A 71,851-nucleotide genomic window follows, 5' to 3' on the forward strand; every position below is an offset into this window, starting at 1 on the left:
TCCTGTTCTCAGTGGGTCCTGCAGCCGAACAGAGAGGATCCCATCTGGGTCGCCAAGTCTGATACCTGAAAAGGAAATTGGACTTTCCAAGATTCGTTTTAAAGTTTTAGAAAGCAGGTATTCTTTATTGCAGCGCTGAGTGCACGCTAGGAGGAGAAATTCCCCGTGCACCCAGTGCTGCAATAAGCAGGGTGGAGCCTTTATATTGCCACCAAGGAACGTCCTTTGTGTCATGGCTCAGCTCTCTTTGAAACCATCACCCTACAAAGATATTGGAACTTATCCTTCCAATGAGTATACTAGAATGTATTTTTTCTTGCTAGCTGAAAAAGAGACTGTGCTTTTCCCACTCCCAATTACAATGGTAATTATAATTGTAGTTACAGTTACAATCAGTTACAAGCATAGATGCTCTGTAAATATCACAGTCTGAAATCGATTGCCAAATTGTTAGACAGTGGCACAGGAGCACTCTTGCTAAAGTTTTCTATCTCCTAATTGTAAGATTTTAAAGAAAGAAAAATGGAGTCTTGTTTGGCCCTTAAGGCAAGAAATGACATCTGCGAAAGATACTGTTTTATCTTAAAAAAAATAACATGTTAATTTTTAAAATAAAACTTTTAAGAGCTTCACTTTACTGAAGGAGAAATTGAAGTAATTAGCAGTTTACTCAGGGTAACAGATATACATCAGAATAGAGTTCTAAAGCTGGATGCTTGCTTCTCTGAACCAGGATGACATTCCAAAATATTTCCCCTTAGTATATCCTGTTGGAGTATTCCTTAGACATTTTCTTGTGATGCAGCCTTTATGAAATACTGGGAGTAGCACAATTTGTGATTTGCAATTCAAAGCAAATCTTTCCAGGTTTTGAGAGTTACGTGCAAGTCTTCAGGTAAGCCAGAAGAGAGCTTGATGTATAAGACCCTGACGTGGTTATTTTAGAAATGGTCGAAAAGGTTCCTCTTTACTTCTGAGGCAGGAATAAAGCAGTTGGAATAACTGCAAAATCAGATGGGATGCTGCTATTCTAGAAGGGCTCAGTGCCTCTGTAACCAAGGAAAGTTAGGAAACCCAAAGAGAATGGTTTTGGACAGGCTCAATTGTTTGTCAGATAGGGAATTTCTTTGGAACAATTAATTGCCTTCATTTTTGCTTGTTAACAGTCTTTGGTTAAATACTATTTCTACTTTGTAGACACAGAGAAGTTCTCTAGCTTTATAAAGAGAAAAAAAAAAAGTCTGCCCCCTGAATTGGGCCAGGCAAAATTATAGTACAATGTGTAACTTTGAAAAATGGGTAAACTTCTGTTTTGTGAACTCTGGATTCAGCCTTATGTGCTATACTGTGATCAACAGCAGCATAATTTTTCTGGACTGCAGTAGCTTACTGGCTGGCACATGATTATTTCCATTAAGTATCCTTCAGTGACAGCCTAAGAACATAAGTCTCTTCAAATGATTACTGAATTTGCTCTTTAGCCTGTTGAAGTTTTTGTTTTGTTTTGTTTTTAATTTGTCATCACTTTTTGCCTTTGATCTGAAAATTAAGATATACACTTCAATTTTTTTAGGTTTTAAGTCCCTTTTTTCCCCTCTGTTGCTTGATTCAATTAAGTCTCTACTGCGAAGAGCTGCGACGCTTTGTTTGAATGTGTCTCTGGGTGCTTTGCCTAATAGGCTTTGATGTTGCTTGGTTCCTTCAAACTGCCTGCAACCATGCAGTGTTAATGATGAGGTTACAGCAGCTTGTTAGGGAAGAAGTTGATGGTGAAATAGTTTTTCTTGAAGTTTTAAGAAATTGTGTGGTTTAGAGGCAGATGGAATTAATCTCGTCCTACTAATGAAGGGTATTGGATTGAAGAATCTAAGATTCATGAAGGAAAGTTTCTTTCCATTACTACTGCAGGAACTTACATGATTTAAACATTAATTTTTCAGCTAAAATTTCTTTTCATTAGGGTTTTCAAAGAGTCAATAAACGTAAGACATCACAAAAAAGAATATGGTATTGGCACTGTATCTTATAAATGAAAATACACTTAATTTAGAAATAATTATAAAGTTGTGCATCTTATGTACACATCATTATTAGTTGCTTGGTTTATGGTATTGCTTTTAATACAGTTATACCAATACATTTGAAAAGTTAACTGAGTGAAGTGTATTTGTAGTTCATTTTGCTTTTATGCACAAAACACTGATATTTATAACTGGTAGCTCATTCACTGTTGCAAAAATTAGTCTTCAGCCATTATGACAAGTGTCCCTGTTTTCCATAATGATTTTAATTATTTCATTGATTTTTTTTTTTTAAATCTTCTAGATAGATGGCATGATTTCTTGCCTCCACAGTAGAATACATTAGAAAGTTGCATCATTGTGTTCTTTAGAGATGATAAATGATACTTTAAAAAAGTCAAAAGTGAATATCCTGGCATCATTAGGGACCCTGAAAAAAGTTACACATCTCTTCATACTGCTGTTGCTAGGATTTTGGGAATATTTCTAAGCCTTGTTCCAGTATTTACCAAATATTAATCAACTTGTCATATTTATTTATATAACAAGTGTACCCATTGCTTACTGGTACTGAGGTTGAAATTGTAAGACTGATGGAAAGTCCGTAGGAGTAAAAGAAGGAGCAAAGTTTTGTCGCACACAGGGCCTTCAAGGAGTAAGGTTACAGTTTCCTTCTCTTATGTAGATGTCCCAGTCTGTGTAATGTTCGAAAAGCATTTCAACAAACTCGGTGATTGGGGTTCCCACATACAGAGCAGTGGGATTACTTGTGTTCTTAGGGCTTGTACAGAGGTTGATGGTTTACAGTCAAAGATCATAAAGATTGTTAGTGAAGATACACATGTAGGTATTCTGATGTGGTTGGAGAGAATCTTTTAAATTGTATAAACACATAACACTTTTAGATAAATACATGCCATTTAATTAAAACCCCAGGTCATGAGTTCCTTAGGTTCTGTGTTTGTGTTGTGTAGTGTCCAAGGAAATAAAAACATTAGTGAGTACTGCAGTCTGTTAAATGGGAATGGAAGAGTCTTTCCTCATGTATTGGAGTTTTGTTTCATTTATGCAAGACGTTAAGACTTTTAGCCTAATTTCTGCATAAAAGGACCTAATTTGATATGAATTGCAGTAATATGTTTGAAAATAACTCCCTTGCCAACAGCTATAGAGTTTGCCACTAACATTTTCTTTTCTCTTTTCAGATCTTTTTGGATCTCTGTTTAATTGATCCATGTTTCCGAACTCTTCCTTGTAACTTTCGCGACCAACCAAAATGAAGTTGAAGCATAACATCAACCCTGTTCTTCTACAGTTTATAAACTTTATTATCTTGGTGTACTCCTTTGTAACATACATCCCGTGGTACATATTTTCAGGATCAAGGCAGGCTATAGCAAAGGCCAAGCAGGTTAAAGCTAAACCTGTGAATAACAAGCCTGGGGGTGCGTACAGATCTGTTAACAGTCTACATTGTTTAGCTTCAGTTTTATATCCTGGGTGTGATACGCTCGACAAAGTTTTTAAATATGCTAAAACTAAATTTAAGGACAAAAAACTCTTGGGAACACGTGAAATCCTAAAAGAGGAAGATGAAATCCAGCCATCAGGAAAGGTTTTTAAAAAGGTACGTCTTTTTGCAGTCTACCTCCAAGAATTTTTCAAAGTCTGTCTACTATCTTTTGAAACAATTTTAATCCAGTAAAGCAAATTAGAGGGAAAAATAAATTTCTCTATTTAGATTAAATAGTTGTGAAAAGAGTTAAATTATGTAATTCCCAACCTTTCATTACTCAGCATTTAAAACAAATCTAAACATTCTTTTTGCATTCTTGACTAGATATCCTTTTTTGTAGTTTCAGCCAATGAAAAAACGCAAATGTGGTTTAGGTATTCGTTTTTAATATTTAGCTGGTGATGTAAGTGGCTTTAAAGTTTTCCTTTTAGGTGAATTAAAAAAGTCTCCTTATTTATGTTATTCTGAACTACAATCAGATAAATATAGAAAAATTACTAGATGCCTGTACTCAGATGTGCCTTGCCAGTAAGCTTAATGGTAACTTAGGGATTTACTGGTTTGCCCTGTGAATTCAGGGCTTAAATGAAATTTTTGTTTGGAAAAGGATTGCGCAGACTTTAATTGGAAGAGTTTTGTTTGTGAGTTGTTTGGTTTTTTTGTTTGTTTGGGTTTTTTTTTTTTAATTCTTTCAGTCTCCTTTAATGTGTGAACGCTGCTAATCTGTGATCATGTTGTGTGCGAGATGTAAGTTCAATATAAAACTGTCATTTCAAGGGACTGACTTTTTATAGTTTTTCAAGTTCAGGCCTGTGTTGTCAGCTGCTGTTTTGTGTTTGTTCAGAGACATTTAAAAATGCAGTTTTGCCTGAAGAAGCAAGTGAAAATACCATTAACAGGATATGCGTGTATTTGCGGATATGTGTTAAAAGTCTGCACTTCTATATTAGAAGTCTTTAACTACATGCTATAAAGACAATTTTTAGTTAAGATTAGTTTTCCTGCAGAGGAAAAGTTTATCTCTTCAGGTAATAAAAGATTCCTTAAATGCTGCTAGTTTTAATTCTGATATAGGAGTATAATGTTTAAAGTACAATTTGCTTAATATCACAATACATCACAAAGTGTAGTTCTGATAAAGTCTTTATAGAAGCTTTAATTGTTAGTGAAACTTCCTCCCAGCGATGGGGTTAGCTTTTCAGTATGAAGGAAATGCTGAGAGAAGTGAGTACATGTAATTGTTCTTGATGCACATTTTGCTGCCTCATGTCCCTATAAAGAAACAGAAAGTTCATGTTGTACAAAGTGGGCTTCTGAGCACAAATCAGAATTTTGGCTGCCCGTGATCTGTGCTCTGTTTTTTAAACATAATTAGTAATACAAGGCTTAAGAACTTAGGAGTTTTAGCCATTTCCATTATGCAAGCGAAGTGTTCTGAATATTGGAAAGCTGGAGAATGTTGGTGTTGACCTACTTAAATTACTTGTTTCTAAATACTTAGACTTAGAAATTACCTAAGTTAAGCAATTTTGTCTAAGCTTGACACAACAGTTCATTATGGTCCATTGCAGTACTTGCCCTCGTGATACTTTGTTCCAAGTAGTGGCATTCTCACCTAAGTCTACTTCTAAATTTTTCTTTCAATAAGGAATACAGTGTTTCTTGATACCTCATGACATGTTTTAGTAAATGTGGGAAATGCGAGCATTTCACAAGATACATTGTTGATTCGAAATGTCAGGATCCTTTTCCTTTGATTTTTGCCTTTCATAGCATGCACCTTTTTATTGCCTGGTTCCCTTTAGCAAAGGCAACTTGTTGAGCTTTATTTGGTGCAACTTTTCAAAAAGGTGCACAACAATTTTAATTCTCAGATAAAACACATATAAATTCTATGCCTTACAGGAGTTGCAAAACTTGTTAATTATTTTTTCCCTTTCAGAAATTGAACACAGTGGTGGGAGTGATTGATGCTTTTTTTTTTTTTGAGGTCATCTGCAAGTCAGGGGCAGATCTGAATGTAGATCATGGGTGTGTGTACTGAATTGCATTACCTGTTAGAAGGTGTCTCTCTGTGCAAATTGCAATGGGCTAGGTTAGCCTAGTTAATGATTCATTAATGGGGCAAACATATATCTCAAAAAAAGTAAAATATTAAGTTTCTGGTTCTTAGGAGAACTAAGTGTGCTACACTTCTAGCTAAAATTATTTAAAGCTTGTTATATAACATTTTTAAGATCAGCTACTACGTTTCGAGAACAAAAATATCCCAGATAATCTGTAATTTCTTGATTGATTTTTTTATGATATTATATTGTTCAGAAGTTTTTATTCCTGTATAGTTGCCAAAGTAGCAGAAATTCATGGATGTTAATAAAATACAAGTACTTGCTTCTGCTCACTTGGTTGCATTTTATAATATTTCGTATTTAGTTAGTTTTTCTGTTTCCTTCTGTAGTATTTAAATCAAGATAAAATAATGTTGAAAATATTTCAGAGATTAAGATGTAATTAATTAAAAGAATTAATTAATTTAAGCAGAGCTTAAATTTTGTGATACCTAAAAGGAACTTTATTCTGCTGGTTGATTATTTTATGTTATCTTGGTTGTAGGTTATATTGTCATGTGTTTGCTTTTATAAATGTTGGTATGTCGATTTTGCTTTGTTTGTGAGTAGTTCTGTTGTTTTCTTTGGGGGGGGTGGGGGTGTGTTATTTGTTTGTTTGAGGGTGGGTTGGTTGTTTTGTTCTGTTATAAAAAAAGTTTGTAACCAAGAACAGAATTAATGAAAACATAATAAGACATAGTTGGAAAAAGTAAACATGGTTTGGTAGGGGAAACCGTTGCATCTAAGCCTGTGAGAGGTGAAACAGTAAGCGCATGGGAATTCAAAACATTGCTTATTATAGCTGATACTGAAGCTTACTGTGAAGTTGTAGGAAGGTTCTTGCCATGCCAAGTCATGAGCAGTAAAAGAGGAGCTTATGATGTTGAAAAACATAGAGTGCTATGTAAGTAATATTTTAAGGTGGGAGGTTTTCAGAGGTGTTCAGCTGCAGTCCATGTTTTCATGTGAAAAAGGCCAAAAATGAACATTTCAAATATCCTTCTTTGTATTATTTTTAATGTACTTTCTACAAGGAAATGTATTTAATTCATGATCACTGATTTCCAAATTGTAGTCAAGATTCTTTAAGCCTTATAAGCTACTTTTAGGAAGACCTTGAAAAGTAACTGAGTTTGGGTAGATAATAGCTCTGCATGTGTCTGCAGCTTCTTTGAGAGCATTTTGTGACACCTTTACACTAAAAATTTGAGTGTGGTTACCCTAAAATCTGGATTAAAGAAATGTTCACTGTGCAGCAATTATTTAGGCTCTATACTTTGCGGGATTTCTAAATATTAATACTGTACTGGTATTTAATAACATTCTCCAATGCATTAAATAAGTAGCTTTAAAACTTGCGATTTAAGTACGTTTAAAAGCTGGTGCGCTAGAGGGCAGTATTTTTCTATTTAATGTATTTTGAAGTAAACTTTCAGAGGTGCTGTCTCTTCTGATTTAGTGTTGGGTTTTTTGTTTCTGTTTGGTCAGTTCTCAGTAGACTTCTTGGGCCTTTCTTTTGCAAACTCTTGGACAGTTACTTTGTTTACAAGTGTAAGTCGTTATCTAGCACAAAAAAATTCTGAAACTTGTAAAATTAAATGTGTGTAAATGTTTAAAAGATTATGGCACTTAATGTCAGTCTTAACAGCTGTTTACAGTAGAAACTGTACATTGGAAAATATTAGTGAAAGCTACAGAGGGAAGGGCCAAGAAGGGAGGCGTACGTGAAGATGTACTCAAACATAAAGGAGAATGAGAGAAACCGTAACTTGCTCTGTGTCCTGCAGAAGAAGTGTATAGGGAAATGCAAAAGTAAAGCTGCATTGAAAGAGGCCTTCTCATCTGTTTTCATGCGTCAGTGTTCTTCAGAAATATATTTCTATGTATAGAAAAATAACTATAAAGGTGCTATACTTCTTTTCTGTGGACTTTCTAACCTTTAAAGAAGGGAAAGCACCGATAAGGCCTTCTTTCACTACTTTATATCAAACTTGCTTAAGCAATGAGGATAAGTTATGTAAGAGAACAAAACAAGGGAAAAAAATCAGAATCACCAGTGTTTTTCAGAAAGGTCTATTTTTGACCCTTTAATGATTTGATATTTCAGTTTTAGTGAGTTACATAGCGAATGGTGGAAGTTACCAAAACCTGTTCATTTACGGATTGGCGAGCTTACTAGAAACAGTAATGAGAATGTTTGTATTTCTTGGCCTAACTATTTGAGAGCAGCATCCCTGAGACCATGTTGTAGGTAGAGTACAATAGTGGAAAGGGTGTTGTCAGTCTCACTTCTGTAAATTGTGATGAGCTTGTCAAGAATTTCCAAATCTGCCCAAAATACTGCGTTTGGAGGAGAAATATCCAAATTGGAATTAAAATTCCAAGTTACTGAAATTTGGGTGGACGGAAAGAGGTGCTTTCTTTTCTTTAGAAACAGTGGAAGCTTTCCACACCAGAAATATCTTGGTGTGTTGAAACTGAAAGGAACTCCCAGGTCCTTCTCCTTGGAGGGCTGTAGCTGTGAGTGCAGGTAGTGTGTGAGCCCTCTGCCCCACGGTGCTGTGCATGTGGTCAGGCTGCTGCGATTCTCTCACTGATTACAGCAGGGAAATTCAATGTGATCTTTCTTCTCCAGTAAGGTTTTTGGCTCTGTAACAGTCTATTTTCCAATAAAGCTGAATTTCTGTAAATACAACAGGAAAACCTTTGCAGATATTTATGTGAGAAGTTGCTAAATATTGCTGTTGTTGGCAAGTATTGGTTTTTGGTTTTGCTAAATGATATTTTCCCAGGAAAACATTTGTGAAATTTGTGAACAGCTGCACATATACCTGTCCTAAGAAAGGTGTGTCCTGCTAAACAAGTAGATTAATGAGCAATATGCAGCAAGGTTTGTAGTAGGTACAACACAGTTACCCAATAGTAAACTTAAGCAGTTTGAAAAAGTGTTTTGATAAAAGAAATCTATTAGACTTTTTGTTTGAGAGAGATTTTCAAATTCATTGCTTTGGAAAATAGATGTGGAGATACAAACTCATTAGAAATGTAGTTACATGCCAAAAAGCTGTTAGATTGTACAGCCCACAAGTCTGAAATGTAGTTAAAGTTGATAAATGTAATCTGGAAAACAGAATGGAGGGAGGAGGGAGAAGTTTGCTTTTTCTGGCTTTTTAAAATCATTTGCATTTATTACTAGTGCTTTGTAGCCAAAGGAAATGACTGAAAGACTTGGCTAATAAAGATTAGTTTGTATTACAGATATTACTAATGTATTATTTAGATATTACAAAACATCTTTGTACTTTATCTGTATGAAAATTTCTAGAATGTCATCAAAGAAATAACCTATCACTTGGTGGGAAAATAGCACTGTAAAGTGCAAGCGCACACATAGAAATCTGGCAGATAGTGATCTGTAAATTCAAATCCAATTCTACTGTGCACCAGCTTTCCCATATAGAAGAAAAGTGAGATTGCTTAACTTTTTCCACATGACTTTTCAGTACTGAGATTTGCCAGTAATTTCCAGTCCAGTCTTCTGTCCCACTTTTGTTTAGCAGTAAAAAAGGGCAAAAAGATTACCCCTCTTCCCCCTGACATTGGTTTTGGAACAAAGGGAGGAGGATTTCACGATTTATGACTGAGGACCCGTTGATATACTGCTTTCTGGATTCCAGTTTCACTGTTGTGGGTTTTGTTTTTTTTTTTTTTAATAAGAATGAACATGTAAGCATCAGATTTGTGTAGGAGAATCGTAGCCCAAATATCCAAGCAAGCAAATATAGAGTATGTATTGTACTAGCTTGTGCTTGTCACCCTTTATTTAAAATAAAACAAACCTTTGTAAAAAATCTAAAGGCATATGGGTCAGATAACCACGGCCTTTCGGAGGTCTTCTGGAGCTACAAAATACTGTGGGAAACACATGCTTTCCTAATGTGAAGACAGAAACTGAGGTGATAACATGTGTGGAGGTATTGCAGTATTTGTGTTGGAACTTCCACAGTCTCTGCAGTTTTTGGCAAGAATATTATTCGTTATCTTGAATAAACTGCTTTTAGAATTCAAGCAACTTTTACTTCAAACATCTGTGGTTTCTTTGCATGGATAAAGATGTAATAGGACATATGTTAAGGATTTTCGTTTTCTAAATTTAATTTGTTATTCTTACTAGGTCATCCTTGGCAAATACACCTGGCTTTCATACGAAGATGTATATATTAAAGCTGTTAATTTTGGAAACGGCTTAGCAGTATTGGGTCAGCAACCAAAGACTAACATTGCTATCTTTTGTGAGACTAGAGCTGAGTGGATGATTGCAGCGCAGGCCTGCTTCATGTGCAACTACCAGCGTAAGTATGCGTCTTTCCAAAAATATTCATGTCTTTTGATCCTACAACACAATTTGAAAACAAACTTTTTTCGTACTTCATTTTACACACTAAGAAAACTTTATAAAAAGTTTATACAGAACGTTTAAAATGCAAATAAAAAATACTACATAAAGTAGACACTGTGTACTTTGTAGTGTTTTACTGAATGGAGAAATGTGTATCTGTTTGCAGCTGGAGGATGGTTTCAGTAAGTATATCTTGCTCAATGAATTTGTGAGAGGTTTATTTTCTTTTGATCTCAATTCAGTACAGATTCCCAAGTTTCTGAAAACAAACAAACAAAAATCACACATGAATTCATTGACTCAGTTTCAGGAGTTGACATCAAACCTTCATCTGTGTCTGTAAGTTTTGTTTTAGCTGGATCTTTTAGTCAACCCTTCAATTTTGATTTTGGTTAGTGGATTGTATTGTTATGTCTAAAAAATGAAAAGGAATGAGTAAGTCCTGAACTTATTTTGGACAGCTCTTTCAGATTAATTGCTTAGTAACTCCTTTACCAAACTGTAAGTAATTCCTTAATTCAGACCTTAGGCTGAGCTTGATATATTTTTTTTTGTGATTTTGTATTTTTCTTTCTTTTCACTGCCTCTTGACTTTCTCATAGTCCATTGTGTGTCATTAAATATATCCTAACTTAACCTGAATGCTGATTTGAGGCTATGCTTAAGGACAAGCTTGAGTCCTAGTTGTTACTTCAGAGACCTTTAAGACTGTTTTTAGTTTTGGTGAGCTATTAAATCATACACTGACTGCATCCTTAACCCTGGCAGTGGAGACTGAGACTAGGTTCTCTGACCTGGCTGATAGTCCTCATTTTTCATGGAGTGACCATAAGAGAGGTGTCTTCTGTCTGATGACAGTTTTAGTCCTATTCTGTCACATCTAGTTACTTATCCTTTAGTCTTCTGCTATCTTATTGTGGAGACCACTAACTGTGTTGGAGTAGAGCTGAGTCTGCTCAGGGAGAAGGTGCTTTCTTGACAGAATGTGTACACTGGGCAGTTGCAGCTGTATTGTGAGGAGTGGCAGAATAGGACAGACTGGCTGGAGGTGTCCTTGCATAGCTTCACTTCACAGCACCGGGTAGATACAAATGCAAAGTGAGATTGGTTCCCCTTTTACTCAGATCATGTAAAGGGCCACAGCTATGTCCAAGGTACATCTCTGCCACGGTGGAAGGCCGGCTGTGTACCCTGACCTAGTCTGAGCCTAGACACAAGGATATGCATGGGAGCTCTAGGCTTATTTTTCTTGCTGAGAAGCCTACTGAGTGCTGATCTCAACTTGGTATAGGAATTGTTCTCAAACATCTGTTTCATCCTTAGTGTGTCATTCACCTAACTGCAAGCCCAGCCTGGCTGGGTTCTGTGATGTTCTCAGGGAAGGCATTTCTCATTTTCCCCACAGGACACTCTAGAAGCTGCTGTTCCTCACAGGCTTTGGCCTCTTCTCTCCCCTGCCACATTTACCCTCCTTCCATAAGAGATAGGATGTAAACACCAGATGTGCAGAAATTCCTGATTTACTGACTACCTACACTAAAAATATATATCAGTTAGACTTTTTTCAGATTTTGGAAGCAAACCTAACGAAAAAATTGTATCTTAAATGGTCCCTCTCTGCTCTGAGCATGAGTGTGTTTCAGTTTACAAAGCCATAGGTTCCTGAGTGTATGGCAGGTCTGTGTGGTTATTTGGTGTATACCCTTACACTGTGTTACTCCCTCAGTTTTAAGGGTGGAGTTGGTTACAAGATGTACTGCCCTAGCCCATACCATTTCAAAAGCAGTCTACTTGCCTTGTCTGCAGAGCCAGTTATCGTACAAGGAGAGAGTGGATGTTGTGTGCTGAGTTTCACAAGGCCTTTGCAATGATCTCCCGTAGTGTCTGTACATCCAGGCTATGTAAATAGAGACTGGATAAGTAGCTGGTAAGATAGATGGAAAATTCATTAGTCCATTGGCTGAAGGGGATTGTGATCAGCAGGACAAAGTTAGTTACCAGCCCTTGGGGATTGATACTGAGTCCATTACTGTTTAATGTCTTTACTGAAGATATGGATGTTGGGACAGAGTGCAAATACAGCAGGTCATAGCCTGTAGCAAGTTGGCAGGAGCAGCCAGTTTGCTGGAAGCAGGGCTGATGTTTAGGGGAGGCCTATCAGCTGGAAGAGTGGGCTGTCAGGAACCTTATGGAGTTCAACAAAGGCAATTACAAATTCCTGTGTGTGCTGGAGTAACCTCATCTACCAGTATAGGCTGGGGGGCAGCTGGATAGAGAGCAGCTTTGCTGAAAAGGACCTGGGGGTCCTGGTGGATAGTAACTCAACCATGAGTATGCAGTGCCTTCTTACAGCGAAAGCCAACAGCATCCTGGGTGATAGTATCATGAGTGTAACAGGTAGGTCCAGGGAAGTGGTCCTTCTCCTTCCTTTAGACACTGGTGAGACCAGATCTAGATTACTATGTCAGTTTTGGGCTTCCCAGTAGCAAAAAAAAAAGACCTTGACATACTGGAGCGAGTCCAGTGGAGGGCTGCCAAGATGCTGAAGGGGTTGGAGAACGTGACATACGAGGAGAGGCTGATAGAGCGAGGTCTGTTCAGCATTAAGATGAGTGAGTTGAGATCTTGTTGCTGTCTAAAACTATCTAATGGGAGCATACAGAGAGGATGAAGCCAGACTCTGTTCAAAGGTGTGTTTTGATAAGACTAGAGGCAACAGGCACAAGCTGAAACACAGAAAAATTTAGATATTAGGACAAACTTCTTCATTGTGAGGGTGGTAAAATACCAGAACAGCAGCCTAGGATGGTTGTGAAATCGCCATCCTTGGAGATACTTAAACTGGACTGGCCATGGCCCTGACCACTCTGCTCTAATGAACTATTTTGTGCAGGTGATCTTCAGATGCCTTCCAACCTAATCAGTGGTATTTTTGGTCCTTTATTCAGTGAGGGACTGCTGCTAACTTGCCTGCCAGAGCAGACATCAGTGCAGACTGTTCTCAGATGAGGTGCCTGCGTTGCTTGTAAACTACATGTCTCATAATACACTGACAGTTCCCTTTTATCACGTTCGGGATCTGTTAGATTCCTAGTGACTATCCTGGGAATAAAATGCAAAGGCTTGTATTAATTAGAAGGGAAGTATACTTATAAATCCTAGGAAGATTTCATAATTTAAGGAAAAAAAAAAAGGCATCTGAGATAGTGGACAGATGTCGTGTAGATGGTATGCATGTGTTTTTGGTTTTGTTGGATTGCTGTTTCAAATTCCCTTATAGAGACGTGCTTCAGCACACTGTCTGACATGGTATTTAGCATCTAAGCTGTATGTCATCTTATGTGAACTTGGCTGACTTTTGTGCTGGCAGATGATGATATCATGCAGTATTCACGTAGTTGGTTTGCTGAGTGAATTATAGAATTCACATGCTGTTTAAGTAGTGTGGCAAGATATTCCTAAATGACTTATATTGGAATTTTTCAGTTTACAAGTTTCACAACAGCTAACTGCTGTGGCAGTGTTGTGACATTTTTTCTGAATGTGAAATGTATTAAATCTGATGGTACGCGCCCAGAACTGATGCCAAGAGAGCAAGTTCATCTGTTTCATACGTAGTGTTGGAGAGAATGCCTTTTGTACTGCAGAATTAAAATGGGGAAAGTAATTTTTATGTTACGAATTACTCGCACAAACAAGTAGTTTTATGATTAGAAATACTTGCTTTGTTGTAAATTTTACATTGTTTGAAGCTATCTAAGTCTTGTCTTTTCAGGAGGTAGAGTGGAATTGCTAGTTCAAAAACGGAAAAAAAAGTACTAACACAAAATCATATTTTTCTTCCAAAGTATCTCCCCTTCATCTGCGTGAAGAGCTCTTCACCAGTGTGGGCAGATAAAACATGGGGGTGTACAACCAAATAATGAATAAATAGGAGAGGCTGTGTTTCATTTTTCAATCATGCCTTTCTGAAGCTTGAGCAGAAGTGGTTTTGTCAGAATTGATTTGGCTGAAGCCTTTAAAGGTATACTTTTCCTTTTTATTTTCTGTGTATGATGGATGCTGAAATACTCAGTTTAACATTTTAGTTACATTGAAATAAATGGTGAAAGTTTTATTTGTTTCTTTAGGGCAAGGTCTGTTATTGTATATTAGCTGGCAAATTTAGCCGTATTGAGACTTTTCTTTTTGTCAGACATTTAGAGCAGTATTCCTAGCAGAAGTCTAGATATCAAAGATTCACTTGTACTATTGTGTGTGTAAAGAGGAACACAAAAGATAATCCCTTCTTGGTATGTCTTCAAGAGAAAAAAGGAAAGAAAAAAAATTACCTAAACTTTCAGATTTGCCTGAAAAATGTTAGGTGCCAACGTGGAGAAGTGAGAATGTCACAGACGGGAGTCATTGCTCGTGTTTTTTTTTCTCTCCATGACATCAGTACCTCATCATATAAATGGTATATCACTCTTTCTCTTTGACTCTGTCGTATAGCTCTCAGTTGTCCTTGAGGTGCTTATTTGTAGATGAATAATTAACTACATAAATGGTTATTTTGGAGATTATACTTTTCTTTCCGGGCAGTGTGTTGTCTTGGTTGCGCTTGTTGGCTTGGGGAAACTGAATTTCTGCTAGATGTTTATATAGCAGGGGTCAGTGCAGTAAGTAGAGAGAGCTCGTGGGAACTAGTAGAGGCACTCTGCTGGACTTTGCTCCCACCAAATTAAAGAAAACACAGTGCATGTGCATTTGCCCTGCAACAGTTCTGAACTATGATGGACTGTTTTAACAAGGAAAAAATAAGTAGAGGTCAACTATTTACTTTTCTGTGTAAGAAAACTGCTTTTGAGTTCTTCCTTAATGTGCTGTGCTGAGTTAGTAACTCCCTGGATTTCAAATCTTCAAATACAACAGAATTTGATTTTGTCTTATTTTTACTTTATATTTTTCTGCAGTGAACATAATATAGTTACAGCTCTAACACACAATGCACTGTCTTGTTTTAATAATTACGTTGTTTAAATATTCAGCAAAATCCAGGCTAAAATACAATAAAAATTCAGATACCTAATGTGACAAAACTTGCAGCACTGATGGGGTTATTAATGATTGCGTTGATTGACCTTACAACTTTCTTGAGATGCTTCTTTTTAGCATTCTGCTTAGAAAATGGGAAGTTAATAGTTTTTTTGAGAGCAATACCTCTCTTCCTTTTCGAGCTGCCTTTTTCTTTCTCAGTCTCTTCCTATCTTTTCTGATGCAGTTGCTATAAAAATGGCAGGAAATTAAATACGATATAAAAACTGTTAATATGTAATAATTGTGATTTAACATTTGCTAATGAACTGTCCTTAAATACAAGAAACAGGGTTTCTAATAGTTTCCTAAATATTTTCTTTCCTTGCTATTCTCTATTCTCATGATGTCAGTTCAATGTCTAATGATTTTGATGAGTTGTTTTAAATAGATGGGAGAATGATAGGCACAGATTTATTGCTGACTGAGAATTAATCTGCTGATGACATGTATTACAGTGTTACAATGATTTCTTATTAGCAGTCGATTGTAAAAGGCTACTAACAAAGCATGTGAATTCCAAAGAGAGAATCACGTAAATGAAAGCTATTTCTTTCCTGAGTACAAGAGGACTTTTTAAACAGTGTATTAAACTCAGGACAGATGCCTATTTTTAAAACTAAAATGGTAAAAGCCATGAAGATAGGAGAGTAGATCTAGAAGAGAATTACATAAGGTAGTGTGGTTTTGGTACTTCTAGTTAGACCTTGAAAAATAGTAAACAGTCACATAGACAATTGTTGTTCCTTATTTCATTCTGGGAGAAACTGAAAACTATGCTGTGTTTAAGTCTATGTAATACGTATTTTTTAAAGCACAAACTATACAACCTTTATGTTAGTTGACAAATATTTTTGCTATGTTGCCTAACTTAGGATAGATTGATCTCAGCCCTTTGTTGTAAACTATACTTGAAAGTGTAACATAGGTTAATGTTCCCCCGCTGTGTTTTCTGTTCCAGTTGTTACTCTGTATGCTACCCTGGGAGGCCCAGCAATAGTACATGGGCTAAATGAAACGGAGGTGACCACCATCATCACTAGTAAAGAATTGATGCAAACAAAATTGAAGGTCAGAAAACTATTCTTCGTTTATCTTTCCAGTGTATCTGTTCACTGTTGTTAAAAGGTCCGGTTTCATTGTACAGAACAATGATTTATTGCTTGTCTATAGGGCAGACACTTCTTTTAGAATAAGATTTATGTATCTGTCTTCATGTACAGAAAAAACAATAGTTTCTTTCAGTGGGATTTTGGCTGCTCAGTGACTTTGGAGAACAGGATGAGCAATTTGTGCTACTGAAGAGCTGCAGCGCTGCCTGGTACAACACCTTTACAAGAAGTCGCTATGGTTTCTGGGTGGATTTAATGACTATAAATTTAACATTTGGAGCAAATGGGAAAGACAGAAATATCTATCAATTTGTATATGAATAGCTAAATGTGATCATCCTCTTGATTTATTGTTGGATGTTTTCCCAGCAGAGAATGGCTCTTAAATCTAAAGACGGGTGCTCAAAGAGTTAGAACTGTTTTCCAGTGCGGGGGAAAGCTTATTAAACATTAGAATGGTCAAGAAACTTTTTGGACTTACTGACCCAGATTGAGTACACAAGTAGTACAACTAATCTGCAGGAGATCATCATCATCCTGTGTTTTGGGAGATCTAGACCTTTCACAAAAGGAAATTGTTTTAATTAAAAACTGTGTGCTATTGCCGAATTTTGAATGAGAATTTCCCAGACTCTTTTTAATTTACTAGAATGACAGTATATATATTGCACATTTATTTCAGCTTGCAGCAAGAGAATAAATTTCTTCTGCTAGAAATGGTAGTCATCTTTTTCCCCTAGAATATTCATAAATGTTTTAGAACCCACATCTTCCTTTAAATGCTTCAGTAGTGCTTAACTAATAATTTTTCATTTTTTTGCTGGCTATTGCTTATTTTAAATAGCGTAGTAATCAAGGAGCAACATAAGAATTATTATGAGCTCAGTGTTGCCAGATTCCCTCAGTGGTCTATGAGAGTGGAAAGTTGATTACCTCTACAAATCATTGCAGTCTTATTTGTGGGCTTTTCTTTAAATAAGACCCAGATCAGTAAATGGTTGGAAGTTTTTGGCTTTGTAAATGGAAAGTCCAATCAGTTCTGCAAATGTAAATGTGGAAAGTTTCAGGCTTTGCAGCTGTTTGAGCTACATGAGTTTACCCTCTGGTATTTTAAATCCTCAGATATTTTATGTCTTTTTTTTTTATGTATACAGTAGATTATTTTAATTTTTTTTTCTCTCCTTCATGCTAGCACAAACCTTGTGTTTGATTTCTGAACACATGTTTGTTTCCACAGGAAATTGTTTCTCAAGTTCCACTGCTGCGACATATTATTACAGTGGATGGCAAACCAACGACATGGTCAGAGTTTCCCAAGGGTGTCATTGTTCACACTATGGCTTCTGTGCAAGCTATGGGGGCCAAGGCAGATACTGGTAGGTTATATCTTCTTTCTATATGGATCATCTCATTTGTTGTCCTACTTTGACCCTGTTGAGTAAACCTGGGGAGATTGCAGTTCTCAAAACATTATGCAGTGATTAACCTTTTATCATCTGCTTTTTCTTTGAATAAGATCTGTGCAGTTTTCTGGTTTGCTTGTGGTTGGATTTTGGGGTGTGGGTTTTTTGGTTGTTGTTTTGTTTTTCAACAGAGTAGAATAAAATGCTTTTAATAGAAACTGTCTTCTCCACAACAAGTGTCATGTGTTGAAGAATAATTTTTAGGATAAGCATTTAGGCCAGGATAGAAACTTGGAAAGCATTCTTATGATAAGACATGTTAAAACCAGGTTATTCAGAGCACACAGAGGAAATTATTGTGCATTTTATAGCAAAAGACATCAGCAATTCACTACCATTAAGTTTTCTTAAATTCACAAATAACAAAATGTAAAACAGGCGTTTTAATCTGATAGAACTGTCACTTTTATTGCATTTCTGAGAGTATCAATCTATGATGTTAATTTCTTGAAATCTGTTTCCAATCTATGTAACATTTTTGGAATTAGAATTCAGAATTTCAGAAGGTGTTTTAACTATTATAACAAATGACGTAGTTCAAGATTCTTATGGAAGCAAGGAGGGTGCTCAGGAAGCTCACTACCCTGGATTTCAGGAGAGCAGACTTCAGCCTCTTCAGGGATCTCCTTGGCAGAGTACAATGGGATGAAGCCCTGGAGGGAAGAGGGGCCCAGGAAAGCTGGTTAATATTCAAGGATCACCTCCTCCAAGCTCAGGAGCAGTGCATCCCAACAAAGAGAAAGTCAGGTAGAAACACCAGGAGGCCTGCATGGATGAACAAGGTGCTTCTGGACCAACTCGGACACAAAAAGAAGGCCTACAGAGGGTGGAAGCAAGGACAGGTAGCCTGGGAAGAATACAGAGAAATTGTCTGAGCAACCAGAGATCAGGTTAGGAAAGCTAAAGGCCCTGATAGAGTTAAATCTGGCCAGGGACATCAAGGGCAACGAGAAAAACTTCTATAGATATGTCAATGATAAAGAGAGATCTAGGGAAAACGTAGGCCCTCTCCAGAACGAAACGGGAGACCTGGCTACCTGGGATATGGAGAAGGCTGAGATACTCAATGATTTCTTTGCCTCAGTCTTCACTGGCAAGAGCTCCAGCTGCACAGCCCAAGTCACAGAAGGTAAAGGCAGGGACTGGGAGAATGAAGAACCGCCTGGTGTAGGAGAAGATCAGGTTCGAGACCATCTAAAGAACCTGAAAGTGGACAAGTCCATGGGACCTGATGAGATACATCTGTGGATCCTGAGGGAGCTGGCAGATGAAGTTGCTAAGGCACTATCCATCATATTTCAGAAGTCGTGGCAATCTGGTGAAGTTCCCACTGACTGCAAAAGGAGAAACATAGCCCCCCATCTTTAAAAAGGGAAAAAAAGAAGATCCAGGGAACTACAGGCCAGTCAGTCTCACCTCTGTGCCTGGCAAGATCATGGAGCAGATCCTCCTGGCGACTGTGCTAAGGCACATAGAAAATAAGGAGGTGATTGGTGACAGCTAACGTGGCTTCACTAAGGGCAAATCCTGCCTGACTAATTTGGTGGTCTTCTATGATGAGGTTACAGCATTGATGGATAGGGGAAGAGCAACTGACATTGTCTACCTGGACTTGTCCAAAGCATTTGATACTGTCCCACACGACATCCTTGTCTCTAAAGTGGAGACACATGGATTTGATGGACGAACCACTAGGTGGATAAGGAATTGGCTGGATGATCGCACTCAAAGAGTTGTGGTCAACGGTTCAATGTCCAAGTGGAGACTGGGGCCGGTGCTATTTAACGTCTTTGTTGGTGACATGGACAGTGGGATCAAGTGCACCCTTAGCAAGTTTGCGGATGACACCAAGTTGTGTGGTGTTGTGGATGTGCTGGAGGGAAGGGATGCCATCCAGAGGAACCTTGACAGGCTGGAGAGATGGGCCTGTGAGAACCTAATAAAGTTCAACAAGGCCAAGTGCAAGGTCCTGCATGTGGGTTGGGGCAATCCCAAGCACAAATCCAGGCTGGGCAGAGAACGGATTGAGAGCAGCCCTGAGAAAAAGGACTTGGGAGTGCTGGTGGATGAGAAGCTCAACATGAGGCGGCAATGTGCGCTGGCAGTCCAGAAAGCCAACTGTATCCTGGGCTGCATCCAAAGAAGTGTGGCCAGCAGGTTGAGAGAAGTGATTCTGCCCCTCTGCTCTGCTCTCATGAGACCCCACCTGGAATACTGTGTTCAGCTCTGGAGTCCCCAGTGCAAGAAGGACATGGAGCTGCTGGAGCAAGTCCAGAGGAGGGCCATGAAGATGATGCAAGGGCTGGAGCCCTTCTCCTATGAAGACAGGCTGAGAGAGTTGGGGTTGTTCAGCCTGGAGAAGAGAAGGCTCCAGGGTGATCTTATTGCAGCCTTCCAGTACTTAAAGGGGGCCTACAGGAGAACTGGAGAGGGACTTTTGACAAGGGCGTGTAGTGACAGGACAAGGGGCAATGGCTTTAAATTGAAAGAGGGTAGACTTAGATTAGATGCAAGGAAGAAATTCTTCACTGTGAGGGTTGTGAGACACTGGAACAGGTTGCCCAGAGAAGCTGTAGAAGCCCCATCCCTGGAATTGTTCAAGGCCAGGTTGGATGAGGCTTTGGGCAACCTGGTGCAGTGGTGGATGTCCCTGCCCATGGCAGGGAGGTTGGAACAAGATGATCTTTGAGGTCCCTTCCAACCCTAACCATTCTGTGATTCTATAACAAATTTTTATTCTTGACTCTGTAGAGCTGCTAAACGTAGTATCTTAAGATTTCATTATGTTCAGTGGTTGCTTTCTTCTATCCTTATCTTGGTGTTTTCAGAATCTTTTAACCACTGAAGGCGCATGAATGTTGGATTGAGTTTTTTTTTAGGAGTAGGGTGGGGTTAATCCATCTGCTGTTGATGTTCAGGGGAATGGCAGGTTTACTCCCAACATTGTGGCCTCTTAATTTCTTTAAAAGATGATTTTCCCTTTTTGATGTACCAATTTTATGTGCTATTAAAACTGTTTCAGACAGCACCAACAGAAAAAAATTCTATAATTCCTTAGCTTCTTGAGATTTGTTAATCTATGTGCTATGTAAAAAGGTATCTAATCCTTCTTTCTTCAGGCTTTTAAATACTGCGTTCTATATACTGTAATAAAAGAACATTATCTTTGTCAAATTAGCCATTCATAAATTACGGAATGCTACAATGAGTTGTTTATGGTCAAGCATATTAAGTACATGAGCTGCTGCTTATGGGTTTTTTCCCTCTGTGCTGTTCGTTGTGCAGGATGGACAGGATTCAGTGAGTGGGAAACTATTAAACGTGTTTCTGCTCTTCTCATTCAGCTTGTATGTTGTGCTGCATGTATTGCACATCATGCAGTTTTTCCTCTGAATAAACACAATTGGTTTTGTATTTTCTTGCTCTCAGTGCAAGTATTTTAAAAACACTTTAATCCTATTAAAGCTATTGAACTTCTTTTAAATACAGAAATTGGACCTTATGTTGGCTCATCAGTGCCTTGCTGCAGGTGTTGCAAATGAGGCAGTGTGTTGTTCTCCTGCCAGGGAGCACACAGGAAAGTACCTTTGCAAACGGGGATTGACCCTGTGGCAGCATGGAACCAGTGCAGTGTACCTGCCGAAGGAATTGAACCTCAGTGGCGTTTTAGAGAAAACGAAGCTCTGCCTGTTTTTCTCTCCTCTGTAGGAATATGGGAAACAATAGAAAAAGTGTTGCTGAGGTAGACGAGGACAATTGCTCAAAGTATCGCTCAGCTAATACAAAGAAGTTCCTAGTTTTTTTTCTAGGCACTCAAGCTTGACCATATTTTTTTTTTTTTAACTGAAAGCAAAATGTGATAGCAATAGTGATGTAGGGTTATACAGGAATGACTGCTGAAATATCAGATCTCCCAGTCTGATAGACTTTCGACACATTGTATGTTTCTCTTTTTTAACACAAATTATAGGCAACAAACAGCAGGCCAGGCCCGTGCCCTCAGATATCGCGGTGATCATGTACACAAGTGGGTCCACAGGGATTCCCAAAGGAGTTATGATCTCCCATTGCAACATAATTGCTGGGATAACTGGAATGGCTGAGAGGATTCCAAATCTGGGGTAGGTACAAACAGTTACTTACCCGCAAATAAAGAAGTCATGTAGTTGCATATGATTTTTAGGTTAATTACCATGTAAAATATTAATTGATTGATATTGCTTTGTCTGTGACACATCATAGTATGCACTGATGTCTGAGCAGCTTCCAGTACTGCATTAAATGACATGACTACTTCATGTGCTGTTTTCTCTCTCATCTTCTGTACGTGGGCAAGGCTGAGACACAAAAGCCTGTGAGGCTGCCTTGCACTGGAGTGGTTGAAAGCTTCCCTAAGCAGTACTTCCTTTGGTTCGTGTTGAATTCTGTGGTTTCTTTCTGTTTGGTGCAGTTTTTAATCTTGCCCACAGAGTTGCCTTTGTAACTGTAACACACAGTTAATTGTCTTGGGATGAGTTAAGTTAACATCACTCTTTGTTCATGCCTTAAACCCTACACTATGTAGTAGTGCACAACTTCTGGAACAAAACTCATATTATTTGAAATATGTTCTCAATCTTAAATGCGTTTTTCCACTTTCTGTAGTTCTGCAGTAAGCTCTGTGCAAATTTAGCTTAATGACTCATCTAAGGACCCTAATGGTACAACATAAACCTATCTTTTAAAAATTCCTTGCAGGGAAAAAGACACCTATATTGGCTATTTGCCTCTTGCCCATGTTCTGGAGCTGAGTGCTGAACTTGTGTGTCTATCTCATGGATGCCGCATCGGTTACTCTTCACCTCAGACATTAGCTGACCAGGTATGATGTTGATGTAAGCCCTTCCTTTTTTTTTTTTTTTTTACCATATTACTGACATCAGAGCTTTGTAATAGTTCTTTAAAAATATTACAGCAAATCTTCTTTTCTGTGATTCATGAAACAGGATATTGGTGGTTATGACTGGTACTCTGCACCAGTTTTAATTGTTAAAATATAATTCAAATGAAAACGTTTGAAAGATATGCTATTTCATTTTGTTTCTTATGTTAAAAATCTTGAATGTGTCTGCTAGTAAACTTGTTCTTCACTTTAGTCCTCTAAAATAAAGAAAGGAAGCAAAGGTGATGTTACTACACTTAAGCCAACCCTAATGGCAGCTGTCCCGGTAAGTAACTGAAGGATAAATAATTTTTTAAATTATTTTTAAAGTATAATTCATAATTCATTTTTTTACAACAAAATTAATGCAACGGTCATTTAAATAAAAAAGGTAGAACCTTTGATGTTAAACTAGCTTAAAATAATATTTTTAATGTTTATTTATATGTTGGGAATAAACATTCATGAGTGTCAACATTTTTCACAGTTTAAATAGCTGTGGGGATTAGATTGCTATTTTAATTAATCATCTGTTGTTCATCTTAGTAAATGAATGGAATAAAGATAGTTGGCTGCAAGCAGCTTGGAGTTAACTAGTGCTCCTGTTCAGATGTTTGCTTTCCTTGTTTCTGTGAACTTCTTGCTATCCCTTAGCAGTGGAAGAGGAAACAACCTGGGAGTGGGCTGTCATCTGAAATGTACCAGAATTTTTAGATGGTTTTCTTTTTGTTGTACTGAATTTAGGATTTCTGTTACTTTAACTTAATCTTTTTATGTAACTAGGAAATTATGGATCGGATCTACAAAAATGTCATGAATAAAGTGAATGAAATGACTAGTTTCCAGCGGAATCTATTTATATTGGCCTACAACTACAAAATGGAACAGATTTCCAAAGGTTACACTACCCCGCTCTGCGATAGGTAATTGTAATTTTATTTTTAATGGCACCGAAAAATGCTTATCGATATCTTACCACATCAGCAGTGTCTGATTTTTTTTTTTTTTTCCCTCCTTGTCTTGGTTTTAATATTGACACTTTGAACATGAACAAGTCTGTAATGAAGTGTAAATTGAAACAACAAATCAGTAGTTTGTGTGATGGTTTTAACTATTTACTGATATAATTGAAGTGAGTGTTGTTTAACTTGAAACCGGTTGGAGATTCATTGCATTATTTTAGTCAGGACTTTAATGGATTTATACAATTCCTGAGTAAGATGGGAAGCCAGTTCCTACAAATAACTGTAGACTTCATGTTTTCACAGAAGTGAATCATAGAATATCTCAAGTTGGAAGGAACCCATAAGGATCACTGAGTCCAACTCCTAACTTTAGCGAGACTAAAGAATAATGTATATCGCAAAATTTATACAGGTTATTTAAATTATTTTTGAAGAGAAAATCACAAAACTTTACTGTCTTACTATGGCCTCAAAACATTTAACCCATCTTCAAATTAGAATGTGGAAACAAGCTTAGAAGTCTGTATCTGTGTTTTCAAAAACTCAAATGTGCTCCTTCAAGGTCTTCCTTAAACGCTGTAGAAGTTATTTGAAGATGGTGGAAACTTTCAGTTCAGATACAAAATTTAAGTACTCTGTTGTTTTGTTTTTAAGCAACAAATATCTACTTTTATCTTTACATTTTAGCCTTATTTTCCGGAAAGTACGAATGCTGCTAGGTGGAAAAATTCGCATCCTGCTTTGTGGAGGAGCCCCACTCTCTGCAGCAACTCAGCGGTTTATGAACATCTGTTTCTGTTGCCCTGTGGGACAGGGGTATGGACTGACTGAATCAGCTGGAGCTGGAACAATCACGGAAGGTTGGTGTTGGGGCATCCCACTGAGTGCTGTGATCCGTGGTGAACGCTCTGTGTGTATCTTTGACAGTCATTCATTTGGTGTATGCCACCAAACATAATTGGGGAATCCTGGGAATTACTTGTAATCATAAATGTATAAAACAGTAGGAGTGCTTATTTTGACACATTATGCTAAAGCTGGTGACCTGCGCATAGAATGAACGTTCTCATTTGTGCTAGAGAAACCTGTAATAGTGTGGATGGGATCTTGGCAATATTGCACTTACCAGTTGAACTGAATAAATTATTTCTAATTTTGGTGAATATATTGAGATGTTAGGAAAATTAAAAATGGAATGCAAAAGCCTGCACCAGATTTTAATTTCATATTACAGAACTTCATGGTTTCAGTTGCCTTTTAGTCCTAAAATTTCACAAACAGAAGCAGTCAGAGCTAGCTATTTTTTGGTAATGGTGTGATCTACCTAGGAGTCATGTGAGGAATACCTAAGATTCACTACTAGATTATGCCAAATTCTAGAACATGTCTTAAATTCCTTGGTGATCAACAAACTACTGTAATGTGGTTTTTATTCCAAGAGATCTTTGGAAATGATGACTTGAGTAGCTTGAGGGGGGGAAAAAAGTGGAACTGTAGTACAAATGATGTAGTCACCAGTGATGCTTTTTTGGCAAGGTGCCCAGATGCAGAGGTGCTTGGGATTGAGACTTGAGATTCTATATTAAAATATAGAATCCCTGAATTGTTGTGGAATATCGCTACTTATTTCAGAGTCCAGCAAACACTACTTAAAGTTGTTGTGCTGCTTTTGAATTGTGATCCGTGTGGACAGCTTACTGTCAAAGCTGTGTTGATATGACTGGAGGTATCTGTAAATACAGCCATCTATTCTCTTTGCAGGATAAGAATTTTACCTACATGACCTTGATAGATCTATTGGTTTTCTTGGAAATTCTTTTCTATGAATTAAAGTTCAGAAATAGCTAGCAGTTAATTTTCACTAAATAAGATGCATGCCAACAAAGATTCTTCTAATCAGTTTTGGTATTTTTTGTTTTCTGAAAAATGCTCTTTTTTAAATTGTAGTTTGGGACTACACTACAGGGAGAGTGGGAGCACCTTTGGTCTGCTGTGAAATCAAGTTACTGAACTGGGAAGAAGGTGAGAATTTCTGTATGTGATTATAATATAGTGTGTTGTAAGACTTTTATATAGCTATTTTTCTATTGAGCTTTATTCAGTAGTAGTAATTAGAAGACTATTCCTTGGCTTTTTGAATTTTAAATGCTACTTTTACGTATAAAAGTTTGATCCTGGGGGAGAAAAAGGTAAAATAAATTTCTCTGTTGTTTTTAATCTTAGACGTATCTAGATAGAAGCTATCAATGTGAGTGGAGTTTTGACTGGGTTGTATTATGACTCTTTTTGACTATACTATTTATTTTATTCTAGTCACTATGTTTGTATATGCATATTGTGTAAATGTGTACAACATTGTGCCTCTTTCTGACTTAGATCAATATTCTTGCAGGACAGGGTGCAGTTCTTGTATGTTGTGACTTTGAGGTGCTAGATTTAGCAGACTTCAACTGAAGTGCATGCATGATATCTTTTATTGCTATTAGGAAATTATTTTAAAATAGTCTTCATAATATTGTTACTAATAAAATCATTAAAACATTGGCATATGGAATGGAACCTCAATGGATGCTATATAGAATATGTTTAATGAAGTTTGAAATATATTTAGGTGATGTCCTTGCACCGTAGGCTTTTATATATTGTAGAGTAGAAATACATAAGCTTATAAATTTATCTTTTTTTTTTTTATTTGAGTTGTATGAAACTGATAGAGCGTGTTAGTCCTGGCAGAAAAATTGCATAGAGGTAGCATTTGCCCTCTGCATGTTGTGTGAATTTCACTGTTTGTAAACACACACATTAAACAGCTGTTTATTTGCTGAAAAGAATTGGAATCATCTTGTCTCTTACTGAACTACTTAGACAAGTGGTAACTTTAGCGAAGAACTTTACTAAAGTGTTTAGTTCTATAATTAAATAGCAAAAATAAGGGGAATTCTTGCTTTGGAATATATTTTAAATTCTTGTTAACTTAATAAAAAATGTATTTTAGGTGGATATTACAACACTGATAAACCGTATCCTAGAGGTGAGATTCTTATTGGAGGGCAAAACGTGACTGCGGGCTACTACAAAAATGAAGTACGAACCAAAAAAGATTTCACTGTTGATGAGAATGGGCAGAGGTGGCTCCATACTGGAGACATTGGAGAGTTTCATCAAGATGGATGTCTAAAAATTATTGGTGAGTTAATAAATTCAGGTGAACGTATATATATACATTTTTCAGGGCTGCTAAATACTGTAGTTAACAAAAAAAAAATCTGCATATCTTACACGGTAGAGCTTTAGGCTGCATGCCATCTCAGGGAAATTCGGAGATGTTAATGTAAACTTGATTGTATGTTTTAAAAGCTGATTTTTATAACAATTGCTTCCTTTTAAAACAGTCTTTACATTGCCTCTACTCTGTTAGTGAGATTGGGTAGTAATTAGAGTGCTAAACAAAGGCTAATTGAGATAGATAAGCTTAGATTTTATAATTTTGCAAGTGTAGAATTTGATTCAGTGAAAGGGCTCTTTTGGTAATATGTGCTCAGGAATTAAATAAGCCTTCTTCTAATCTTGCCATTCTTTATAATAAGAATATCCCTTTATCTTAAAGGGACCACTAAGGTAAAGGGGTTATGTGTAAGCCTGTGATAGGCTCATAATTTTGACACCTGTAGGCACGAAAGTAGGTGCCCTGTAAACTACCAGGTGTCTCTCTTGAAGTCCATGGGTGATTCAGGGTGCTCTTTAATCCTGAAAACTAAACTTCTTTGGTTTATTATATGAGAAAAATCTTAGGTCCCATTGCAGCCACCTTGCACTAGCCAAACAGGTCAGACAGCTCTAAAACTACCTTGCCTGGTCGCACAAAGCAGCATGAAAGTATAAAGCAAAGGAGTGGTACTCCTGGCTGCCATCACAGCTAGGTGGGGAAGGACCTGTAGTCACTTTTGCTTGCTTTGGACTACATACAATAAGCTCAAATAACTTGAGCTTCATTTTCAGTTCCTATTGTGTTTCAAATAACAGGTGGACTGTTACTCTTTAAATATGGATTTAGCCTGGAAATAAATAACCAAATATCACCAAATGGTGCATCTCCTGCCTTAAGTGTCTGGACCAGGTGGCACAAAATCTGTACTTCTAGCCAAACACTGGCTTTTACATAATCATAGTTGTCTTCCATCCACGTGCTAGTGCAGTCGTATAGGAGATACTGTTCTAAAGGCAGAAAATGCATAGAATTGGAATGTGTCTTTAAGTGAGGGAGAGATTGATAAAATGCAAAAATCTAGAAGCCTTTTATTAAATGTTTACAGTACACTCACCAAACACGAGTCAGCTCACCTTTTAGCGTTTACATGTATGTTTCAGAAAAGTACAAAAATAATGTCTGAAGTTTTGTGTTCTGTAATTAATGTTTAATTCCTTTTTTCCTCAATAGATCGTAAAAAAGATCTTGTAAAACTCCAGGCAGGAGAATATGTTTCTCTCGGCAAAGTAGAAGCAGCTCTAAAGAATCTTCCACTGGTAGATAATATTTGTGTGTATGCAAGCAGGTAAGAGGCAGCTGGTATTTTGTTACTGCTGTATTCTTTGTCTGTTCTACTGAAGCCATAAGCAAAATGAATTTGGCATATAAGGGCTCAAACATGTTTTAAGTCTCTATTTCTAGAATTTCCTACCTGTGCATAATACAGCTTTGCACATACAAATATACTTCAGGTGGTCTTTGTTTCCCCTTGTCATTTTGATGTTTGGAAAGTCGTTGCGGAGCTTCTGAACGATCAGAAATACTCTGATTTCTGGTATGACCAAAAAGCCCTACTTGATAACTTTGAAGGAGGCCAGGACAAGCACACCAGAGAATTGCTCAGTAGTAATAAATAGAAAATTAACTTTTGGTTTGTTCACCTGGTTCTCTGTGATAATTTTTTTGTGTTAACTAATGGTAGTCATCCTGTAACTTCAGTTTTGACAGTTTTGGATAAATAGGCTAACATGCATTGGGCATGCCACTGCTGAGAGAACTTCCACTGTATTAGGCTTTATTTTTGGTTTTGACCTGTTGGGTGTCTCATGTTTGCTGGCTTTGCCTGCCTGAGGTTACATGCCTGTTCTGAGCACCCTCTGTAGTCTGTGAGGAAAGAGGCTCCTACAGATGGTGATTGCTGCTGTTCTAGGATTGAAGTTCACTATTGAAATTGTACTCTCAAATTTGTGTTCATTTTACCAGGTCAACATAATGTTGGAGACTAAAATACACTTGTTAGACAGGCACTTGACTCTGATAGTCTGTATCTTGTGTATTACTTAAAAATAGGAAAACCAATAAGCAATTTTTAAAAGTAATTTACAAACAGAGTCCAAGTACATTACAGATTTGTTTTGCTGATGCTGTATTTCTTCTTAATACTTTCATGCGTGTAATTTGGTATAAGCAGCCACATAATGCAGATTCTCCGAATGATTGTCCATATGCACATTTCATTGTGGGTGTATACTCACCTCTGCAGTGTGAGCTCAGAGACTTTTTGTTAGCAGTGCCTATGACCGCTCTTGTATCCTGTCTCTCCTTATGCTTTGCTTGGGTGATCTTGTATGCCAGAGGAGTCCTTCAGTTGTAGCTGTTTTATCTCCCACATACAAAAGGGCAAGGAAGGCAGACTTTTACAAGTGAGTTAAATCTGTGGTTTGACCTTAGATCTTGGGGTGCAAAGCTCCCCTGAACATGGTAGCAGGGAATCAAAAGTGTTTGCACAATACCACTGCTTCAAAATCTATGTTCATTGACCAATTCAGACAAAATACTCAGTGAGATAAGGAATAAAATGTTTGGTGAAAGGAGTCATGATTAGTGTTCCTTCAGAGGAGACTCCTGCTGCCTTATCAGCACTGCACCCATCCAAGATGCATTCAGTAGATCTCAAGCATCATGACAGGAAAACGACTAGTTTAATTACCTGAGAAATTAGCAAACATGGCAAAAAACCCAAGAGAGTTCTCAGCAGGAACCTCAAGGAGAGCTGGTACGGCGTTGTCAACATGCGGTGCCACTGTAGATGTCTCTTACCATGGGTCTGAGGGCTGTACTTGGATAGAGTCTCAAGCACAGCAAGGGAATGAGGATGCCTAGTGTAGGAGACACGTTTTGGCAAAATCTCTTAACATGGAGGAGATAACTAAGGAGTTGCTGAGGACCAAATTGTGAAAATTTTCTTCCTTCCTGCTGTTATGACCTCCAAGACTGAAGAAGCTAGCAAATACGAAAGATCTGCAGAAGGAACGGTAGTGGAGAGGGAAGAGGCTGCTTCAGAGAGCAGATGTAGGTTTTTTTTAGGATACTTCTCAGGACAAACTGCTTTAGCATTTGAACTGCAACAAGTGAAGATTTAACTAGTGGTACAGGATGAAAGCTGCACGTTCCAGGAGCTGTGAGCTCCAAGGTACTCTTTCCAGGAAAAAGCATAGTTGGATGAACCCGTTTGTCCAGAGGAAGTATGCTCAAGAGGCTGAATGTCAGATGAACCAGAAGTTTGAGGGTTACCTAGCCAACAGATAACTTCTATATGCTGTTTATCCCTGGAGACACTGGTAATATTGCTGGACATGACCTTAAGCATGTCAAAAAACTACAGGAACCAGGGACGGAAGTGCCAGAGTCCTTTGCGTTCTGGATGCCTTCATAGAGAATACGTACGTTACAGAGTAGACCCTAGATGAAGCGACGAGAGTTCAGTACAGAGTATCGCATGAGTAGAGGGGGAGGAAAAATCAGAGAGGCAAAGGCAGAAGGTGAGATTCAAGCAGTAAGTGATACTGAGGCTAATCTGAAGTCTTTCTGTAAGTACATTCTTAATGAGAGAAAAAGAACAGTTTTGAATCAGCGAACAAAGCTTGACGACAGATGACGCCAGGAAAGCCTGTGTTTTTAATGGAGTTTCATGCAGTCTTCACAACTGCTGTCAGAAGCCCACCATGATTCATACCAGTAACAAAGGAGAAAATTGCAATGTACAGTAACCAAAAGGGTATTTAGAGTTAGTATTATAGAAGTATCTTGGAGACTTTAAAGAATAAGCTTAAGTAAACTCCGTAGCAGGGTTAAGGTTCTGTGTTTTGCATTGATGATCTGTCTGGTGAAAGAGAGAGTTGAAAAGATTTAATAAATCTGTAGATGGTTAAGGTGGGACAGGACTGAAGGTACAGTGGAGGACAGGATTAAAATTCAGAGCAAGCTGGACTAAATAGAGATTTGCTCGAAAACAGCAGTCAATTTAAAAAGGGGAAATGTAATTATACTTACACCTAAATAAACTGCAAAAATATCGGATGAGGAACTACTAGCTGGTAGCAGTTTTGTAGGAGCTGGCATGAGTCATGCTGTTATAAGAAGGTAAATAATATGACATAATCAAATGTATTGCCTACAAGATGGACAATGATCTTTTTGCTCTACCAGACATTGAAGGGTCTGAGTTCCACATTCAACACTTGAGAAAGAGTGAACCTCTTGAAAAGAGTCCAGGAGAAAAATGAGAATGTCTGGGCAGAGATCTGTGATGCATGACTTTGGGAATTTAAGCAATGCTCTTTCCTCCTAAGAAAGCTGAGAAAGGAAGAAGACTAGAAAGATGAGAAGGGGGGAAAAAAATAGTAACAGTCTGTGAAAGAATAAATGGCTTCTGTGGAAAGGAGAAGAACATCTGACGATTGACTGTATGAAATACAACTGATGTAAACTGCAGAGAGGAAGAGTCAGGAATCGCAATCAGGAACAGCTTGCTAGTGCTGTGAGTAGTGAAGCATTGGCATTTGTGTTTGCCTGATGTTTGAGTGGGTTAGACAAACATCTGTTAGATGTAGCTGAATTTGCTTCAAGGCAGATGGATTAATTAGGTGATCTTCTGAGATGACTTTCAGCTCTGATTCTGTGATCTGCTTTGTTAGAATGTGTAGAGTTGCTATGTGAGGTTCTGTTCACATTTTCCCTAAACTTTACACCAGCTGAAATATCTCAAATACCTGTTTTAGGGTGAATTGTGCTTCAGTGTCTCCCAAAGACTTTTGAGATCACAGCTTCATATGTTCTAGGCGTATTCAGAGCAGACAAAGATTGCCAACAGTAGAGTGAGCATATGGACAATCACTTGAAAGAGAAAGAGAAATCACTTCCCTTACAGAAGCGGGCATTCTTTGAGATGTGTTGTGCATATGCTCATTCCACAACCTGCTCTCCAACCCCTCTTCACTGCAGTCCTCTACTCCTCTACAGTAACTGGATTCTGCAGTTGAGAGGAAACTGAGGTAGGGAAGCCGCACACCAGTCTTCATACCGGGATGCAAAACATGAGGAGAGGCAGGGCGCATTGACATCGTATGGGTACTGCGTCTCCAAAGCTTTGAGCATGAGGCACAGTGGAATATGCATATAGACAGCACACCTTGAAGCAGTCCAGTTGCTGTAAGGTAAGTAGCTTCTCTTTCTACTTATTTTTAAGCAGGCAAAGGTAACTTGTGTACTATTTCAGAAAGATTATCAGGTGAACAAAAGCCAACTGTTAAGAGCAATATCTCTGTATGAAGTGCAGACCTCTCTACTTGAAATGTTATTTTTGAAAACTTGTTAACTTTACAAAATTCATACTAAAGTACATTATACTTCTCAGTTTCCATTCTTATGTCATTGGATTTGTTGTGCCAAATCAAAAGGAGCTTGCAGAGCTAGCTCGAAAGAAAGGATTTAAAGGAACATGGGAAGAGATCTGTAACAGTCCCGAGATGGAAAAAGAGGTACTGAAGGTGCTAGCCGAGGCTGCCATGGCAGGTGAGTAGCTGGGTAGGTAGTATTAACCTTGTGGACCATAATGTCTGTGAAACAGATAAGCGTAGGCCCATAGGAAAATATTTCCTTGAGCCTGTATATTTCATAGAACATATATGAAGTGAAATTTTCATACAAAAAAAAAACTCAAGAAAATGTGAGTTGAGTCAGTCCTTTTGGTTCATGTAACTGACCATCCGTAGATCCCTGATATGCATGTTGGGCATTATACAGTCTCACATACTACATAGCTATGCATAGTTTGAAATAAGTGCATGGTGACAGGGGCTCCCGTAGCTTCTGGTGACTTGGATCTGAGGGATTTCCTAAACTTAAAGCAGTGTCTTTGTGGTTCATAATTTTCAATAGACTTTTCTTCCATTAACTCTTCTAATCACATTGTAAGTTATATAAATGTTCTGTATCAGTATCCATGCTGTCTTGTGGCAGAGTTGCACAGCTCAGCTGTGTTCATGTGAAGGAATGTCTTTCGTTTGTTTAAACCCTGCCATCTGCCAGTTCAGTTTGGTTCTGCCAAGCTCTTGTATGGGAAGAGGCAGTGAACAGTCACAAAAGCAGTCGTGATTCTCTTCAGTGTCCATTATACTTCCCCCTCAGCTGCATCTTTTTCATGCTAATTGGTAGTAGTCTATTTAGCTATTCCAGTGCAGAATTAAACAGTTGCACAGTGATATTTCATTTGTTCTTTCATAATAATTTCAGCCTTGGTTTTGCTTTAGACCATTACTAAGCCCTGAGTTTTTTTAATATAGCTGTCAGTTACGACGACGGACCATTTAATGGTCATTGTGGATGTTAAATTTGTTTTTCATAGGCATTCTCTTTTACATTTTTCTGCTGTAATCGCTTGGTATCATGATGTCCTCTTTGTAATTTGCCCTTATCTTTACTACCTTATAACTTTATACTTCCAGCAAACCTTATGTTGTTAATGTTCCTCTTTTCTCCATGCTACTTGTAAATATATTAAATTCTGTAATTGGTATGTAAGAGCATACTCTTATGATGAGTGCAGTCTCAGTACTGCAGCAGACTTTTTTCCTTGTCCCTTGTCTCCAGTCCGTTTTCCTTCACTTCATGGAGCATGTGGGCAGTCATTCTAAGAAGCTGCTGCAGTGGAGATCGTGTACAAAGTCATTCCCCCCTCCCCGCATTAACTATTCTAAAGCAAATTAAATATGTTGTTAAAATTGCTATTTGATATTGATTTGAAATCAATATTTGATATAATCATGAGACATTTTTATACCTTTTGATGTTATTTTTTATTTGGGGTTTTTTTCCCCTTTGGTATCATAGGCCTTACTTTTAAAGTAATATTATGATTTTTAGTGCTAAATTAAAAAAAAAACAAACAAACACCAAAACTCCAGTGATTTAATGTTAAGGAGAGTAAAAGGTACAGGAAAATCTGTAAATGTCAAGTTGCCCAGGATAATTATACATTTGTGGATTATTACTTTTTAAATTCAACCTGAAGAGATATGTATATTAATATTGCCCATCTGTTGATTACGTTTCTTAGAGTTATTTGTTTTTCTTCTCTTATGTCTGAAACTACAGCAAAAGCTCTTGCAAATGAAATAGTGTTTTGTGCTAAAGATATAGCGTGCAGAGCACTGTTCTGGTTCAATAAGGGAAACAGCTACTGTGTAAACTTACTCTCCTTGAACAGTTCGGCGCTATCAGGAGAAAAAAAACACTATGCTGTAAAAACATGGGATTCTTTTACTTTTATTTTTATCTTCAGAACATGAGCGTCATAACACTGGTACAACAGTGTATATTTTGAGGATGTCATCTCCATGCACTGAGGCTTTTCTGAAATTAGGGAGCAGCACAAATACCCAAAAATCTGGGATTTGTTTCAATATTTCTGTGGGAGCTGGAGAATAATTGCTGGTGGATTCTGTCACTCTACTTGATACCACACTGGGGTTTTCAGAGCTAACCATGGGGGGGGTTGAGGAGCTCTTCATGCATGTCATGTGTTTTTCTGTGTGAGGATACGGTTCCTCCTTTTGTGGTTAATTGTAGAAAAATGATTGCATTTAAATTTTGTATTTAAAATGTTTCTTTTTACAGCTAATCTGGAGAAGTTTGAAATACCAGTAAAAATTCGTTTGAGCCCTGATCCTTGGACCCCTGAGACTGGTCTAGTGACAGATGCGTTCAAACTAAAACGCAAAGAGCTCACGGCATACTATCAAATGGACATTGATCGAATGTATGGAAAAAATGTAAAATAATTCTTTTTCTGCACCACTTTGCTACAGTGAGCTTGGATCAAATAGGAAATACTTGAATTGCCTGTCTCAGCACTTGAGATCAACACACAAACTCACCATTCCTCATCTGCAGCTTAAACTGTTATTTCTGATAACATCACCATGATGACTGGCAAGTTTAGTAAAATGTTACGGCAGCAAACTCGTGTCTGTCTCCTTTTTTCCATTTTTTTCTGCTACCTTGTCAGTCTGTGGATTTTCCTGAGTCTTTTTGGGAAACCATGATTCTGAAGCCTCAAGTTTTTAAACATTTATAAATCCTGTATAATGTTTTATTTGTATCTTTAAAATTTGGATGTATATAAAGAGAACTTGGCTATATAAGAAATGGTTATACTGGGGGCCTTTTTTACCTAATTATTTAAAGATAAGAAGGTACTGATATTGTGACATGTACATTGAAAATGCTTGTAATGAGATCTTTGTTGAACAGAGGACCAGGTTATTTGCTGCTGTGCTATTTTTCTGTGTAAACATGAGGGAGAAAATGTTTGACATTCCAGCTTGTGTAATACACCTTCAATATGTGCCTAATGGTTACTTTTATTTTTGTCTGAAAAGATGGTCATGGCACAGCTCTGCATAAAGGCAAGTACTCTTGCAGGTGTTAGTTGACGTTCGTTTAATGCAAAAGATACTATTAACACAGCAGAAGTTAAACCTATGAATCATCTCTCAAGTACTGAAATTTCTTATTGAAATAGCTTATGACCATTTCATCCAGTAGTTGAATTGTGTAGAGCTAATAAGAACTCTCAGCATTAATTTCACTCAACACTAAGTTTGACAGTGTCCTTTTAACAGAGGGACCGTAACAACTTTTGTCTTTCTTCGTTAGGTTTGGACATCACACTGGGTTTGCTCTTTCGTTGTTTCTAAAAGTGTGACAAGACCCCTGCACTGCCCTAGCTGCAACCCAAATCTTACCTGGGGGATTTTTAAAGTCATAATGACAGTTATGTTCTCAGCTCACACAGTGCCTAGCTGCCCTTTGTGCCATTAAAAATCTCCCTTTAATTTTGTGTTCATTTTTTCGCTTTAAAAACTGGTATTTGAAGTATTTGTCAGTCAGACTTTATGTTACTTGGTTTGTTCAGTTCTTACTTTGGGAAGGAGTCTCAATTTCTATTTAACTATAGATATGTGAATATTGTTTGAAGAGTTATGGGGGATCTTACCTTCAGGGAGAGTGTTTGGATTTGTTTCAGATGTGAATTTGATTTTCAGAATACTTCTAGAAAGAGTATTTTAATCGGGGTTACATGGTAATGTGAAATGGCATACATCAGTTGACTTTGTGATGGAGCAAATATTAAAATGGCTTTAATTTGAAGATGATTCTCTCATGTGTATCGTTTACTTGTAGTACTAAAACTCAAGGTGTTGATGCTCTCTTAGTACCCTACAATGGTAGTGAACAGCAATTCTGAACAGCAGAAAGTTTTTTGTTTTTTTTTTACGGGAGGGAGTTCTTGCTGTTGGCATTTGTAACATGGGAGTTTTGGGAGATGTTTGATACGCAAATTCTCATTTTAAAAAATTCTGAAATATTATTTAAATTAACACTTTACATTGATTATAGAAAGCAGTCTCATAGGTGTCAAAAGTTATCAAGTAGGTTTCCTGTACTTCAGTTTTGATGAAATGATGAGAAGGTTTGTGCTATATTTTGTTACATTATCATCTTTCTCACTATTCATGGATTTCCCCCGCTGCTGTCCATGAAAAACTGTGACTGAATTTTGGTGTAACTAGTCAAATGGGAATATAAGCAACAAAGAGAAATCAGAAACACGTTTATGAGATTAATGCCTTCAGATACCTAGATCATATATAAAATCTTCTGGCAAATAGGTAGAGATACGACTAATGTTGGCAAATGACTAGAGAATCAGAGTGTGGAAATTGCCAGCTCTGTGGGTAAGTGTCACACTATGTTAGGCATTACTAATACTTAAATATGTGTCTGTGCTCCTTCAACAGACTCTTAAATAGTTCACACTTAACACAGGATGTGTGTTGTTCAAATATTTTCTTTTGTGATTTTTTTAGTGAAAATTAATAAATTGCTGAAGTACTACGTATATCACTTGGTGCATTGTGCAGCAGACTTAAGAAAATAAATCTGCCTTTGGTTAATTCAAAAGGAATCTGAAATTAATATTTTATTCTGCTAAGGATTTAAATCCGCTTTTGGATAAATTGCATAAATGAAACTTTTAAAGTGATTTGGAAATAGTAGTTTTCATTTTTCTTCTAATCCAGTCACAAAATTGGGTTGCAGTCTAACTGTGCATTTGATTTTACAGTTCAGTTTTTTTTTATATTTAAAATGGACATTGATATATATATATATAGTTTCTCCTTCATTAGACATCAGATTCATCATGGACATTTATTTCTTCTACAGAATGTGAAAATAAATCAGTTCATTAATTTTAGCCTCAGCGTTGAAGATAGACTTTTAAAATATTTGTATGGGCTTCAAATAGTTATGATGAGTATGGCTTTTCTTTCGATTTGTAACAAAAGACAGACTTTAATGCTGGTAGATTTTGAGTACTTCCACGTCCCATTGAGGCCACCTGTCCTCTGGGTGTCCACACTTCTTGTGAATTGACCATGGCTTCAGTGAGATGGCTCCCTCACTCTGGCAGCCTTAGTCCTGTAGATGGTTATGCCTGTCAGATACTTTTGGCTGCCACCATGTTCTCACCCTGTGCTCTTGCATTGCTGAGCAGAAAGACAACTTTAGGGGAGTTTGTTGAAATCCTGCGTAGATGCACTACATGCCAGCCAGGAATTTACCTGGTCTCTTTTTTTTTTTTTTAATGTCTTCCTATGCCTAGTGTAAAAAGAACAAAAGTATCTGCTGGAATGTATTGCACGTGTCCCAAAGGCTGCAGATAGCTGTAGAGTAAATTAGGAGAAGTGCATGGTTGGAAGTAGCGGTCTCTGTCACGTGGGGAATTTTGTAATGGAAAGAGCTGTAGCTTTTAAACAGTCTTTCTGAGTTCAAACCAAGAACAAGGGGTATATACCTCACCTGAGGGGCACTACAAAACGGGATTTTTAACAAAGCTTTTGTAAATTTGAGACTTCCCAAGACTCTGAATCATGGGGAATTGTAACTGCTTACTCTGTTGTGAAAACTTAGTTACTTCATTATAAAAACTGACTGACCAAGAAATTCCAAGGATGCTGTGAACCTCCTTTAAATTCCTACAATTATTTAAAAATACTTCAGGACTTTAAGCTAAATTCAATCTAGGTGTCATAAGTGTTCTTTGCAGAAAATAGTATTTCTGGAGTAGGTTAGGAAATCGAAAAAAAAATTACATGTAAGAAAAAGACCTTGCAATTTTGCTGCTGCTGCTACCACAGCTTACACACAAGCAGGACCATACCTCAATGGGAAGCTCTATCTTGGCAGTAAAATGTTTTGCTGAAATGAAAACGAAAAACAATATGCAACTGAAGCTAAGAACGTAATGCATACCTACGTCCTTCTGGTTTTATAGATAGGATGCGGAGGAGAGTGTCGAATTGAAACCATGCATTGAAAATGTCCTGTAAAGCTTGTAAGTTTATGCAGAAATTGCTATAGGACAAAAGGCTCCTTTGCAATAACCTTTATCCTGCTAAAATTCACAAGCTTTTATTCTGTACTGAAAATACATTTAGGTGATGCAATGCAGCATTTTTAATTTTTATTCATGTCATGTATTAACTACTTTGAACTTGGTATAAAATTGTGTACATTCGTTTCTTTACTGGTAAGAGGAGCAGTCTTCAACTTGCATACACCTTGGACCAGGCTGAAAAGTTAATTGAATGACCAGTTGTATATTATTGTAATTGGTTATTTAATGTAAACTCATTTTCAATGTGATCTTGGTTGTTACTATGAACTGCCTGAACATTGTATATCCTTATTGAGTTATATTGTATGAATTATTTATTTGTAATTGGATATCATGTTTCAAAAAATAAAATTAATTTCACAAATTAGGCCCCATATGTACATTTTTTTTAAGTGGCATTTCATTTTTATCTGTCTGATCCTAGATAATTTATGGTCATAAATTAGTGCATTTAAACCCCGTCAGTTGAGTGTGTGACTCACTTAAGCAGCAGGTTAGGAGAGTTCAAACTGTTGCATTGCCAGGGAAACCTCTTTGGTGGTGGGTATGTCCTTTGCTTTGCTTCTGCCTCACGGTGCTGGTAACCTGGTTGTGCTTTGCAGGTAGCGAATGTTCTGGTTGATTGCTCGTCTGTTTGTGATTTACAGATACTGCTGATGTATTTTTCTGTATGTTAATATTGTTGGTAGTGAGTTCATCTGTCTGGACTGGGTAATAGTCACTCTTCTGTGGAAGGCTTGCCAGTTTGGGAGTAGTAATGATACTGATATAGTGGGAGCTTAGCCAACTTGCATCTTTGAAACTATAATTTGAAATTTTGTCAGATATTCAAAATAAATGTGACAGTTTCAAGATGAAATCAGGAACACTAGTTATCTGATTAGTCTGGTTTTCCACTACTGCTTTGTTACCATCCTGCTTCATCTATTTTATTTGCATATGACCTGCCATCTACCCATTTAAGATCACTGGCTATGGTAACACCTGATGTAAAACTGTAAGCTTCTGACATTTTTTTACTACCCAGGTGTACTAGGACTTATATTTGGTGTTAAATTTTCCTTAAGTTTGTGGGCTGAAGGGTCAGATCCCAAAGAGATGTTAGATGCTTACAACTGGACTACTTAAGATCTCAAGCACTTAAATTTAACATTTTGATTACAAGCTCACAAACTGTTGCTGGTGACCATCTAACCTGGAGGCATCTCAACTTAAAAGATGCCTCTTTCCTTTCTTTGCTTTTATTTACAGATTCCCCAGATGCCTGGGGTCATAGTGCTGGCTCAATGTCAAGCCTTCCCTGCTGAATAGCTGATATTTATTTTTATCCCTTTAATCAGCCATGACAAGGCTCCAGCTTCCTCCTGATTTTCAGTTATATTCAAAGTAGTCGTTTCGCTTTTTTCCTTCAAAAATACTGAATACTGTTTTTTAAGACTGAACAATTTTTATTTCAAATTCTTTTTGGATATGACACACTTTGTTGTTTTTTTTCTTTTTTTTTCCCCCCTTAGACATCCACAGCTGTAAAATGTCTTCAGGGGGTTCTTTAATAAAATAGAAGCAAACAAGTTCTGAACTATTATATTAGGTAACTTATAGCAACTAATTTCAGAAAGGGTAAACATGTAACCATTTTAGGAGCCTTAGTTTTCAGAAGATATAATGCTAAGGAAGCCATTAGAAAGGGATACAGTCCAAAATAACAGATGCAATAAAATCACAAATACAAACATTGAGGCCCTGAGTTGCTAGTTTTTTTCTATACCAGAAAAATCTAGGGGAGACAGCAGGGAAAGGGAGTACCCTAACAGTTGAAAAAGTGAGTGATTTGTAGAGCAAACAAACAAAACCACCCCACTTTTAATACTTAGGAATAATATTTTTGAAAATATTTTCATATTTCTGTGTATATACAATTTCTATCTTGGCAATGAAAGTTAAACCAAGAGCAACACCTCTGCTATGCTCGCACAGCTGTACCTGCTCCTCTGTGCATCACACCGTCACGGTTCAGACGGCCGTGCTGGGGCTGAGCAGGGGCTGGGGCTGGGGCTGGGCGTCCTGGGCCCAGTGGATGAAAGGTGAATGGTGTGGAAATTGCCACTTGTTTCCCTTAGAAATCGTATGGACAAAGTGGATTTGTCTGTGCTTGGCGAACCTAAGGGAAGAGACGATAAACATGCCTTTGTGCTGAGGAGGCGGTGGGAGAAATGTTTCTTCTTCGGAGGGGAAAAGGGTTGAGTAGTTTTCAGCTGCCGCCTTCTTGCACATGAATAACCGAAGCTGAACTTCTGGGCCAGAACTGATGTTGGTGGGGGTGTGCTGCCCGTGCCTGTTGGAGTGGGATCCAGCTGCTGGGGCTGGAGGGACAGCAGGTGCAGGTGGCTCAAATTTCAGAGACCATTTGTACATGTTTTCCCTAGTGAAGCTACTAAGTGTAAGAACAGACACCTGTAACTTTCAGCAAGTAGTGTCCGTAAGATTTGAATCCCAAATTTCATTGTAACTTGGTTTAAACCAAGTATTTCAGCACTTAATTCCTGCTTTATTTGGAAACCACTGTTTAGCTTTAACTGCCTGTCTGCCTAACGTAAAGACCTTTCATGTGGTCGTAGACGGGCCTCCCCAAGCTGCTGCCTGGTCCCCCGTGTGAGATGGCTGGTAGAAATCAAACACCATTTCCCTGAGGGGGTCGGCGGGTTCTGTTTGCTGAACCTGCTACGCACGTACCTGAAAGAGCAGCACAGCTGTCTGTAAGGTCAAAAAGATGATTTATTGCAGCCTTCAGGATTACATGGCACTGCCAAGTGCAACAGCAGGAAAAAAGCCATGTGCCGTGTCTTCATCTCTAGCCTCTGAATATCCACGTATGTATTCTGATACGCCCTTTCCCATTTGATTACAAGTGTGTGTTTAGTTAATTTTTTTCTCTAAAGCTGTAATGCTTTCTATTAGTGGTAGATTTGGGTGGGGTTTTTTGTAATTATTTCCAGATAATTGAGAGACAACTTTATGAATGTAAATTGTTTTAATGGAAAAGCTCGTATGGCATTCCACTGGTACACAGTCACAGCAACTGTGTTTGGCAGCAGACCTGGTGGATAGTGTCCTTAATCCCTCTGAAATGGCAAGATCTTGATGTAGAAGCTTAGATTTCCATAGAGTTTCTGCTACTCCAGGCTCCTAGAGGGTGTGTGTGAGAAAGTAGCATCATTTTGAGATAGGAAAATACAAATAGCAAAAGAGAGTGTCTATTGTATCAAATTCTCATAAAATTCACTGTATCCCAACCTGGTAAAAAGTCCTGGATGTTCAACTAATTAATACAGACTTTGATTTAGAGATTTACCTTAATGATGCTGATCGGATGCAGTTCATTTTTTTTCAAATAAGATTTGCGTCAGTGATATTGCTGCAAACTCACTATTTTTGATACCTTTCCTAGTACCGTATGTATCTGTAGTTGTTTTTAAAGCATAAGTGTATAATTGACAAGATTTAAGAATGACTTGGAAAGCATAGTTTCCATTATTTAGTGTAGTTGGAAGGTAGATCATGGATGTTTAACAAGCTGTAAAGAAACTAGTTGCTAAAACTAGTTAAGAAATTTAAGTCTCATCAGTTCTTTGGCTGTCACCCATATTTACTGGGTATTACTGCCAGGCTTCTTGGAAATGAAACTGTTTTGCTTAATTTTGTTGCAATTCAGGACTTGGTCTGTTCCAGCTGAAGTAGCGTAACAGAACTATCAGGAAGACTGAGAATGCTGATGAGCAATCTGGCCTATTCAGCATCGCATCCTCTTTCCTCCCCCTTCTTGCCAAAGTTACATAAGAGCCATATAACAATGGGGGCGAAAGGGTAGATTGTCAAGAATAATTTCTGTATCAAAGTGGGCTGATAAATTTGTGATTTAGTGTGACTCCACTGGGATACCTGCCTATGCATATGCAGGCACGCTCGCTGGTGTGTCCAGGCGAGTATTGTGTAGGTGACCTGCAACAGGGCAGCGTTCAGGGCCAGAAGATTTTGGATTGTCCCTACCTGGTTCAGACTAGCACAGAGCTTCCAGAAGATGGTGGTTTCTGCCTGGCTGCTTTACATCTCACCAAAGGTGTTATGAGCAAAATGTGCTAATGCTTCTTTCAGAGACCTGTTTTTATTTGGAGTCTTGATAAACTTGATAAATATTTCTTTGAAACTATCTCTGATGTACTTATTCCTCCATGCATTTAGGAATGGATTATCTGATGTTTTCTGGGAATGGCAGGTGATGGGTCTTGTTGTAGGCAGTGTGTTGCTGATGGGGAGTGCTTCCTCAGGACTAGCTTCCTTCCTGTGCTGAACCCAAAGAGCCGCTGCGGGCTCTGAATGGCCTAAGTTTAGTTTGCGGAAATGTCGTTGTCCTTCCGACTGCAACTATGGTGATTCCACTTGAGTATGTAGGAAAGTTTCTGTGCCCTCACATGCTCTCCAGCATCCGAGTCTGCTTGTTTTGTGTTTACCTCTGTTTATGTTCGTTGATGGGCCATTGATAACGTGTTTTGTAGTAATTTTCCTAATGTTTTCATAAATAGATGAGATTTGGGACTCTCTCCAGTATTTTTCCCAGTGATATGAAGGGACACTTGCTTTTAAATCATTTTTCCATTTACTTCTATCAGCTTTATTTTCTGCCAGTAACTTTTCATTATACCGTGCACTGATTGGATCTTTCTGGCATAGTCTTTTCTGTAACTGATGGTTTTAGCCTTATTAATTATTTTACAAAATTTGGACTATGTTAGAGGTAGATACAATGGACTATTTGCAAAGGAGGCATGATGCTCTCTGTAGATCTTGACTGGCAGGGATTTCTAGATACGTATTTTTTTCTAAAATCCTGGAATAGCGAACTGGTGACTGCTGACTGTTGTCTGGAGCAGACCGTGTGCAGGTGTGTGCCCTGCCCTTGCTGGCCCTTGGGGAAGGGTGGGCCCACTGCTGGTTTGGGTGGGGAGAAAGGACCCTATTTGGGCACTGCCTGCAGGGAAGGTGAATGGTCGCTGTCCTCAGCCTCTAGCTTGAGGATCTGTGTGTTTCCAGTGCTGCTGCACTGCAGCGGCCCCTGGTTCAGTGGGAAAACCTGATTAAAAAAAAAAAAGTTTTACTTATCCTGACACCTTTCTTTTTGCATTAGTCTAAGTATTCTATAGTGAAAATTAAACAAGGCAATAAATTGCCACGTGATGTCGTACAGTTTAATTGCCTACAGGGCACGCTCCTGATGGAAGGGTGCCGCCCCTGGTGTTACCCTCTGCGCAGTCTGGGGTGGGCGGGGGCACCAGTTGCCTCTGCTGACAGTGGCAGCCTCGATGGCCCTTGCACTTGCCTAGTGCCTTTCCAAGCAACCGTAAATAATTCGGCTAATCGCCTCCAGAAGCGATCATCATCCCTGAGCGCCCAGGGACGATGCTGGGCCGTGCTCCCGGCGACTTGCCGGCTTGCGGCTTTCTCCTATTCCGCTTTTTTTTTTGCTTTTTTTTTTTTCCTCTTCCGTTAGAGCCTTTCCCAGCTCCCAGCGCTGTCACGGCTCTTTGCGGAGGACAGCACTGTTTTCGTTCTTGCCTCCTTTTCCCCTGCCCTGAGCCCTGTCCCCGCCGGCCCGGGGCCGCCCTGCCCCGCTCCCGCTTTCCCTCCGCGTCCCGCCGCGCAGGCTGCGAGCGGGCGCAGCGCGCGGGGCGGGAGCAGGGAAACGAACGCTCAGCGAGTGCCCCAGCCCGTGCTTATCGGTGTGGGCAAACTGGAAAATGGCAGATAGGCAAAAAATGTTAAATTATTAAGTTATGGTAAGTAGCCAGTATATGGTGGTAAACCAGACTCACCTGCCTGCCCCTCACCCCCAGTCTTTTAGGGCTTCCCTGTGTTTTCCACGAAAGAAAATAAGCCTAAATAAGCTTTTCAATATTTATAATTAGATCAGCTACAGAGATATTTTTTTTTTTTAATAGAAAGTGGAGAGTTAGCAGAAGACAGAGTTATCCAGTCTTAGGCAGGTTGGAAATTCCCCACCCTGACAGGGATCTTTGAAGGGAAAGGTTGGCGAAGGTGCAAAAAGAAATGTATTTCATCTTAACTCGCTTTTCCTTAGCGAAGAAGAAGCTGAGATACTTTGAACAGCAGAGAAATCTGTCTAATCCCACCTGCTGGGCATGTGCTTTGGGACCCCAGGTGGTGCCCCTGCCCCAGGACCTGTGCAGTGGCTTGGATGTGGCCTGGGGCAGGGCTGCCCGAGCAAGTGCGGGGACACCCCCAGGGCGGGATACTGAGCCCGGGAAGAGCTTCATGAGGGCACACAGACATTGTGGTCCTCAAAGCTTTAGGCGTGGGAAGCTGCAGGGCTGGTGGCACTGGCCAGCTCTTGGGGGACTGAGGACCCAGAGCAGAATGGTTGTGGTCATTGGTGCCGCTCACAGGTTTTTATGATGAAACAAAATACTCCACCCCGGTACTGATCACCAGCAAAGCCCTTAGCCATCAGGTGTGTGTCCAATTCTCTCTGTTTTTTTTAAGAGTAACTTGCCACCTGACAACAGCTGTGACTTTGTGGAAATACCACACAAAATTACGTGTCTCTGGAGTGGCATTTGGAACTGGTGTCATCAGCGACAGCAGCAACAGTGATGGGCACCCTGGAGATAACTGGTTTGGGTGAGAAATCTGCAACACAGGAGTCTTTTCCTGGCATATGGGAAGAAGTTTCATGATGTGGTGATTATTTTTTTTTAACTTTTATTATTAGCTGTTAAATTATTATTTTTTTAAAGAAATAATTCCCTGTTTGGTGCAGCTGAAGGAAACATAGGTAGATAACTTCTCAGTCCTGCTGCAGGGATGGCCAGCAGGCAGGAGGAGGAGATGGGCTTTGAGATGCCCCCAGCCAGGAGCCATTTGCCAGAACTTCTGCAGTACCCGGCACTGTTTCCGAAGTTTGCCTTTACCCCTGTGTGGGGAGCGGCATCCCGCTCCCTGGGCTCGGCCCTACTGTGAGGCAGGGGGTGCCAGGGGTCTTGGGCTGCGTCACACATGCAGAAGATCCCCCGCGTCCCTGCTGGGTTTTGCTGCTGGCACCAGCTGTGGGCCAGGGCCTGGCTGGCATTTGAGAGCCCAGGAGCCTCTCGCTGTCTCCTGCTACCAGTGAATTTTTTTGTGCTTTTGTAGCTTTAGCTGTTTGGATAGGTTTTTAGGGCCCAGGTCAACCTGGGGTAATTGAAAACTGCACTCCAACAATCTCAAGCATTCAGATTATAATTATTTCCATCTGTCTGTCTTTTGTTTGTTTAGTTTTTCAAGAAAGCTCTAGTAGTACTTGGAACTGCTTTATTGTGCTAGAAACTTCTAGCCCACCGTGATTTGCAGATTGCTGTGCTGATTCAGTGCACAAAGCCTTAGAAATTCTGTTCGAGGCCACAGGCTGACACCATCTGGCATTTCCTTTCCCACCTCAGGCTGAGACTACAGCGTACTCCCTGGCATCTTTCAATTTTTCTTTAATTAAGACTTTTATTTTTAAAAGTGTTTGGTTGTTTCTCTTCCATGCTCTTTTTTTCTCTTTGCATCTGGCTGTACCTCCAGGTTTCCGATGGTTTTCCCTTCGCCTCCCGGGTCTGACCAGGGCCAGCCGCCTTGATGACATCATGGGGAGCACTGGCAGTGGCTGGACTCCCGATCCTCTTTCCAAGGAGTTTGCTCATATGTTTGCTCTCCACTGCCACTGAGAGTGGCTGCGTGTGGTGATGCCGGCTTTCTGGTGGGCGAAGTGGAGCCATGGCATGCTTTCCCACTCGAAGCGCTGCGGTCCATGTCTCCATGTGCAGCCGGCTGCTGAGTCAGGGCTCGCACCAAAGCCCTGCAAAGTAAAGGGACCTTTTCCTCCTGACATCTCCAGCCTTTGGATTGAGCTCTGTAAGGGCGCTTTGCTCATGAACAGTGACTTTATACAGGGAAGGACTGCGGTGTGATAACCTTTAGCAGAGGCTTCAGAAATTATACCCAGCTTCCACTGTCAAGTAGTCCAACTTTGGTCTTCATCCCAGCTCCACTTAAGAAGTCTGTCAGTATCTTGTGTGCCCTCTTTTTTCTTACTATGTTTTTTTGTTGCCAAGACCTTTCTCATAATTTTCAGAAACAAATAGCTTTAAAAATTGATACATCTGAAACTCTTCCAGTATCTCCACGTCTGGTGTCTCACTCATAATTTGTAAATATTTTGAAATTAGGAAGCATGGTGGACTGCAGCAAAAGACTTTATGTATTAACTGAGCAGGCAGAACTCTTGTCAATGTTTTTTCGTAGGTATAGTGAACTAATTCTCTCCTTTACCCCCTTTCTTCATCTGCTGGGCCTGTTTTATTCTGGAGCTGATACCTCAGGCTGTCTCTGGGAGTTTGGTGACATGACTGGACATCGCTTCTGCAGGTGGCTGCAATGCAGGAGCTGTGGGCTGGAGCCTTTCTTGTTGAGGTCCTCAACCGTGTGTGAGGCTGGAGAGATCAGCAAACAAGTATCATGGAGCCCCTCGTCAGCGCAGCTCCGTTGGCAGTGGATAATCCTGTAGCACTGGAGGGAATCTGTAACTCAGCCCACCTGAGGCTGAGATAATTAACTTGAATATATTTCTTTATATTTCCTAGGCTAATAAACTGAAGTGTTGGTTGTTTCAAAGCAAAAATCTCTTCTGATTTTTCTCTACTGTTCTGTGTGATGATCTTATATGGATGTCTTAGGGCACAATCTGAGTATGTTCATACCCTCAAACTGCAGCGTGAGAAAATACGGTTGACAGTAGGTATGAAGGATGGCAATAGAAGTTTAAACTATTTAAATACATTTTAAATATCACTTAAATTATTACTCTGGCTGGTTTCTTCGCAGCTTTAACTTGATTTTCGCCTGGGCTGTGTGAGCAGAGGCGAGCATGCAGCGGGCAGCGAGATGCAACCCCGGGGAGCCACTTGCTGCGGCGTCTGGGAAGTGGTGACCAGCTTCGCCCTGCTCCCATGCGTAGCACAGCACTCAGTGTTTATCTCCCACTTTGTTTGTTCTGGTTTGTTTTACTTCCAAGGACAGGGCCTGTCCCGCTTTCACCTTGCGGTGCAGCCCAGCCTTGGCCGTCCCAAGGAGCATGGCGGATGGGTGGCAGAGCAGGGTCCGTGCCCTGGCCCGAGCCCACACCGTGGCTGTGGCCACAGCCTCGCTGCGGGTCCTGCTGTCCGCCTGGACCCTGGCAGACCCTCTACCACCCTGCCACATCCCACCCACCGCCAGAACCCTGCTGCTGAGTGCAGATTCCCACTTTCATTGGTGACCTATTCAAACAGTATTTGCTTTTCTTCTGGGTGGGATCTTGGTTTCTTTGCTAATGTTACTTTGGGGTAGGATCTTTGCAAATTACCTATTTATTTATTAATATGTCAACACACATCCACACGCTGTTTAGGATCCTGAACAACTTCCTCTGCATTTCAAGGTTGAAGGGGGGCTTATGCATATGTAAATAAGAATAACTCGTCTTTGTGTTCAACTTTAGCTTAAAATGCCTGTAAACTAAATACTCCAATAGTTGCAAGTTGCCCATGAGTCAGAGCTCTCAGGACTTGGTGATCACCCCCAGATTCCCCCAGGAAGACCTGGATGTGGAGCATGACCGGTGGTGCTGCAGGTGAGAATTCTGCTGGAGGAGGGCAGCCTGGTGGCACGGGCTTCAAGAAGGGCATGTTTGTTGAGGGGGCAAAGGGAAACGCTCGTGCTAGCCACACTGAGTGCTCGGGGAACTGGCTCCTGGGGTTGTATAAATTGGGATGTGGGAGTTGTTTTTAACTAGTGATGCTTGAGAGTGCGAGAGAGTCCATGTGGGAGGAGGAATTGTAACCGGAATGGGGAAGGGAAAGGGTGGGCAAGGCTGGTGAGCTGCTTACTTCCTAGGCACAAAAAACACTCCCAGGTGCCTAACCCCTTCAAAACCAGCCATCTTCCTGCAATCCCGCCAAGTATGCTCTTGGAAGTGGGGGAATGTATCTAAATATTAAATGTACATCAACATCTAAATAAAAAATAGAAGTCTTGACAAGTTCTGGATGATTCTGAGTCTCACAGGGAGACAACTGAGCAAGAAAGGCTGCTAACTACGCAGGCAACAACTTAATCGCTTCTAGAAAAATCGACTTCAAGAATTGCTGTCAAAGCAAGGAGAATGTATGACGGGAGAAAGGAGATTTGCACCCGCGGAGCAGGGTTCTCTCTCTGCCTCTGGCGGGAGTGGGCGGCAGGGCTGTCCCAGTGCTGTGAGCCCATTGTAAGAAAGGGGAGACTTGGGCATGACCAACATGGATCTTCTTGTCCAGACCTGGTAGGTCCCACTTACGTGTGTCTGCTTAGGAGAGCAGCCAAGTGCTCCCCTGTGGAGGAAGGATGCTTTATGCTGCTGCAGCCCAATCCGTAGAACCTAATCCTTGGCGGTTTAGGTGAGCAGAGAGAAGTAAAGCAAACTCTGTGGCCATGCTGGTGGATGCAGCAGCTCCGTTCTCTCTCCAGCCAAATTTGCATGCTGTGTCACCGGTGCGAAGCTGTGCCCAGCTGGTGCCCACGGCCTGACTGGCAAAGGGATCGTGGTCCTCAGTGCCTGCCTTTGCAAAGCCATAGACCTGCTTTCTCAAGGTAAACAAGAAAACCCCACAGGGCCTAAGTCTCACCTCAGTCACTAGTGTTCAAAGAGTAGATTTTTGTGCCAGAGCTGACTCAGGTTTTTTCTCTTTGGTCACTAGAGCGGAAAAAAAAAACCTTACAGAACTAATAAATTGTGGGAAATGTTTGTGATTTGTCAATGACTGAGTTACAATCACACTGGTGTGCAACAGATGACTCAGTGAACAGCAGTGACGTTTGTTTTCCTGTGAATTTGAGACACTCATACAAGAGCAAAGACCTGCAGTTCTGACCCTATTCCCTTGCATTTGGGATCTAGAAAAAAGCAATACCTCTAAGTATTGTAAAGAACTATCTCCCCAGTCTTACTTCATTTATTTTGAAAACATTTTGAGTGTCTTCATAGTAGCAAAACAAAGTAAAAAAAAAAAAAATCTTTCTCTCTCTTCAATGTATCCTTTGTAGTTTTCCTGCTGTAGGAGGAGCCCCCGACCTCCCTGGAGGCTGTCTCCCTCCTGGGCAGTGACCCAGCCGCACTCTGCCTCTCAATCCTGGAGCAAGTGACTTACCCAGAGGCAATGTGTTAAGCTTTTGCTCAGGCTCTGAGATCTACGAGACCGATTTCTCTACTCTGGATTTACTGTTGCAGGAGCATCAGCATTTCAGAAGTGCTTTGATCGCACCCTCGAAGGAGAGTAAAGTCAAAGATAACAGTGTCTCCGTTTCAGGCAGAGCAAAGTAATGGGGTGAGACCCAGCTGGCTGGAATTTTTCAGTGTCTCTGACCTTGTCCCTGCCAACCCCAGCGTCTGCATGCGGCAGCGGCTGGCCTCTGCAGCAAGGCTTCCCCCAGCACCAGTGCTGAGATGCGGCGCCTTGAAGCTTTGACCAGGACTAACAATTTCTGTGCCCTTGTCTGAACCTCTGCTCAGACCATCTATGTTTTGAACAACATGAGAAAGCAGCTGAGAAACGTAGGGCTGATGTTGTGGGCTTCCAGAGAAGCAGCAGGAACCCAGCTGTGAATGTAAACAGAGAGAAAGCTCACTTAACGCTTGAGGGAGGGTGGAAACAGGGGAACTCATGGTTATGACTGCTTTTTTAAAGTTTTATTGCTCTTGCTAACTCCAAGCAAGTTATTATTCAAAAATCCCAACTTAGATCCCCAAATGATTAGACTTAAGAAAGTAACAGATTTGGGGGTTTATTTTCTGGTTTCCTGCTTATCTGAGGCATGCAAAAGCTGTGGGATATGCTGCTTCTGACTGCAAGAACAAGCAGCTTTTCTCTCTTGCCTTGTTCTTTTCTTGTAGCAGCCTTGAATCCTTCTGGAGCTTTTTGAAAACCAGCCAGCAGAAGATTATTTGCTGATGCTAAAGGTGAATCAGAAGTGTGAATGCTGTCTTGGCAACAATGGAATAGCATGAGATGAGTGTCTCAGTACCACAAGATACCTAGTAAACTGGGGGGAGTTGTTAACACGAGTCCTGCTTAAGGGTACTTGTGGATCACACAGTCATTGACAAGTTTCCAGTATTAAAAACCCTAGTACAGAGGAGTTTGCTTCTTGCTTGGTTTCTCTTGCACCGTAGTCTCCTGGGGAGCCTTTACCCTTCATCTTGAGCAAGGCAGTAATATGTAGTTAATAGAGATATAAGGCATCCTCGTTTGGTTTTTACTTATGTTTAGTACATATTAATTGTTACCACATTATTGTTATAGCAATAGAAATCCCATATATTCTGTCTGTAATTTGTTTTGTTAACAGGAACTTGCATTTTTGCCATTTGATTTTAAAGCTAGATTAAAACCTCTCCTAGGTTTGATTCAATAGAAATGCTACTGAAGTTCTGCATTACCTACCTGTAAGTGGCTACATAATGTTCCCTGATTAATTAAAATGATGACATCCAGTATTCAGAGTGTTACCTGCCCAGCGTAGCCTCCCACTTGCCTCGGTGTCATGGCAATCTCATCTCCGTGGCAGCGTAGGTTTCAGAGCATCGCTTGTAGCCATGGCAACATGGGTGACAGGGAAGTCCGAGCTGGCCCGCCTTAGGGATGTGGCAGCTCACTCCTGATGTAGTTGTTATTTTTAAGGGCACTCATGCAACCTACAGCACCAGTCTAGCGTGTGGGTTTTTCCGTATGATAATGAACCCACTTGGTTGAAACTGGACTGGTTCTGAAATGAAGAGTTGAGGAAGGTAAGAGAAGTGAAATGAAACTGCTAATAAATTATGGGGCAAAACCTTTACTCGTAAGACTCTTAAAATCTTTAATTTAGCAAATTGGCTGCTTTCCTGAGCTAAATTAGAGAGGAGCTGGGCAATTTATTTGAAGTACCTGAGCACTGGATACCTGAATCTATGCCTCTTTTATTCCTTTTTTGAGACAGATCAGATCCTGAAACCAGTCACAAGGGGGAAGGGAAAGAAAAGCCAAAAAAACAAACACCAAAAAACCTAAAAGCACAACTCAGTGTTTTGGCGATGGCCTAGGCGTCTCCCCACAGAGCTTTCCAACACTGAGACAGGACCGTTACCAATTTTCCTCTGTATGAAGCATTGAAGCCCGTTGTGGTTTGCTGGGTACCGAAGAGAGGGTCTGATGAGTTATGTTTGAGGGGGCATGATGGCAGGGTTATACCAGAGACCGGCAAACGTGAAACCGTGAGACCTGGAGGTGCTGCAGTGATGTCTGCAAAGGGGATAGTTTTGTAGTAACACCAGTAGAGTGTTTTGGGGCACGTGAAGAGGTGACCAACCCTCGCTGCTAGTGACATTGATGGGATACGAGGTTATGAGGCTGGCAACTTACAGAGCTGAGATAGTAAGAATCCTATCTAGAAAAGGATTTACCCTAACCCAAAAGGCAGAATATAATTCACCTTAGAGAAAAACAAACAAACCCAGCGACTTCAGTGGGAAACGACCCTGCGAGGATTTGCCGCCTCTAACGGAAATGAGCAATTCACAGGCTGAGCCTGTGCTTGTTGGCTGGCTGTAGTAGAACAGACCCTGTCTCTCCTTGAAATCAAGTGTAGCTGATGTCTGTGCGAGAGCACAGGGGCTGTGAGCTTCCTACCGGGAGCTTTCAGGATGCAGTAAGGTCCATCAGCCCGGCCCTGCCTCCAGAGAGATGTGTGGGAGCTGGTGTGGGCTGCAGAAGAGGCAGGGCAGGGCCCCGCCAATGCCGAAGGTAATTGGTCTCTGCATCAACCATTAACTCTGCTGTTTCTCCAGCAACTAAGCTCCTGATTTTGTAGCTGCTTTTCAAGTTCAACAGTCAGCAACAACAAAGGTCTGACCCCTGCAGAATTTCTAGAAACTGTGATTCAAAAACAAATGGTGTGGCATCCTCAGGGGTTTCTGATCTGTGCCCTGTCCTGAATGATTTTTGCAGCTGCTTTTTATCCTTCTCATAACTGGAAGAGATTAATTTTGTTTTATTTGCTCCCACATCACGCAGGAGACCAGAACAAGGTGTTTCTGCCCTTGCTGCTTCAAACTTGCAGACTGGCACAGCTCATCACCTAGTTTCGTGGCGATTTTGTGCTGCCTGCTCTTTAGTTATCTTCTGCAGTAGTCTTCAGAGAGTCAGCCTGATATTAAAAAAGACTTTGTAATAGACCAAAACATTGCTAGGAATTTGTTTTGTGTTATCTCGTTAGTTCTTGGGTTTAGGAAAAAATAATGACGTATTTCAGATGTGTTGGTTGGTTCAGCAGCAAATCATAAAGCTTAATCGTCAAGACTCCTTAATCCCAGACAACTGTTTTTTTGTTTGGTGTTTTTTTTCGCTTATGCTGCTAGCTAATCCTAATGCTGAGATTATTATACCCACAGCAATTAAATCTGCATGCAGTTTTTCATTTTAATCTGTTATTTACAAACACAAATGATTTCGAATGAACGTTTTCTAGGTCTGGGCTCTAATCCAAGTAAGATATACCAGGCAACGAGGACCGGAGCAGGGAACCTTCCAGAATAAATGCACCTATCCCTGCTCGAGAATGAACAGCTATTTTTTAAAAAAAAAAAAAAAGAAATCAAGTCTGGCTTAACCATGACTGAACAGTTAGGAAAAGGAGAAAAGTTGAAAGCCCAGGGCGGCTGGCTGGAAGCATTTCTGGAATGCGCCTTGCACCAGCCCCAGGGCTGGCGGCAGTGTGGGGAGAGGGGCTGAGCTGCTCCCCCAGGGAAATGCGGCAAAGACAGTTTTTCTTTTGGGAGAAGGAAGGAACCGTTTCTGGCAGCTTGTTCTTGGAGGGAGATATTGGGAAACTACTCAGAGCTTTGCAGAGCTGCCCCAGCTGAGTGCGCTTCACAAATGTATGGGGTGTGATTGCTATTTCAGGGCTCAGAAAAATGTGAGGTATCTTGCTAGAGACACAGTCCTGCCCCTGCAAAATCACAGCAATGTGGTTTGATATGACCCAGTAAGTATGTTTATAAACAGCGATGTCAGAGAGAAGCTATAGAGGACATGGACAAGTAATATGGTTGAGTGCTACTGAGTAACATGTGCATGCAAGTGTTTTTAATAGTCTTTTAGTGTTATTTAGACTCTTAAAATCTCTTTCCTATCTGCCTTCCCTCCCTACCCCTACAGGCAAGCGGGTGGGTTTTAGAGTGGTTTGAAGGAGGTGCTTTGGCAACCTGGTTTGTGAAGGACATTTGTGGGGAAAATGAGATAACATGGGAGAAATCAAAGGAGAGGGACAGGAGTCGTGGATGGAGAAGGTGGTGAGAGCTTTAACTCAGGAGGAGGTAAACCCTGAACTGTATGTACGGGCTACATGAGTTCCAGTTTTCAAAGCAATGGCTTCCAGTTTGCATTTTCAGTTCACAGTTGAAGGAGTTGATATGAGAATATTCCATGTCCTCTTGCTTGTGTGATACTGAGCGTGAAGCTGAGCCCGTGGGGCAGAGGGAGCCAGCCAAATCATGTGGAGGTAGCAAACCTCTCCTGGGTTCTGGCTGAGCTGGACTCAGTGGCTTAACGGGGTGGAGGTCAAGACCGTGCGGAGGAAGAGTCAGAGAGATGGGGACATGGATGGGTCATGGGGAAGAGAAGTTGTGCGGTAGGAAAAGGGAGCGGGCTGTTGGACAACACGCTGAGTGACCGGTTTGCGTGTGTCCCCTACCACAGTGGGTGCAGACAGAGTGTGCTGGGGCCGCGGGAGCAAGTGACGGTTAAGAAAACCAACACGAAATTTCCACACTCCGTATTCGTTTGAAGATGGATGGCAGTGTGTTAAACAGCTGTCGTTCTTCAGGGTCTGTGCTGAAGAAAGCTGCAAACGGATCCTTGCCTGCAGTGCAACAGCAAAGGGAACACACTGACTCTGCTGTGCTGAGCCCTTCCAGCTGCTGGAGCGCTACTTCTCTTCCCGAAGTGGATTTACGTGAGCAACCGCCACACACCATGGACTATATTTACAAATAATACAGCAGTTACGTTGCTTTTAGGAACTCCATTAATGCTTCAGTTTAAGAATTGATTAGCGCTCCAGTGACGTGTGAACCTTCAAATGCTCATGGAAGAGTCGGGAAATTTTGCAAATGCGGCTACATCAAAATTCTTTAGTTACGTGACTCAAAGGAGCATTAATTCATCCTATGTGTCTAGATGTATTCTTTTTATTTCCCTTCCCATCTGGAACAGCAATATTTTTTTTCCCAAAGACGCTGCATTTCCAGAGCTCGCTAGGAAAGCACAGGATCTCCTGTATCTTTGCATAATTCCCAACTTCCTGTCACTTCCTGGATTCGAGTGAAATACCAGCCTTGTATGAGGAGCAAAAAGACCACACAAGACCACACGTTGTTTACTTTGGGCTGATTATTCACATGTTATGAGCAGCCAAGGAAGGAGACTGTTTTCCCCTAAACTCTAAAAGCATAATTCTGTCAAATCAGTGGTTGTCTTTGCTTTAACAAAATACGTCCAAGAAGGAATGATGTCTCCCCACCGAGATACAAAAGCCTGCCTTTGAAAAATACATACCCTCTGGTTTCTTCTATCATTTGCAAGTAAGCTACCCCTGCTTAAAGTAGACATTTATGTGTTACTAAGTTTCTTTTCTTTGGTATCATTTAAAAAAAATTAATTTGGGAAGTTAACTTTGATTCCTTTGATCAACCTTACTGTTGCACTGTCGAAGCATGCTCTCTCCTCTCCTGTTCAGCAGCCAGCACAGAGAGCCCTTTCCATGGGACAGCATGGCTGTGGACCTCATGGGGAACATGGCAGTGGTTCCCAGAGGGCTGCACGCTTTCTGTCTTTTCAGTTTAATGCCATGTGCACCCATGGGGTGCAACTCATCTGCAGGGTGCGAACTTGCTGTGCTGATGAGGGAAATGTCAGGAGGGCTTCTCCTGCCGGGCTTTTCCTTGGACTTTTCCAGGTCTCTTGGAGCTCTTTTGGAATTTTGTTCATACAGGGAGTATGGGAGGGTCTGAGGGGCTGTTACATCAATCAAGGTCCTGGTAATAGAAGATTACATCTTTGGAGCTCCGTCAGTTGTCCACGTAAGGCTGGATTATGAGTGCTTGTGTTACCTGAAAGAAATGAAGCTTTTCTGTCAGTGAGAAGGAAGAAATCCTGTTCTGTGAAAGCTGGCACGACCCTGCATTGTGTACAACCATTCTCTGCACTATGCATTTAGGGACTCATCCTCTGCGTACTCACGGCTGTGGCTCTGTGAACTAATACCCAAGTACAGAAATACAGGAACAGATCTCAGCTCATTTTCAGGAATCAACTTCTTGTATCCAGGCACTAAAGGGGAAATCCAGACCTCACAGGAACCAAAGGCAGACTGCAGACAGGTTCACCATTTGAGACTGGGAGTTCGGCCTCGGGTTTCAGAAATCACAGCTTTATGCTTTCCCTCCTTTGCCATGCAGAATCCCTCCCTTCGGAGAGAATGCATGTGCTGTTGCTGCCTCCTTTGTGTACTCTCTGTCTTCTTTGCTGTACAGCTGAGGTTCATCCAGTTGATGCAGTTTACAACCCAGATTGCCAATTTGTGATCCTAGTGTTGCGTTTTACAAAGCAGACTTTTGGTATAAGAACACAAATAGCTGTTCTGAGTATTTTATGCTCTAAGAGCAAGTACAGTCAACAGATGCCAAGATGTAATAAATCAAAGTGAAGTGCTGTCTTAGTTGCTTCATCTTGAAAGAGGACTGCTGTAGAAAAAGGCAGTGATGAAATCTAAACTGCATTTGCAATCCCGTGAAGATTCAGGTCAACAGGATTGAGAGCAGAAATTAACAGAGTGTGATGTTTGCTGCAACAGCTACAGTAAATGTGGAGGTTTCACAACAAAACCTTGAAGGGAGTGTTACAAACGCACATGATGTTGAGCGCCTGATGTACAAAAGCCTGAGGGCCTTCAACATCAGAGGGAGAGAGGGCTCAACATCTGGTATCCATGTGAAAGTGAAAAATCCTGCATGCACCGAAAGTCACGGTGACCTGGGATGCTACGCTGACAGGGCTGTGAAACAGCATGGGCTGCTTTTTACTTTGCGAACGAATTTTCCAGGATCGGAAAAAATAATAATAATGAAGAGAAACGCGGCTTGCTCCTCTAAGGCCTTGCAAGTGCTTTCACTTCAGCTGGATTGGATGTGTGCCACTGAGAAAGCACTATCTGTCCCTTTCATCTCTGCTGCACACCAATTTCTGGGAGAGGAGGGTGAACTTACCTCTGTATGTGTCTTCTCTCCTCGAGAGAGATGGAAGATCACTGTGACACTTCTGTTGTAATCTTTGTTGTATGCTGTTGCGAGTTCCTAAAGGGGTAGAGTTGTTTTTGTGGTAAATGTCATGATGGTCTCCCTCCCTTTTTTCAAACTCTTTTGAACACGCTGTATTCAACTCTGTTCTCAAGAGCAGTGTTAAAGCAGATACTTCGATCTTGAGGCATAAAACTCAACACGGTCCATGCAGGCAGCCAGACTGGTACCTTGCTCTGTGTTAGCAATTGTATCCTTCACACTCACCAAAATCCCGCTGGATTCAGTGGGAGTTCTGGGCGCATGTCTGAGGCAGAACTCACCTACCTAAATGTTGGTGTCTTTGCCATTTCTTGATGTATGAGAATGAAAACTGCAATGCTGCCATTTCCTTGCCTTCAGAGTCTGTGGTTTCCCCAGTGGTTAAAGTTTTGTCTGTTTTTCTTCTTGAATTCTTCTAAGCATGGTGGAGAATGGTTACACCTCTGTGCCAGAGCAGGGGAAGTCACTGGTTGTGTGAGCCCTGCCCTGTTTGTTCCATGAGACAGAATCCTGATCCCCTGTTCTTCTTGGTTCCCAAATGGTGTTTTCAAAAAAGCCCAAACCAAAATGACCAAACTGTGCTGGGCTTCCACAACACCAGCGGAACTGAGAAGCAGAAAGAGAGTAACTAGGGGGAGGCATGAACTCACATGAGTGATGGTAGGCAGTGGGTAGATGCTCCTTGTGAAGAGGGCAGCAGTCCCAAACAGAGTGAATGCAACCTAACAACACGTCTGTTGGCGTGAGGGAAGGAACATGCTCTTGTGCATTTGAACTTTAACTATGTTTACCTGGATAGCCAGGCGCTCGTCAGTGTCTCTATGAGCTTTTGGCCTTACGTTGTGCAAACATCTCTTAACTTTTCCTGAAGATCTTTAATTTCTGATCTGTACCGAGGTGAGGATTCAAGTCAAGTACTTGAATGTTTTCGGTGTTTTGATCCCCTTTATTTCTTATGCTTTTCAATTATTGACATATGCTGAATTTCTCAGATTATGAAGAATATTAAAATGAACATAAAAGAAAACTGAGGAGAGATCTTCACGCTGTGTGCAGAAGAATTTTCCAAAAACCCTCTAAATATTAGTTCATACCCCTCCGCCTACGATTTGTTAGAGACCTTCTCTAATGTAAATCAAAGTGCTAATTCTGAGCTGATTAGGGCCAGAATCAGTTCAGAGAGAAGATGAATGGTTCTTCATAAGTTGGAAGGTTCCATAATTGGAAGAGTAAGTGCTGTCTCTTTGCTGAAGAAACAGAAATGTGTGTTTGGATTTGTCAGTGAATTTTTTAAAATACCACTGATCAAATTTAGATGTTCTTGATTTATTTTTAATGGCATCCAAAGTCTAGTATGTTGCTAACTGTTTTAAATCCTAAATAGAAGCAAGTATGTTGAACACAGTTGATCACATACAGTGCAACTGAATCTAGCATTTGACACTGAGAGCAAAGAAAGCTTTTAATTTATTTTGTTTTTAAAGGTAGTGCGTCCAACAAATAATTCTATTTGGGAAAGGAAAAAAAGAAAAAAAAAAAAAGGGAAAAGAAAAAGCATTTTCAAATCAAACATACCTACATCCTCCATGCCGCATCAAAGGAAAAAGGTAAGGTAATATGAAGTATAAGTTTCATTTTATTGTATAGAAATATATATTGATAAAATAACTTTGTAACATATCTCAGCTCCAAGAAAGAGAATTGAAGATGTGATGACTTTGGACTCAAGATTCTCATACCGGCCACCGGAAAAATCTTTATTTTTTTAAACGTAATTTCTTATTATTGCTATCATGAGTTACCTGTTTCCACTCTATTTGTTTCCAGTCACTCACAGCTTTTTGAAATTCGGTTTAGAGGTTGGAGAGAAATGCCTATCCCAAAATCCCAAGACTCCCACAACACATGCCTTATGGTAAATGCTGAATCTAGTGTAAACTGTTATTTCAGGTATCATATAGATTTTCTGTTTCTTGTCATCTCTCAGGATCAGACACCAATTTGCCTTACAGATCTTTGTTCTGTGCTTGGAGGGCAATTGCATTACTCAAGACGTGATTTCTAAGAAATCTCTTGTCACTGCTAGGGTTGAGTGTGCTAGGGCAGGTGGCTGCCTTGGCTGTGAGATGCTTTTAAATCCTGTAAGTGCTACTATTAGTAGAGTTTTTGCTGCTCTGGGTGCAGGAAACACCTGAGAAACTTGAAATTTCATGATATGGGGATCTGCTATGACGGTTAAATAAAATTTGAATTAAAGCAAACTGAACGCTGAAGTGGGAGAGAAGGCTGATGCATGCATCTTCTAAACTTACATTTGCATATTTTCACTGGCGAAGATTGTAAGGCAAAGCTGAGCATTTTGCTAAGTTTCTCGCTGTTAGTAATTGGGCAGAGTGTTACTTCCATTTGGTATCCAGATGGTAACACAGTGTATTGTGGACAACGCTGAGAAAATTGCCACCTTCCTCTAGAAATTGCTTGCGTGAAGTATATTAAAAATGTCATCTATTTCTGCAGTATGAAAAATAAGGAAGAGTGATGGAAAATGACATCGAACCTCGAGCTGTGTAGGAATTGCTCAGATGCCAGCCCAGGCAGGTGGTAATGCTGTTGCGCTTACGAACACAACGGTTATTACCTTTACAGGTAGTGATCCGCAAGTGCATTACCACGCTGTACCCTCACAGCACGTGTAATTCGTAGGTATTATTGGATTCATTTTACAAGTGGGTGAACTGAGGTGTAGAAGCATTGAGTGTATAGTAAAGCTCATAAATTTCTCACTTAAGTAGACTGGTTAGCAGGGAGGCACGTGGTTTGTGTCAGGCTGCTACTCAGTCCCGACTCTGGGAATGAGTGCATGACTTGCTTGCTGCTTTTGGACTAACTTTTTCCTTCCAACACACTCGCAAGCGTCACTGAAAATTGACTCTGAGTTGCACAGAACTTGAAAGGAGCAGGTGCCATTCCTGATCTGACATTCACTTTAGGTCAGGAGCTGCCATAAAATTTAAGACTCTTTGACTTCAAGGACCTTTGGATCAGATCCTCAGTGAGGCTCATGTATTGCAGTGGGGTCAAAAGTCGGTACGTACATCTCAGCATGGCAGGTCTTTAAACGCAAGACCAAATTAAGGGCACGAACATCCCTTTTCATTGTGTCTTCCTTTATGATGTCAAACTCGGCTCTTGATCTTTAATTTTACTTTAATTGGAATCATATATTTGAGTGAAATATATTGATCGTCCTTGCTATCCTTTCCCAACTGTGGTGTCTGCAAGGTCTAAATCATAACTAAGTCAATATTTGCACTGTAAAACTCTCCCCTCTTTTCTCCCTAGTGGTAAATTCCCAACCATTACTTCCATTAAAGGTCCACGTGCAGGAAGAAAAAAACCTAACCCCTCTGTTCTTCCCACTTCTCTGTCTTTCCATTTTTTTCATATTTTCAGATTATTACTCCAAAAATGCACATGCTCAGATACTCTTTAGAGTCATACTGTTAGCATACACTTCTAGCGTTGTTTTTTTTTTAAAAAAAAAAACACAAACCCCAAACATGTCATGTAAGTTGTCTAAAATAAAACTCATTAAATAGTTGAAAAAAAACCCCAACACCTCTCCTATGAAGACAGACTGAGAGAGTTGGGCTTGTTCAGCCTGGAGAAGAGAAAGTTCCAGGGAGACCTTCTAGCAGCCTTCCAGTACTTAAAGGGGGCCTACAAGAAAACTGGAGAGGGACTTTTTACAAGGGTGTGTAGTGATAGGAGAAGTGGCAATGGCTTTAAACTGAAAGAAGGTAGATTTCTATTAGATCTAAGGAAGAAACTCTTCACTCTGAGAGTGGTGAGGCACTGGAACAGGTCACCCAGAGAAGTTGTGGATGCCCCATCCCTGGAAGTGTTCAAGACCAGTTTGGATGAGGCTTTGAGCAACCTGATCTAGTGGAAGGTGTCCCTGCCCATGGGAAGATGTTGGAACTAGATGATCTTTAAGGTCCCTTCCAACCGAAACCATTCTATGATACACTTATCAAACAGGCTCAACTTCCCATAGAAGCTAGCCCTTTAACAGTTGTGTCTTGTATCTTTAGTCTTATTAACTCACTAACTGGAAAAAGAAAGATAAATGCAGCATCAGACCATGAATTATGCCCATGATGAAGGGTTAGGCATATATTTTCCATGGTAGCCTGTAGAGAGTCATCTGAGTCTCTAAGGACGTTTCACGTTGTCTTCATAATGGATTCTGTCTCTGTTCAGTTTTCTGACTGTCCTCAAATTTTTATTTGGAGAAAGAGTTCACATTATACTATCCCTTAAGCCATGTTGTGAAGAATTCCTGCCCCATGGGATGCCTCAAGCCTCGACTTTTGCGTCCTTTGGTGACGGAGGTTGCTGCCACAAAAGGCTCTCTAGGAGACAGGAACCTTGAGAAAAAAAATCTGGCATCAGCAACTATGTTGTGACCTTTTCATCATTGGAGTGCCTGGCTCTTGCTCGACTTTATTAGTATGAATGTTTTCCAAAGGGGGACTCTGGAAGGTGGAAACAACAGCATGAGGGTTATTCTTAAACGTGCTAGTGTAGGTTGAGAGTGATGCAAAGGTAAAGAGGAATGCATGAGAGGCAATTGCTGAAAGCGTAGGAGACCTGTAAGTGAAATTTCAGGGGAAACTGTGAGGTTTGGTGAAAGAAATTTGATCTGAAAGAAAGAAATCTCAACCAGAAACAGCTAGTAACCTTAACTCCAAAACCTAAATTACTTCAAATTAAGCAAGTATTTTTGCCATGATCAACAGTTTTACATTATGCAATATGTAACATAATTTGCAACAAAACTAATTTTGAAACAAAAAAATTAACAAGCTCCAATTTTCAATATCATAGGTCTTATTTTTAGATAAAAATGTAGTTTCTACAGGGTACAGATTGAGAAAGCTGACTTATGGCACCAATACGCAAGTGACATATGTTTTTCAGGTGGTTATTCCCCAATGTTTTCCTATCCCTCCTCTTCATGTCTATAGAAGGCTCAGGGATTCCTTCCATGCCCGTTTAATTTTAAACTGTTTTTCAGAATCGTGGGCTAACAGATGGAGAAAAGTAGTTGTCATTAGCTAGTCAAAGTAAGCATAGCTGCAAAGAGTTTGCAGCAATAACTGTGCATAGTTACACAATTCAGTCATCTTCCAGTTGAACTTCGGGGGACTGCATAAATCTATGGATGTACCAGATCGATCTTCCTGTGCTCTTGATGAGTGCTGCAGTTCATCTTGGTAACTTTGTACAGAGCTTCACATTCATGAAAAATATGGGGCTTTGAAGCAAAGAAGAGACCCTATTTGCAACTGCAGGCACCTGCAGAAGAGGCAGCCTGTCTCTGCTCTGCTGGCTCCCTGGTGGGAGCTGTGGAGGGGCCAGTGCCTCTGGATGCTCAAGAGTGCTCTTCGTGTCGAGGTAGGTGATGACCTGTGTGTAACACTGACAACAGGAGGCAGCAGGACAGGCTTTAGGTCTTGTTCCCAGGATCACGCAGCTTGAGAGCTGGTTTTGTAGGGTGTCATGGGCACGGATAAAGGATTTCTCCTTGTACCGAACCAGTGTTCATAGACTCAACAATGCTGGGTGTTTCCTCACCATTCTGTGAAAGTCCTGCAAAAAAGGGTGTTGGTAAAACCTAACACGTTGTCTTTAATTTTTCAAATTTCGAATTTCTGAAGCTGAATGAGGGAGCAAATATCTCATGGAGCTGAGAAAGATGTGAAATAAAAATTCCCCAAAGTTAACTAGAAAATCCAGAGATTCATTCTAGGCTATGCTTTAGCCTACCAGCTAATATGCTCTTGCTGCCTGCTCAGTAATTTGTCGGGAACAGGGAAGAAGAATCCAGACTTGGCAGGCTGGTGCTGCAGACAGATTTTGTCAGATGAAATTCCAGTAGACGTTAGTCCAACATCAACAGCTCCTGAGCTATCACATGGGAATGCACAAGGAGATAAAACCAACATCCTAAAGGGTGGATCCTCTATTTTAAGGGGCAGAGAAGGGAATCTGGCTAATGTAATTTTTTTTTTCTTTTCTTTGTGGAGTCGTTCAGGGAAATGATGGAAAATGCTGGTTCCAAACACAGATAAATTCTGCCTTCTCTTGAATTCTTCATAAAGTTGCTTAACTCCTCTCTCTTGCCTTTTCCTACATGTGAAGAGAGATTAATCCTATCTGCCTTTACCTCAGAGGGTTTGTGAGGGCAGAGTTTGGAAAAGAATTTGCCATCTATGCAAAGAATCCACGAGTGTCTGCAGGGGAAAAAAACCCAGACCCTACCGTTGGGAAACTCCAGCACCAGTCGACTACTTTCTGGAAGTAGGGTGTCCTGTTACATAAACATCCTTGACGCTTTGCAGAAGGGGTGACATTCACATCGCATACGTGGGGCCTGACTAATTGGGCTTTGTGTGTGAAGAATGGGGATGAAAAGGATAAGGAAGTGAAATCCCCAAGGTGCAAGCTGGGCCTCCTTCTTCCCATGGCCTGTGCTGTTGCTTACGTGTTGAAAAGGGGTCTCAGAGCCTCCTGTACCACTGAGCTGATGACTGGGAACTCTGCGGGCCCCACGACCCAGCCTGCATCCTCACTCTGCCCTCCCCAGCAGTGTGGGAGGCATCCTGCTCAGCTCAGCAGCAAGCTGCGACTGCCTCCAGCAGTCACTTAGAGAGGATCCCTGTGCCCAGGGGTTGTTAACACCCCTTCACACTAAAATCTGCATTGACTCAGTGGTCCTGGTGTCTTTATGCATGAACAGTGTGCGGACCACGTAACTCTTGGCTGCTTCTACAAACAGTGGGATACAGGGACTACTAACTTCAGCAGCTCTGAGTTGCTCCTGGAGGAGTCTGCACCCTTCCACTGATTGTATAGGGAACCAAAACCCCATAGCTGCTGCTTTGATGGCCAAAGTCAGGAGGCACCAGCACCTCTCCATCCAAAACTCACTTGAGACCCAGGGCCCAGTTGTCCACAGCCCCACACCTTGTGACAAAGTGGAGCTGCAACGGGAGCTGAAAGTCATCACTTTATTTGCACATGCTTTGAAAGCTTTGTCATTAGTCCCAGGCAAAGAAAATAACCTGTTTCCTCTCCCAAGTCTTCACAGAAAACTACGCATAGAAGGGATGTACATAACTTGACAGTGTCTACTATAAAATTCACATGTATAATTTTCTGTATTTTATGGCAAACAGTATAATGGTTGGCAGGTTTTCCATTCTGCATAGCAGCTCTCAGGGTAATGGGTCAGATTTAGCAATTGGGATGGCAGTGAAAGGAACAGATTCACAAGCTCAAAGAGCCAGTGCTGAACTGGTTAGGAAAGAGTAAAATCTGAATTCCCAACTCTTTTTCTTTTCACAGCTGTTAAGAGTTCAGTGGGTTGAACTGCAATCCTTCAAGTTCATCTGTTGACTCCAACACAAAACTATTATAAACTGTGCCTCTAAAACACGTGATGAAACATTTCTTGAGAGCTATTTATTCCAACTGCAGCAGAGGAAAGTTTTCAGAACACCCGGCATTTGGTAGAGGAAAGGTCTCTTGAGCTTTGCAAAAGGAGGAATTGTTTGCATACCGACGTAAGCTGCTTTTTGATTTCTTTCCTGCATCATTGAATGAAATAATTCTTCTAACTTTTGCCCCTGCTGTGGAAACACAGTCAAGTAGCACAAAACTATACTTAAGTACCTAGCAGAGTATTTCTCTATAATTTTCTTTCTTCTTCTTTACTCATGTGGGTTGGGGTTTTTATAATTCAGAATGGCACTCAACATGATTTAATATTATGTATTTTCTTTCCTCTAATGTTCTCTGTATCTGAATAACAGTTCATTCCCTTATGATATTAATGCAGAGGTATGACAGAGTGCAAGCTTCAGTCAGGTGTGTCCTGCAGGCTCTTACAAATCACAAGTAGTAAGGAGTAGTTTTGGGGTATCTTTTTTTTCAGATGATTTACATCTTTGATCTGAAGTTTGATCTTATGTATACATACACATTCTCTTCCAGGCTTTAGCTGTGGCAAAACAATTTCCATGCTGAAGATGGACCATGCAAACGTGACCCAAGCCATGCTTGATGCTGAATCCCACAACACAGAAAAGAGCAACAGCAACGAGTATTTTTACATTCTGATCGTCATGTCTTTCTATGGGATCTTCCTGATAGGGATAATGCTCGGCTATATGAAATCCAAAAGAAAAGAGAAGAAGACCAATTTGCTTCTGCTTTACAAAGATGAGGAGAGAGAATGGGGGGAAGCTGTGAAGCCTCTACCGACCGTATCAGGGCTCAAATCTGTCCAGATCCCCATGATGCTGAACATGCTGCAGGAGAGCATGGTGCCGTCCCTGTCCTGCGCCATCTGCTCGATGGAAGGCAGCAGTGTGAGCTCCGAATCCTCGTCCCCAGATGTGCACTTCACCATCCAGGAGGAAGTGCTGGATGCCGAACTGGGGGAAGTGTCAGAAACGCTCCTACATGAGAGCAGCGAGGGATCTGTGGAAAACATCCACAAGAATTCCTAGCACTTGCAGGACTCCCTAGATCAGCTGCCAAAGCATGAGTGGAGCTCCCACTTAGAACTTGCGGTCCTGCTTTCCAATGAACTCTCAACAGGTATTTGTGCCCCCGGGCCTGAGGTGTTCTTGAGAGCTGGCAGGATAAGGAAGCAGCAGTACCTAACTCCAAAGTGTAACTTGCACATAATTGGGATGCTTAATTTTAATTTTTCCATTATTATTTCTTACCATAAGAGCTAAGAACGAGGAGAATATATGTGTGTTTTCTAACAAGGTAACTATTATTGGCATGTCTCTGTATATTTCAGAATTCTGCAAGTATCTGGGAAATGTCTTAGGGTAACTTCCCTAAACAAGTGTCTGGTTGTTGAAAGTGATGGGTAATACTCCTTCACACAAAACTGTGATAGACTAGAAGTACTTTTACTGTGTTTTTCTTATAACAAAGCACAGCCAATAGCAGATTTGCTCAGTGAGACCTCAAAAGCTGAAAATTTGTTGATGCTGTAGTTGAAGGGAGATTGCGGCATGGCTGGAGACTGACTTCAGACACAGAGAGAAGAAAAGAAAAAGCAAAAAAAAAAAAAAAAAAAAAAAACCAAAGAGGCACTGAATTTCTAGCAGGTTTGTAAAGTCCAGTTTCAAATCCATGCCACTATATCTATCTTTGCTCAAGTCATACCTGCACTGGCTGGATCAGGTTCACTAACTTGGCTGCAATCCAGCCTTTGACTGAGTCACTAGTAGGAAAAGTGGTTTTGTTTTATGCTTCTGTATTTTTTTTTAAAGACATGTATATGTGATCACTAAAGGCAAAAATCTTGAAGTTAAAAAGACATTAAAAGATCTTTGTTATGAGGTGTGAGATGTAGAAAGGCTTGAACAAATGCTGCTCTGTTACACTCCCTTGAAACATTGGTGAAATTCAGAATAGAATTTAACCTAGCAAGGGTGAAATCCTGGCCCCACTGAAGTCACCAGCTGAGTCCTCCTGACTTCAGGGGACATGCACAAGTTTTTGTGCTTGTCTGTTGGAGTTAAATTCTCTATTTGAGGTCAGTGAAACTGTACCTATTTACACCATTAAAGAATCAAGCCTTTCTGCTCTATTAAAGCCAGTGCAGATACACGTTGCATTACATCATTTTTTTTAATCAGCTCGCATGTGACACATGCATTTCTATAAAGTCATTAGTAACTAGTTTTCAAAACCACCACAAACTTTCCCCCCTAATTTAATGGTACTGTGATTTTTTTCAAATGTTCATGAAATTAGTTACTAAATTATTGCACTATTAAAAGAAGTAATGTTAATATTGTAGCCATGTATGATTATTTCAATCATACCTTATATTTTATAATAACTTATTACAATGTTTGGATTAGTTCTGAACCATGAGGGCTAAAGAGCCTTAGTCTAAAGCATTGCACAGCAAAATGTTTGCAAAATGTCTCCACATATTTCCTGCGCTAAAATAGCTCTGTGATTTACCCGCTGGCATTGGAGCTTGAGAGATAGCTTGAAAAATATGAACGCTGAAGAGCAGAAAGGAACCGAGGCAAGAGTCTGCTGTACTTCTGCTGTTCAGAAGGGAGAACTCTACCTTTGGCTTGAAGGGTTAATGTGATGTAGCCTGCAGAGGTATCACTGCCTCTCTGTAACCACAGCAGAACAAAGGCTCCATTGTGCTCAGAAAGGGCCTGATTCAGATCAGACTGAAGGCAGTGGGAGTTTTTCCATAGACTTCAGTGAACTTTGGATCAGACCATATAAAGCTTTTTGGTAGATTTACTCCAAAAGGGGCTGTTTTAAGTTTGAAAGAAGCCAAATTAAGTTTGGCACTTTGCCTGGAATCACTTGAATCCTGAAACTTTCCAAATGAGACTGACATGCGCGAGTTGTCACATTTTCCATTGCTTTCTCCTTCGTCGTTTTACTTTGGTATAAATGTATTTGTATCTGTAAAAAACCTGATGTATATAATTCCTAACATCGAGTTGTATATAATTGTCTCATGTATTTAAAGTTTATTGTTTCTACTGGCACTAATTTTTATTTAAATAAAGAAACACATTTCCTGGAAAAGTTTCCATGTCTGTTCACTACATCGAACAGATTTCCAGTAATGAGACTGGGCAAAATTTCTACAGAATCCTTTTCTTAGCCTCTTTTTGAAATGATTTCTTGTGTTTGACAGTACTGCAGCATTGTAGGCTGACCACAGGGCTGAGCTGGGCGCTCCAGATCTGCCTTGGGTCTGTACTGGCTCTTGGGGGAACTGGGCAATTTCTTTACCCTCAGCTCCTGCCCAGGCACAGGCAGGGCCACAGGGATAGCCAGAATCCTCTTGCGAGGAGCTGGAGTGCTGGCGAGTCATTGAGGAGACTGGCAAAAGTGACAAGCTGCTATGAAAACGTTTTTGTCACTTATTTGGATTGTTGAAAAGTCTGCCTTTTGAGTTTCGGTCTTAAATGTGCATTGTAACAAATTGGATGGGCTGGGGTTGAGGTTATGGGCAAGTATCTGACATAAGTGTCAGTTCCCACTGCATTTTCAGTACTTGGCCATGGTATGTAGCTGGGTTGATCACAAGCTTTGACCTTGGGTCTTGCTGCTGCTCTGTCCTTTCCAGCATCAGGGATAGGGGAGGTTTCAGGATTTTGGCTCCCAATGCAGGGTGGAAGTGTTTAGAGGCAACTTGGCACTTCCATATCTCCTTCAAGCTGTGACAGTGTGTACAGGGTTGCGGGCACTGGCTGAGACCCACTTGCATGGGGTAATTTGAAGTTGTTTCAAAAATCAGGTTGCTATAAAGTTATATCTGCTCACTTTCCCACAAAACCTGTTCCCCTGTGTTCTGCTCTCTTCACTCACTCCCTATTAAGTAATTCTGGGGCCTGTTCACAAGCTTCTGTGGACCTAAAGCTACCCATCAGCAAGACTGCGTTTCCCTCCGGCAGTGTAATCTCCCAGGACACCCACAGTGTCCTGGAATTGAGGGTCAGTAATGTTGCATCTTCCACATTTACCCATGCCGTTGTTTCAGTGTTTCCATTGCCACAATAATGAATCAAGAGACTTCTGACAGCACTGGTGATAAGAAGGAAAAACAGAACAAAATGTAAATTACAGCTCTGCTTTGTGGATAAAAAAGCTAGCTTATTCCAGCAGTTGCTTGTCTTAAACTGAGCGCTATAAAGAGAAACACTGTGTGCTTTGGGGTCTATTTGAACTGAAATGAGCTAGTAAGCATTAAAATGTGGCCACCTCCTTGCAGAGTATGATGGACCTGTCCTTGGCCCATGTCATTTAAGAAAGTATGCTTGATAGTTTGGTATGTATTTGTCTTTCTCCTAGGATGTTTGTCTTTGTCCAAATTAGTATTTTGATGGCACCAGAGGGGGAAAAAAGAAGCAAAATGTATTTTAGCTATAGAAGTTAATTGGATGTACAACTGAATGCAATGGTGCCTTGAAGACAGACCAGTAACCCAAGACTACCAGGTAGGTATTATTCCAAAATAAAAGAAACATTGTTAATCTTGAAAAGCTACAGATGGAAGGAAGAAAATTGCCCCCATTAAACATGTTTCAAAATCCTTTTGACTACTAATGAGTAAAAGGTAAAAAAGTTTTGGTTTTTTTTCCAAAAATGACAGACATCTCCAGTGTGCTTTAGTAACTGAGTTAAATCAGATTCAGAGCCAATAGATCTTGGCTTGAGGGCAATGATAATTGGCTATAATTTGACTGAATGGAGGTGATTTTATTTTTACAAATGCATTCTTTCTTAAAAGAACACAGCAATTAGGCTCCCATCTCTTGGCAGTGCTATAGATCCTACGTTTGCTGGAATAATTAATGCGTATCACCTTTGATAGAACAGGAGGAGATGGCCACATGTGGCATGTGTACATGGTCTAGCTCCAGGCTCTACTGTACAGGTAAGTGCCAGCTCTCAAGATGACTACATTGAGATCTGTGATAGTAGCTGGCTCATTTACAATCCTAAATCGTACCAGCGGATCACGTATAGACGCACCTGTGAAGTTGTTCATTCAACAGATTGAACCTGCTGACTAACTGGAGTGGAAATGCAGGGCCTATCTATTCCCCAGGCTCAGGATCTCCCAGGCTCTCCCAGGACTGCCAGCCTCTGGACCAGGGAAAGAGTTAATCAGGGAGGGAAGATTAACGAATATACGAGAGAATCCACTTACCCTGGGCTGGAGCGCAGGTCACAGATCGTGGTAAGGAGCTTCATGTGTTTCAACTCAATGCAAAACTTCTCTCCCCAGCTTGGCCCTCGCATAGTGGGTTCCCTTGGCTCTGTCCCTTTCTCAAACATGCGCCCACACCTACCCAAATAATAAATCAATTCTCACAGGGTTGGAAAGAAAGGAAACAGATAAACTCTAACAGTCATTTCTGTTTCTAATTCTTCAGTACACGATGCTGGACAAGGAGAGGTGTACTGCTCGAGGACAAGGAGCACACAGGTCCGCAGCAGAGACTGTACTTTTATCACAGCCATTTCAACTGACAGAATATTAAACCACCTGCCTTTAATTTTCATCTCAAAATTTCAAGACCCTGCAAAGACGGAAGGAGTCCTTGCCACGAGATGGACGAGTGTTCTCAGAGATGCTCAAAGTGGGGAGTGGGACAGCATGGTTGGTTGTGCCAAATGCAATTGTGCCAAAGCTGGACCACGCTCGCCTGTGACTGTCAACCTACCATGCCTGCATTCCAGTATTTTTGGACTTTGTTATTCTAGTGGGAAGGTTGTTTTCCCCTGAGTCCGCAGTTGCATTTTAGACTTAAAAGACGAGATTTGGTTCTGAGGCATAAAAAATAATAAAATTGTTTAGCTTATTGTTTTTTAAGCACTAATCTTATTTGCCTCTGTGTGTTTGGTTGATTTGCTTTCATATTCTTTCCATTTTCACACGCCTCTGCAGTTCCTACTGCATACAGCCAAAAATAGCTGCGAGATGAGCTGCTGCCTTAGTATATTGACACTTTTGTATCCATCTCAACTAGGGAAGAAAATGGAAAATAATACAAAATCAATGAGCATCAGAGTTTTTTAAACCTGAATTTTGTTTTAGTTTGGGTTTAGGTAGGGTTCCAGTTCATATTATACCAGGTTAGATTGAGACTTTTGCCATCCAAATGAGTGACTAAAAGAAGGATAATGAAGGCTATTGAATGGTGCGTTACAGGCTATGTTGCCATCTCTCTCCCTGGGTAATCTGTTTAATTATCTTGTGCTTCACTTGATTATCAGATTATGCTACTTATATTCCTGTCTGTGAGAATGTGATGTATTCTTGATAGACATGAAACGCTTGTGATTCTCAGATGAAAGACATTATATAAATACAAAGAATTTGCTCATCTAGAACAACAAACTTTTTTGCCCCCTTCAATACTATTAAATGCTAGACAAATGACAATTGTTAGCAGCTGTGTCTATCCAGAAGAGTGCCGCCCATCCCACCAGACCTCCTCAGGTTGGCAGAAGCCATGTAACACGGCTTTTTTGCTTGGTTGGTATGAGAGAGGAGGTGCTGGCAAGCAGGGCAGTAGTCCTGGGATATGGGAGACTAAATTCAGTTCCTTCCTCTGCTCCAGGTTGGCTGTGGTTCTCTGGAAAATTACTTGCTCTGGCTAAGACTCTCATTTATAAACTGTAAAGAGCACATCTTCACTGCCTAAGGCTGATGAGAGAATAACTATGCTGGGAACCTTAAGGTGCTGAGCTCTGACAGAAAGTGAGAAAGGACAGATGATTTGTTACTCTTTGTACTTGGAGAAAGAACCACAAAATTAAAGAACTTCCTCTGGTGTGAACTCAAGCTGTTTAGCCAGGGCCAGCGTGTGATGTCTCCATCCCCTGCAGCTCTCCTATGAATGCTGGGCCTGGAGCAAGCCTGCTGTGGTGCTGGTCCCCAGCCTAGCCCTCCCTGGGACAGCTGTGTCTCGTCCCAGCAACGAAAATGTTAGCTGAACAGTGCAGGCAAGAGGATGTGAGACGCACAATGTTCTCAAGAGATTTTGAATTCTGTTCTAGAGAATACACAAAAGACGAGACTTTCCTTCCCTCCAGGAGGAAATGTAAACCTTGCGCCTCTGAGGACATATATCTCCTTTTTCTTTCGTCAGAACACGATAAACTGATCAAGCAAAGTTTCCTGTAACAGGGAAGAGAGGAGCAGAAAGGAAGAGAAAAAGAATGCTGCTGCTACTATTTTTTAATAATAGGTAGGGAGCTCTGTAGTAGCAGGCAGACTGCCCTTGAATGTTACACTGACAAGCCCCAGTGGTGCCTCTTTCAAGGCCTTAGAGGAGCACCATTTCACCATTTCCCTCACAAATACCTGATTCTACAAAATGACCCATTGCTATTGCCAATCCTGTCAGCAACAGCAGGCTAATGAGTGTCATT

The 71,851-nt window shown here is 40.4% G+C and overlaps 2 protein-coding genes across 2 annotated transcripts; both read left to right on the forward strand.

The window, feature by feature from the left end:
- The first annotated feature begins 3,288 nt into the window (after window positions 1-3,288).
- ACSL3 (acyl-CoA synthetase long chain family member 3) lies at window positions 3,289-34,666 on the forward strand. Its single transcript, XM_009990740.2, has 14 exons — window positions 3,289-3,648; window positions 9,820-9,997; window positions 16,079-16,188; window positions 17,467-17,605; window positions 21,663-21,813; window positions 22,430-22,553; window positions 22,828-22,899; window positions 23,397-23,536; window positions 24,266-24,438; window positions 25,526-25,600; window positions 26,574-26,765; window positions 28,017-28,131; window positions 32,242-32,399; window positions 34,503-34,666. Exons 1-14 carry the CDS (start codon window positions 3,298-3,300, stop codon window positions 34,664-34,666), a joined length of 2,142 nt encoding a protein of 713 aa, XP_009989042.1. The 5' UTR covers window positions 3,289-3,297.
- Window positions 34,667-64,914: 30,248 nt separating this feature from the next.
- Window positions 64,915-65,406, forward strand: KCNE4 (potassium voltage-gated channel subfamily E regulatory subunit 4). The gene has a single exon (XM_009990741.1). It carries the CDS (start codon window positions 64,915-64,917, stop codon window positions 65,404-65,406), a length of 492 nt encoding a protein of 163 aa, XP_009989043.1.
- The last annotated feature ends 6,445 nt before the right edge of the window (window positions 65,407-71,851 follow it).

This window comes from Tauraco erythrolophus, chromosome 11 (assembly GCF_009769465.1).
Source record: "Tauraco erythrolophus isolate bTauEry1 chromosome 11, bTauEry1.pri, whole genome shotgun sequence".
Classification (NCBI taxonomy): domain Eukaryota; kingdom Metazoa; phylum Chordata; class Aves; order Musophagiformes; family Musophagidae; genus Tauraco; species Tauraco erythrolophus.

Excerpts from the sequence above, each read along its gene's own strand:
- ACSL3 (XM_009990740.2), top strand. The coding sequence starts at position 3,298 with ATGAAGTTGAAGCATAACATCAACCCTGTTCTTCTACAGTTTATAAAC. Across the intron at positions 3,649-9,819 it reads CAGGAAAGGTTTTTAAAAAG|GTCATCCTTGGCAAATACAC; the intron begins GTACGTCTTTTT and ends TATTCTTACTAG. Across the intron at positions 25,601-26,573 it reads GTTACTGAACTGGGAAGAAG|GTGGATATTACAACACTGAT; the intron begins GTGAGAATTTCT and ends AATGTATTTTAG.
- KCNE4 (XM_009990741.1), top strand. The coding sequence starts at position 64,915 with ATGCTGAAGATGGACCATGCAAACGTGACCCAAGCCATGCTTGATGCT.